General features: G+C 50.4%; 3 protein-coding genes across 3 annotated transcripts; all 3 read left to right on the forward strand.

The window, feature by feature from the left end:
* Window positions 1-3,455: 3,455 nt before the first annotated feature.
* SRP72 (signal recognition particle 72) lies at window positions 3,456-26,434 on the forward strand. The gene is made up of 19 exons (XM_038759455.1): window positions 3,456-3,600; window positions 8,764-8,884; window positions 10,705-10,828; window positions 11,475-11,618; window positions 11,728-11,839; window positions 12,977-13,008; window positions 14,238-14,362; window positions 14,466-14,523; window positions 15,680-15,811; window positions 17,421-17,549; window positions 18,943-19,015; window positions 20,418-20,482; window positions 21,178-21,273; window positions 21,767-21,870; window positions 21,980-22,057; window positions 22,747-22,884; window positions 23,754-23,791; window positions 24,891-25,050; window positions 26,175-26,434. The coding sequence occupies exons 1-19, from the start codon at window positions 3,471-3,473 to the stop codon at window positions 26,344-26,346; spliced, it is 2,031 nt and encodes a 676-aa protein (XP_038615383.1). The 5' UTR covers window positions 3,456-3,470; the 3' UTR covers window positions 26,347-26,434.
* A 2,511-nt stretch (window positions 26,435-28,945) lies between these two features.
* On the forward strand, window positions 28,946-36,192 carry ARL9 (ADP ribosylation factor like GTPase 9). Its single transcript, XM_038759437.1, has 4 exons — window positions 28,946-29,137; window positions 30,454-30,622; window positions 32,809-32,984; window positions 35,537-36,192. The coding sequence occupies exons 1-4, from the start codon at window positions 28,946-28,948 to the stop codon at window positions 35,714-35,716; spliced, it is 717 nt and encodes a 238-aa protein (XP_038615365.1). The 3' UTR covers window positions 35,717-36,192.
* A 4,816-nt stretch (window positions 36,193-41,008) lies between these two features.
* THEGL (theg spermatid protein like) lies at window positions 41,009-60,098 on the forward strand. The gene is made up of 9 exons (XM_038759642.1): window positions 41,009-41,123; window positions 45,299-45,329; window positions 48,577-48,630; window positions 51,367-51,489; window positions 52,906-53,043; window positions 53,824-53,944; window positions 55,046-55,177; window positions 57,114-57,289; window positions 59,834-60,098. Exons 1-9 carry the CDS (start codon window positions 41,105-41,107, stop codon window positions 59,946-59,948), a joined length of 909 nt encoding a protein of 302 aa, XP_038615570.1. The 5' UTR covers window positions 41,009-41,104; the 3' UTR covers window positions 59,949-60,098.
* The last annotated feature ends 9,814 nt before the right edge of the window (window positions 60,099-69,912 follow it).

The raw sequence follows: 69,912 nt of genomic DNA on the forward strand, positions 1-69,912 counted from the left end.
CCCTGCCCACAACAAGCTCATGATCTAATGTCTCTCCCTTTAGTTTCTAAACTCCTTATGGGTAAGGATCCGGCCTACCTACCTACTCTATTATACTCTCCCAAAGGCTTAGTATAAGGTGTTCTGCACACAGCAATTGCTCGAAAGGTACCATTGCCTGATTGATTGACATTTAGCGGCATGGTATAGTGGATAGATCCTGGGCCTCGGAGTCAGAAGGTCATGGGTCCTAATCCCGGCTCCACCACTTGTCTACTGGGTGACCTTGGTGAAGTCACTTCACTTCTCTGTTCCTTCAGTTACCTCATCTGTAAAATGGGGGCAGGGACTGTGTCCAACTTATTTGCTTGTATCCACTCCAGCACTTAGTACAGTGCCTGGTTCGTAGTGGGCAGGACAATCCCACTGTGGGCAGCAATTCTCTCTCTTTATTGCTGTATTGTACTTTCCAAGCGCTTAGTAGTGTGCACATAGCAAGCGCTTAGCCTAGTGGCAAGAGTATGGACTTGGGAGCCAGAGGTTGTGGGTTCTAATCCTGACTCCAACACTTGTCTGCTATGTGACCTTGGGCAAGCCACTTCACTTCTCCTTGCCTCAGTGACCTCACCCGTAAAAATGGGGACCAGGACTGTGAGCCCCACGTGGGACAACCTAGCCCAGCACTTAGAACAGTGCTCTGCACACAGTAAGCGCTCAATAAATACGATTGAATGAATGAACAAATACCATCATTATTATTATTATTATGTTATTGACACACGTTTACTTGTTTTGCTGTCCGTCTCCCCCCTTCTAGACCGTGAGCCCGTTGTTGGGTAGGGACTGTCTCTCCTTGTTGCCGAATTGTACTTTCCAAGCGCTTCGTACAGTGCTCTGCATGCAGTAAGCGCTCAATAAGTGGTTCCAGTGGCGCAATTGGTTAGCGCGTGGCTCTCCTTGTTGCCGAACTGTACTTTCCAAGCACTTCGTACAGTGCTCTGCAACGCAGTAAGCGCTCAATAAGTGGTGCCAGTGGCGCAATTGGTTAGCACATGCTATTTATACAGTGATACGGGTTGAGCAATGCTCGAGCCTGTGAGTTTGAGCCTTGCCCTTTGTCTTTTAGAGAAGCATCGTGGCTCAATGGAAAGAACACGGGCTTTGGAGTCGGAGATCATGGGTTCAAATCCCAGCTCCGCCACTTGGCTGTGTGACTTTGGGCAAGTCACTTCACTTCTCTGGGCCTCAGTTGCCTCATCTGTAAAATGGGGATGAAGACTGTGAGCCCTCTGTGGGACAGCCTGATCACCTTGTCACCTCCCTGGCGCTTAGTTAGAACTGTGCTTTGCACATAGTAAGCGCTTAATAAAGGCCATAATTATTATTATTAAGAAGTACGATTGAATGAATGTATATTTGTATATATGATGTTAGTACATATTGATTACTCTATTTATTTATTTTACTTGTGCATATCTATTCTATTTATTTTATTAGTATGTTTGGTTTTGTTCTCTGTCTCCCCCTTCTAGACTGTGAGCCCACTGTTGGGTAGGGACTGTCTCTATATGTTGCCAACTTGTACTTCCCAAGCGCTTAGTACAGTGCTCTGCACACAGTAAGCACTCAATAAATACGACTGATTGATTGATTTGGGCAAGTCACTTCACTTCTCTGGGCCTCAGTTGCCTCATCTGTAAAATGGGGATGAAGACTGTGAGCCCTCTGTGGGACAACCTGATCACCTTGTCACCTCCCCGGCGCTTAGTTAGAATGGTGCTTTGCACATAGTAAGCGCTTAACAAAGGTCATAATTATTATTATTAAGTATGATTGAATGAATGTATATACGTGTATATGATGTTTGTACATATTGATTACTTTATTCATTTATTTATTTATTTTACTTGTGCATATCTATTCTATTTATTTTGTTAGTATGTTTGGTTTTGTTCTCTGTCTCCCCCTTTTAGAATGTGAGCCCGCTGTTGGGTAGGGACCGTCTCTATATGTTGCCAACTTGTACTTCCCAAGCGCTTAGTCCAGTGCTCTGCACACAGTAAGCGCTCAATAAATACGATTGATTGATTGATTGATTTGGGCAAGTCACTTCACTTCTCTGGGCCTCAGTTGCCTCATCTGTAAAATGGGGATGAAGACTGTGAGCCCTCTGTGGGACCACCTGATCACCTTGTAACCTCCCCGGCGTTAGAAGGGTGCTTTGCACATAGGAAGAGCTTAATAAAGGCCATAATTATTATTATTAATTAGTACAATTGAATGAATGTATATATGTATATATGTATGTACATATTACTCTATTTTACTTGTACATATCTATTCTATTTATTTTATTTTGTTAGTATGTTTGGTTTTGTTCTCTGTCTCCCCCTTTTAGACTGTGAGCCCACTGTTGGGTAGGGACCGTCTCTAGGTGTTGCCAACTTGTACTTCCCAAGCACTTAGTCCAGTGCTCTGCACACAGTAAGCGCTCAATAAATACGATTGATTGATTGATTGATTGACTTGGGCAAGTCACTTCACTTCTCTGGGCCTCAGTTGCCTCATCTGTAAAATGGGGATGAAGACTGTGAGCCCTCTGTGGGACAACCCGATCACCTTGTAACCTCCCCGGCGTTAGAATGGTGCTTTGCACATAGTAAGAGCTTAATAAAGGCCATAATTATTATTATTAAGAAGTACAATTGAATGAATGTACATATGTATATATGTTTGTACATATTACTCTATTTATTTTACTTGTACATATCTATTCTATTTATTTTATTTTGTTGGTATGTTTGGTTTTGTTCTCCGTCTCCCCCTTTTAGACTGCGAGCCCACTGTTGGGTAGGGACCGTCTCTAGCTGTTGCCGACTTGGACTTCCCAAGCGCTTAGTCCAGCGCTCTGCACACAGTAAGCGCTCAATAAATACGACTGATTGATTGATTCGGGCGAGTCGCTTCACTTCTCCGGGCCTCAGCTGCCTCATCTGTGAAACGGGGATGAAGAACCGCGAGCCCTCTGTGGGACCACCTGATCACCTCGTCACCTCCCTGGCGCAGCATCATCAATCGTATTTATTGAGCGCTTACTGTGTGCAGAGCACTGAACTAAGCGCTTGGGAAGTACAAATTGGCAACATAGAGAAACGGTCCCTACCCAATATTAAGCGCACACAGTCAGCGCACAGGCCGTAATTGTTATTATTAGATGATATTATATGATTATAATTATATTAATTAATAATTATAATTATTATTATATTGTTATTAATTAATAATTATAATTCTTATATTATATGATATTGTTATTATTAGGAAGTACGATTGAGCGAGTGAGCGTCAGCGCGCCGCTAGGGGGCGGGGCCCGAGGTCCCGTCCCGTTGCCCCGGCAACGGCGGCGGCTGTTCCTCCTTCCGCCGGCGGGCGGGCGGCGCGGAGCGTTTCCGCGGGCAGAGGTCGCCCCGCCCCTCCGCGGGAGGGACAAGATGGCGGGCGGAGGCGGCGGCGGAGGCAGTGGCGGCGGCGGCGGGGTGTCGGTGTCGGCCCTGTGGAGCGAGGTGAACCGCTACGGACAGAACGGCGACTTCCCGCGCGCCCTCAAGACGGTCAACAAGAGTGAGTGTGTGCGCCTGCGCGCCGCGCCGGACCTGCCCCCCCTCCCCCACGGCCGCGCGCATGCGCCCCGCAGCCCCCCCTCCCGGTGCGGCGCGGTACGGCGCGATCGGAAGCGCGGTGCGGGCCGGCCCCGACCGGATCGCCTCAGAATTGACTGCCTTTAATATTTCAATCAATCAATCGTATTTATTGAGCGCTTACTGTGTGCAGAGCACCGGACTAAGCGCTTGGGAAGCCCAACTTGGCAACACATAGAGACGGTCCCTACCCAACAGTGGGCTCACAGTCTAAAAGGGGGAGACGGAGAACAGAACCAAGCGTACCAACGAAATAAAATAAAGAGGATAGAAATGTACAATCGTATTTATTGAGCGCTTACTGAGCTTATTGAGCGCTTACCAAGGCCCTGCTGAGAGCTCACCTCCTCCAGGAGGCCTTCCCAGACTGAGCCCCTTCTTTCCTCTCCCCCTCGTCCCCCTCTCCATCCCCCCGTCTTACCTCCTTCCCTTCCCCACAGCACCTGTATATATGTATATACGGTTGCACATATTTATTACTCATTTATTTATTTATTTATTTATTTTACTTGTACATTTCTATCCTACTTATTTTGTTGGTATGTTTGGTTCTGTTCTCTGTCTCCCCCTTTTAGACTGTGAGCCCACTGTTGGGTAGGGACCGTCTCTATGTGATGCCAATTTGTACTTCCCAAGCGCTTAGTACAGTGCTCTGCACATAGTAAGCGCTCAATAAATACGATTGATTGATTGATTGATTGATTACTGTGTGCAGAGCACCGGACTAAGCGCTTGGGAAGCCCAACTTGCAACATAGACAGTCCCTACCCAACGGCGGGCTCACAGTCTAAAAGGGGGAGACGGAGAACAGAACCAAACGTACCAACAAAATAAAATAAAGAGGATAGAAATGTACAAGTAAAATAAGTAAATAAATAAATAAAGAGTAATAAATATGTATGTATGTAATAAATATTTATTACATGTTTATTTCAGGGTGATTCTAGACTGAGGAACTGCGACTTAGGCCGCCGGCTCAGTCCTCTCTACTTTTCCTTTTCTCTTCCTTTCTCTCCTGCCGTTCCCGAGTTGTAGTTCCCAAGCGCTCAGTACAGTGCTGTGCACACAGTAAGCGCTCAATAAATACGACTACTTATTATCCTAATTATCCTACTTATTTTATTTTATCCTACTTATTTTAGTTTGTTGGTATGTTTGGTTCTGTTCTCTGTCTCCCCCTTTTAGACTGTGAGCCCACTGTTGGGTAGGGACTGTCTCTATGTGATGCCAATTTGTACTTCCCAAGCGCTTAGTACAGTGCTCTGCACATAGTAAGCGCTCAATAAATACGATTGATTGATTGATTGATTGACTGAATGAATGAATGTCCCCCAGCCCCGCCGAGAGCCACGTGTACCTGGCCCGGCCGGAGGAGGAAGCGGCGTGGCTCCGTGGGAAGAGCTTCATTCATTCATTCATTCATTCATTCACTCTTTCATTCATTCATTCATTCATTCATTCAGTCGTATTTATTGAGCGCCTACCGTGTGCGGAGCACTGTAGAGAAGCAGCGTGGCTCAGTGGAAAGAGCCCGGGCTTTGGAGTCGGAGGTCACGGGTTCGAGTCCCAGCTGTGTGACTTTGGGCAAGTCACTTCACTTCTCCGGGCCTCAGTTCCCTCATCTGTAAAACGGGGATGAAGAGTGTGAGCCCCCCCGTGGGACAACCTGATCACCTTGTAACCTCCCCAGCGTTTAGAACAGTGCTTTGCCCATAGTAAGCACTTAATAAATGCCATCATTATTGTTATTAGAGAAGCAGCGTGGCTCAGTGGAAAGAGCCCGGGCTTTGGAGTCGGAGGTCACCGGTTTGAATCCCGGCTCTGCCAATTATCACTTGTGTGACTTTGGGCGAGTCGCTTCACTTCTCTGGGCCTCAGTTCCCTCATCTGTAAAACGGGGATGAAGAGTGTGAGCCCCCCGTGGGGCAACCTGATCACCTTGTAACCTCCCCAGCGCTTAGAACAGTGCCTTGCACATAGTAAGCGCTTAATAAATGCCATTATTGTTATTATAGCATTGTGGCTCAGTGGAAAGAGCCCGAGCTTTGGAGTCGGAGGTCACCGGTTCGAATCCCGGCTCTGCCAGTTATCACTTGTGTGACTTTGGGCGAGTCGCTTCACTTCTCTGGGCCTCAGTTCCCTCATCTGTAAAATGGGGATGAAGAGTGTGAGCCCCCCGTGGGACAACCTGATCGCCTTGTAACCTCCCCAATCAATCAATCAATCGTATTTATTGAGCGCTTACTGTGTGCAGAGCACTGTACTAAGCGCTTGGGAAGTCCAAGTTGGCAACATATAGAGACAGTCCCTCCCCAACAGTGGGCTCACAGTCCAAAAGGGGGAGACAGAGAACAAAACCAAACATACTGACAAAATAAAATAAATAGGATAGATATGTACAAGTAAGATAAATAAATAAATATGTACAAACATATATACATATGTACAAAATAGAATAAATAGAATAGATATGTACAAGTAAAATAAATAGAGTAATAAATACGTACAAACATATATACATATGTACAGCACTGTAGAGAAGCAGCGTGGCTCAGTGGAAAGAGCAAAGGCTTTGGAGTTGGAGGTCACCGGTTCGAATCCCGGCGCCGCCAATTGTCAGCTGGGTGACTTTGGACAAGTCAACTCATCATCATCATCATCAATCGTATTTATTGAGCGCCTACTGTGTGCAGAGCACTGGACTAAGCGCTTGGGAAGTACAAGTTGGCAACATATAGAGACAGTCCCTACCCAACAATGGGCTCACAGTCTAAAAGAGGGAGACAAAACCAAACATACTAACCAAACATACTAACAAAATAAAATAAATTCACTTCTCTGTGCCTCAGTTACCTCATCTGTAAAATGGGGATTAAGATTGTGAGCTCCCCGTGGGACAACCTGATCACCTTGTAACCTCCCCAGCACTTAGAACAGTGCTTTGCACATAGTAAGCACTTAATAAATGCCATTATTATTATAACAGCGTGGCTCAGTGGAAAGAGACCGGGCTTTGGAGTCAGAGGTCACCGGTTCGAATCCCGGCTCTGCCACTCGTCAGCTGTGTGACTTTGGGCGAGTCGCTTCACTTCTCTGGGCCTCAGTTCCCTCATCTGTAAAATGGGGATGAAGAGTGTGAGCCTCCCATGGGACAACCTGATCACCTTGTAACCTCCCCAGCGCATAGAACAGTGCTTTGCACATAGTAAGCGCATAACAAATGCCATCATCATCATCATCATCATCACTGTACTAAGCACTTGGGAAGTCCAAGTTGGCAACATATAGAGACAGACCCAATCAATCAATCAATCATATTTATTGAGCACTTACTGTGTGCAGAGCACTGTACTAAGCGCTTGGGAAGTACAAGTTGGCAACATATAGAGACAGTCCCTACCCAACAGTGGGCTCACAGTCTAAAAGGGGGAGACAGAGAACAAAACCATACTAACAAAATAAAATGAATAGATATGTACAAGTAAAATAAATAAATAAATAAAGAGGGTAATAAATATGTACAGATATATACGTATATACAGGTGCTGTGGGGAAGTGAAGGAGGTAAGATGGGGGATGGAGAGGGGGAGAGGAAGGAAGGGGCTCAGTGTGGGAAGGCCTCCTGGAGGAGGTGAGCTCTCAGTAGGGTTTTGAAGGGAGGAAGAGAGCTAGCTTGGCGGATGGGCAGAGGGAGGGCACTCCAGGCCTGGGGGATGACTTGGGCCGACAGCGGGCTCACATCACCCCCCTGCCTTACCTCCTTCCCCTCCCCACAGCACCTGTATATATGTTTGTACGTATTTAGTACTCTATATTTTACTTGTACATATTTATTCTGTTGTATTTTGTTAATATGTTTTGTTTTGTTGTCTGTCTCCCCCTTCTAGACTGTGAGCCCGCTGTTGGGTAGGGACTGTCTCTATATGTTGCCAGCTTGTACTGCCCAAGTGCTTAGTCCACTGCTCTGCACACAGTAAGCGCTCAATAAATGCGATTGAATGAATGAAGATTTGAGAAGCGGCGTGGCTCAGTGGAAAGAGCTCCCTACCCATGCCCCCCGCCTTACCTCTGTCCCCTCCCCACAGCACCTCTATATATGTGTATATGTCTGTATGTATTTATTACTCTATTTTACATATTTATTCTATTTTATTTTGTTAACATGTTTTGTTTTGTTGTCCGTCTCCCCCTTCTAGACTGTGAGCCCGCTGTTGGGTAGGGACTGTCTCTATATGTTGCCAGCTTGTACTTCCCAAGTGCTTGATACAGTGCTCTGCACACAGTAAGCGCTCAATAAATACGATTGAATGAGTGAAAGAGCCCAGGCTTGGGAGTCAGAGGCCATAATAATAATAATGATGGCATTTGTTAAGCGCTTACTGTGTGCAAAGCACTGTGCTAAGCACTGGGGGGATACAAGGTGATCAGGTTGACCCACATGGGGCTCACAGTCTTCATCCCCATTTCACAGATGAGGTCACTGAGGCTCCGAGAAGTGAAGTGACTTGCCCAAGGTCACACAGCAGACATGTGGTGCAGCCGGGATTCGAACCCATGACTTCTGACTCCAAAGCCCATGCTCTTTCCACTGAGCCACGCTGCTTCTCATGGGTTCAAATCCCAGCTCCTCCAATTGTCAGCTGGGTGACTTTGGGCAAGTCACTTCACTTCTCTGGGCCTCAGTTCCCTCATCTGTAAAATGGGGATTAAGACTGTGAGCCCCACGTGGGACAAGTGGATCACTTTGTAACCTCCCCCTGTCTCTCCCTCCTACCTTAACTCCATCTGCCCCATCAAAGGGATCACAGTCTACCAGAACAAACAAGTGTTGAGGGAGAACAGTTCTCATCCTTCCGTCACGTTTTCTCCAGGTCGTGTAGTGAAAGTATGTGCTAGAGCAGAGAGGGGTGTTAGGTCAGCTGTGTGAGATCAATGAGAAGCAGAATTGCACATGCAGATCACTGGTTCCAGTTCCCACCTTTCTGCCCCAGGAAAACCCGGGTTTTAGAACGTGTGTGTCGTCATCGCGTCTCAGAAATGAGGAGACTCTGTTGCTGAACTGATTGTGCCTAATGCTCTTCCCTAGTTCTGCAGACCAGCAAGGACGACGTGACCGCCATCCATTGTAAAGTGGTGTGCCTTATCCAGAATGGAGGTTTCAGGGAAGCCCTAAGCATCATCAGCTCCCACGCCAAAGTCTTACCCAGGTGAGCGCTCAAGCCAGGACCATTGGCAGCCCATTGAGAGGCCATCCTGTTGCTTGAGGGTTGCTTCCCGGGGCCTGTGGTGGCCCCCTGGCTTGGGGATGGACAAATGAGGTCCTGGATAGATGCCTCTGACTTGTGGAAATTGATGGGCTGGGGGGCGATGGGGGGAGCAGGGATGGGGATGGACAAATGAGGTCCTGGATAGGTGCCTCTCTTTGACTTGTGGAAATAGATGGGCCGGGGAGCAGGGACTGAGATCCAGAGCCCTGTAGTCCCCGGAGTGGGCCATGGTGAAGTAAAGACCGGGAGGTGGAAAGCTGGTTCGGAGTTCCCATCATGGCCCCTGGTCCTGCCTCTTCCTTCGAGGTTGGGCCCCTAACGCATGTGCACCATGGGGCAGACCCTCGGTTTTTCCACCCAATTTTTTCTCCCTTGCTCCCTCTGCCTCCGGGTGAGGATTCACCTCTTGGTCGTGGAGGCTCGCCATGGCTCGCGGTGGACGGCTAAGAGGGTATTGAACACGGTCTGGTTTGAGAAACGGGGGCAGAGGGGTAAACCTTGCCAGTGTGGCCCTGACCAGATCCATTCCTAGTCAGACCCATAGCATCAGTGGCGCTTTGACACCATGGGGAGTGTTGAGCCCGAAGCTAGGCCAGCACTGAGCCCAACTCTGGGCCTGAGGTTGGGCAGGGTCATCCTCCATTTCCAAGTGAAAGCACAAGTAGTTCTTTCATCTCCAGACTCCTTGGTGCCCCAAGCAGAACAGTCTCTAGTCCATTCGGCCTCCCTCTCCAGCATCCAAGAAGCAGCATGGCCTAGTAGTTGAGTGAACACAGGCTTGGAATTTTAATCCTGGTTACACCTCTTGCCTGTGGTTTGACCTTGGGCAACTTCTTAACTTCTCTGGGCCATAGGTTCCTCATCTGTATAATACCCATTTATCTGTGAAATACCCATTCACCCTCCCCTTTAGACTGTGAGGCTCGTGTGGGGCAGGGACTGTGTCTTTCTCCCCTACCCCCATCTGATGATCAGGTGTGTATCGGCACATGGTAATTACTTAAGAAATAATACCATAATCGTTATTCTTGGTCCCCTGACTTGGGATGGAGCGTCAGCCCAAGGAAGCAGGGCTTGTATCTCATCCCAAGAAGGGAGGAGTGGTCTCCCTGCAGAGCACCATTTGTCACTCCTGCCTCCACAGGTGCAATCAATCAGTAGTATTGATTGAGCGCTTACCAGGTGCAGAACACTGTACTAAGCATTTGGGAGAGTCCAGTGCAGCAGAATTAACAGTCATGTTCCCTGGCCATACAACAGCCTCCAAGATCGCCCCTTGCAGTTCCTGGGTGCTGTCTGTAATGGCCCACCATTTTCTGCTTTTGTCCCACTTCCTGCTGAAAATGTGGATCAATTCTAGTAATAACTCAGATAATGCCAAGCACTGAGCTAAGCACTAAGGTAGATATCAGGTTTTCTCTCCGGGCTCACCTGCCTTGGCCTCGGGCGGGGGCTTCCTGAGGCCCCACGGTCTTCAGTGAGGCTTCCCTGGCCAACCTGGGCCTTGACTCTGTAGCCAGGCTTGGAGAGGATGGGCGAGTTCTCAGCATGCTTCCCCGGTGGGGCTGTTTCCCTGGAGTTCTGTCCTGGAGAAACGGGGTGAGCTGCTGGTGATCGGGTCTCTGAATTGGACCGCGGTGGGCAGGCTTCAGGATGAGGCGGGGTGGGGCGAGGCACGTGAGAAGGGTGGGGGGCCATTCCGGTCCATCTGCCATTTGGCTTATGGTTCTCACGTCACCTGCTCGGGTGCCCCTTTGCAGTGACTTGGTGTCCTTTGAGAAGGCGTACTGCGAGTACAGGCTGAACCGCATTGAGCAGGCCCTGAAGACCATAGAAGGTGCCAGCCAGCAAAGCGAAAAACTCAAGGAGCTCTATGGCCAAGTGGTAAGTCTGATGATGATGATTGTGGTATTTGTCAACCGCTTACTACAGGTTAGGCACTGTACTAAGCACTGGGGTAGTCAAAAGGAAATTGGGCTGGACATAGTCCAATACCCCAGCACTTAGTACAGAGCTTGGCGCATAGTAAGTGCTTCACAAGTAACTTGGCACATAGTAAGTGCCTAACAAGTAACATAATTCTTACAAACCCAGTGTGAAAGACCTGAACAACAATAAGACCAATAATCACAGCAGAGCAGTGCAGCTGGAGGAGCAGCGTTTCTGAGTCCTGGCTGCCCAGGCGGGGCTGTTCGGAGTCCAGCAGCTGTGTCCGCAGCTTCCCGACACTCCGAGTGCCGTGGCAGGCACCCGCTGCCTGGCACATCTTCACCCCACACAGCCCCCTGGCTCACAGTAGGCCCAGATGGCGGGGTTTAGGGGGCCTCTCTCTCCCAGGTGATGGTCTGGGCCTTGCCTGTGCTTTAATGCCTACAGTTGTGACTGATGGACAGTTGTTTTTTTTTTTTTCCCATGGGGCAGCCTTTTGCTGGCTGGGTTTTCCTGCCCTAGTCAGGTGTGTGGGTGGGTGGGTGATGTGCAGGCTGGGCAGTCCTCAGGACGTGACCTGGTCCACGGTTGTCTTGGCCAGTTGTACAGGCTGGAGCGCTACGATGACTGCTTGGCCGTGTACCGGGACCTGATCCGGAACTCCCAGGACGACTACGAGGAGGAGAGAAAGACCAACCTGTCAGCTGTGGTGGCCGCCCAGAGCCAGTGGGAGCAAGTCGCGCCGGTGCGGGGGGTACCCGCCGAGTTGGGGGTGGGAGGGGCGCTGCCCAGGTATGGGCTGGGGAAGCCCTCCCCACCCCCAAATCTCAACCTCTGCTTCTGCTCCTCATCAGGAAAACTTGGGATCGCAGGAGGGCAGCTATGAGCTGTGCTACAATGTCGCGTGTGCGCTGATTGGGCGGGGTCAGCTGAAGCCGGCAATGAAAGCCTTGCGGCGAGCAGAAGGTACGGGCCTTTGCTGGGCGAGGGAGCGGCCAGCTGGTCTGGAGGGTCTGGGAGCTTCCCACCCCTCTGGAAACTCAAGCGGTGGATTTGCTGGGGCTGGTGCTGTCACCCTGAACCCGGGCCAAGGAGTGGGAGGTCTCTGGACTCTGTCTGGGCCCCCTTCTGAGGTCTGCTGCCTCCCGTGACCTCCCACCCTCATTGGCCAGCCCCCTGGCCATCAGCCCGAGAGAGGTTTGGCAAACTCCCCAGCCACTCGATGGAAACAGGCAGATGGGTCCTGGGTTTCTGGGTGCTGTGAAAGGGCAGGAACCTTGCCAGGGACCATACCCTGTTTGCCATGGAAGCTTCCAGGGGCTGGGGGCATGGTGCTGAGCGTGGTGCAATTGCCCCCGTGGGCCCTCAGGAAATGCCCTCATTTCTGCCTTTCCTATGTCTAGAGTCCATCCAGTTTAGCCCACATTTACCCAGAACGTAGTAGAAGGGCAGACCGAGCCGCTGAGAGCAGGGGTGAGGGTTGGGGAAGGCCCTTGGGGTCCATTGAAACTGGTTCTAGAGAAGTGAAGGAATCCGAACCTCGGTCAGTAGAGGCAGTGCGAGACACTGGCCCGTGATGGGTGGAGGGAGGTTGGAGCATGGACCGAAAGAGTGGGCAGAGCCATGGTGTTGGGGTCCTCGGACACAGCTTTGAGTCAGGGATGGAGGAAACGTTCCTGGGGCACTGGATCGCTGCTCCCGTTCCATTTACGGGTGATGAGGGAAAAGTGAGCAGCTCCATGGCCATGGTAAGGGCAGTTCTCTCGGTCAGACCCGCCCATATGCTCCTGGACTGGGCCCAAACAGCTCATGGGGCCTCCAACCCAATAATAACGCCCTAGCCGGCCAGCTTGGTGTGAACGCTCCAGGCTGCCCACTGTGCCTAGTGCCGGTGCCGAGAGAAAGGAGGTGGAGCGGTGAGTGGCAGGCACACAGCCGCCATTCACCAGTCTAACATTACAAGTCTATGCTCGCCTTGCTGGCCGACTGGCCAGACTCTCACTTGAAGGCCTCTGGACTTTTCTGGGTTTGAGGAGATAGTTTTGCCCCAGTTGAGACAAAGGGTCAAGAAATTAATTAGGGCTATTTTTTCTTCCTAAATAGATCTGTGCCGTCAGTCCCTCTCGGAAGATTCGGTAAGCTTGCCACTGCCACTCCCAAACTTCCAAGCTTGTGGGTGTCCTAGGCCCAAGGGAGTGCTGGACTCAGGATCGATTTAAGAGCCATATGATTCTACCGGGTCAGTACAGCGTTTACATGGCACTGGGCCAGCAGTGTGTGTGGTACCTAGTTCTCCTTTTCTTGGGGAGAGCATTCATTCATCCAGTCATATTTATTGAGTGCTTACTGTGTGCAGAGCACTGTACTAAGCACTTAGGAAGTACAAATCGGCAACATATAGAGATGGTACCTACCCAACAGTGGGCTCACAGACAAAATGGGGAGGCAGACAAAAAAAACCCCCCAAAAAACCAAGTAGACAAGTGTCAATACCTACAGAATAAATAGAATTATAACTATATACACATCATTAATAAGATAGAGTAATAAGTGTGTACAAATATGCACAAATGCTGTGGGGAGAGGAAGGGGGAAGGGCAGGGGGTGGTGGGGGAGGATGGGGACCGGAGGAGGAGGAGAGGAAAAGGGGGGCTCAGTGTGGGAAGGCCTCCCTGGAGGAGGTGAGCTCTCAGTAGGGCTTTGAAGGGAGGAAGAGAACTAGTTTGGCGGATGTGTGGAGGGAGGGCATTCCAGGCCAGAAGTAGTACATGGGCCAGGGGTCGATGGCGGGACAACCGAGAATGAGGCACATTGAGGAGGTTAGCGGCGGCAGAGGAGCAGAGTATACGAGCTGGGATGTAGAAGGAGAGAAGGGAGGTGAGGTAGGAGGGGGCGAGGTGATGGAGAGCTTTGAAGCCGAGAGTGAGGGGTTTTTGCTTCATTTGAAGGTTGATAGGCAACCGCTGGAGATTTTTGAGGAGGGGAGTGACATGCCCAGAGAGTTTCTGTCGAAAGACGATCGGGGCAGCAGAGTGAAGAATAGACTGAAGCGGGGAGAGACAGGAGGATGGGAGATCAGAAAGGAGGCCGATGCAGTAATCCAGTCGGGATAGGATGAGAGTATGTGGTGGGACAGACACGTGTTGTATGTGTTCCCTCTTCCTGGCTTCTGAGCGATCCTAGCTTGAGCTCACTAATAACTCACAACTCCCCGCGAGCCTACCCGCTCAAAGCTGCCCTCAGCTGCTGGAATAGATCCTAGCCCAAAGGAAGTCTTTCTGTGGGGCTTGTGGGTTGTTGTGGAGGAAGCCTGGGTGATTTGGGAGCATCCCTAAAAGAAAGTTTATCCCACCCTCTCACCCAGGATGTGACTGAGGAAGACATCGAGGCGGAGCTGGCCATCATTCACGGGCAGATGGCTTACGTCCTGCAGCTGCAGGGCCGCGCCGAGGAAGCTCTGCAGCTGTACAATCAGATCATAAAGTTAAAGTAAGGACTGTGCGGAGGCTCCTCCCCATGCCCCCGGCCGCCGGGTGGAGCGAGGTGCCCTTTCGCCGGCCTGGGCGTCTGACCGGCCGTCTGTTGTCCACAGGCCAACCGATGTGGGGCTGCTTGCCGTGATCGCCAATAACATCATCACCATTAACAAGGTATGGGAATAATGGAGCGGGACCCAGTCCTCACCCCAACCCCAGGGCCTCCTTCTTTCCCAGACACGGAAGGCTCCCCAGGTCCCGGGACGAACGACAGAGGCCTGGGGGAGACTGGGGCCAGGGCCATGGAGGAGGGCTGTCGCCCAGATGGGGCCAGGTTTCCGTGGGATCGATTTTGGTCTGAGACATGGGATACCGGACCTTGGCCTCCGAACTTCCTGGCCCTCCTCCTCTGGGACAGTATGCGGTCAAAGAGACACCTGCCCTTAGTGCAAAGTGTCAGTTACCTGTGAGGATTGGCCGGGGGTAGGGAGTGGGAGGAGAGAGAAAATGAACAAACATGCAGATTTCCAAAACAAAAGCCAAAATGCACTTGGGCAGGGGGAAGTCAGTCCCCTCTGGGCTCGAGGCCAGCCTGAGCCAAGCCATCTCACTTCTTGGGTCTGAATTTGCTCTCTTCATCCAACCGCTGAGAGTGACCACAAACCAAGTTTTAAAGCCCTATCCTGCCAGGACTGTGTGCCCGGAGACTTTGGGGACTGGTGTAGACAATTGCTCATCTTCCTGGTTCTGTGGAGCTGGTTGTGCCACGGCTGGTGACTGTGCTGTTGAACAAGAAGCAGCATGGCTCAGTGGAAAGAGCCCGGGCTTGGGAGTCAGAAGTCATAGGGTCTAATCCCAGCTCTGCCACTTAGCTGTGTGACGTTGGGCAAGTCGCTTAACTTCTCTGGGCCTCAGTTACCTCATCTGTAAAATGGTGAGCCCCACTTGGGACAACCTGATCACCTTGTATCTCCCCCCCCCCAGCGCTTAGAAGAGTGCTTTGCACATAGTAAGCGCTTAACAAATGCCATCATCATCATCACCAGGGCCCCTCGCTCCTTTCTTCCTTCTTCGGATTCGGCAGGGCAGGGGAAACTGATTTGGCTGTAGCCAAGCTGCAGGTTATTGTGTCAGATCAGATCTGAGGTGCCTAGGGCTGGGTAGCGTCCTCCGGCCCGTGGTGGAAGGGTAAGACGAGGTCTCATCGCTCGGTCAGTCAGTCAGGTGGTCAGTCCCGACAGTCCGTCTTCTAGATAACAGCCAAACCACCAAGTCCATCAGGCCAGTTCCGACGCCATCGTCTCTGGACTTGGGCTTGCTTTTGTTTCAGGACCAAAACGTCTTTGACTCCAAGAAAAAGGTGAAACTGACCAACGCAGAAGGCGTCGAGCACAAACTTTCGAAGAAACAACTTCAGGCGATCGAGTTTAATAAGGCCTTACTGGCCATGTACACAAATCAGGTAGGCCCCTTCCCAGTCAATCAGCGTCATATTTATTGAGTGCTTACTGTGTGTAGAGCACTGTATTAAGTGGTTCCCGGGCTGCACGCTCCCAGCATGGCCTTCTCTGTGGCTCAGTCTGATCCCCCCCGACTCCGGGCCCTGGCTATGAGCACCTAAGTGTTGGCTGGCCCTTTGGATAGGAAGCTTGCGTGCCTTCTGGTGCAGAGACCAAAAGAATGAGTTTTAAGGAGATGAGAATGACGTTCAAATTAATTTAGTTCCATATTTGAAGTTTTCCCTTTTGTCATTCTCCTTCCCACTCCCCTGTGAAAAAAACATTCCCACTGAAACTGGAAACCACGTGCTCTGCATTGGAGTTTGATGGATTGTCAGCTCTTTGAGGGCAGGGACTGGATCTGCTTGTTCTGCATCTCCTCAGTGTTCAGTCCAGTGCTCTGTGCACAGTAGGTGCCCAGTTAGTATCCTTGATTGGTTGGTGGGTTGAGAAGCAGTGTGGCTTAGTGGAAAGAGCACGGGCCTGCAAGTCAGAGGTCATGGGTTCTAATCCCGGCTCTGCCACTTGTCAGCTGTGTGACTGTGGGCAAGTCACATAACTTTTCTGTGCCTCTGTTACCTCATCTGTAAAATGGGGATTAAGACTGTGAGCCCTGCATGGGACAACCTGATTACCTTGTAACTCTCCCAGGGCATAGAACAGTGCTTGGCACATAATAAGCACTTAACAAATACCTTCATTGTTATTATTGTTAGTTACAAGCGTTGGGGTGGCCAAGCTGAGTTCATGAAGGGATTGTGCGGTGGCTGCTGGCTTCCCAGAAATCCACATCTCCCCATTAAAGTTTTTAGTTTGGGAGTGGAATAAAACATTTAGTAAGTATGGTCTGCACACATATCGTTCCCAGCAAGAAATGATTCCTCTGCCGCTGCTCGTCTTGGGGTGAAGAGCCATCTCCACCCCGCGGCTTGGTGCGGATGGCCAATGTGATCGGTGCCCCACATAAGTGGGAGGGTTTGGGACCAGCGTCTCCTGCCTGACCACCCATAGGTGGGCATGGGCCAGGACTCCTCTCCCTCCTCCCCCCAACCCCCAGGTGGCCTGGCGTGGTACCCAGAGGCCAGGCAGCCTGGCAAGGTTGGGGTGGGGAACAGAGCTGATGACCATCTTGGGGAGGATGCTGTCTGTTGGGCAGGCGCCGGACCCACCAGGTGGTCCATGAAAGAACACAAATCTCCTAATGATCGCCAGGCGGTTGGGTTTTGCAGCGCTGGCCGGCCGGCCAGGTTGGCCTGGCGCGTTGCTCAGTGGAAAGAGCCCAGGCTTTGGAGTCAGAGGCCATGGGTTCAAATCCTGGCTCCACCACTTGTCAGCTGTGTGACTTTGGGCAAGTCACTTAACTTCTATGGGCCTCAGTTACCTCATCTGTAAAATGGGGATTGACTGTGAGCCCCCCAAGGGACAACCTGATCACTTTGTAACCTCCCCAGTGCTTAGAACAGTGCTTTGCACGTAGTAAGCGCTTAATAAATGCCATTAAAAAAAAAAAAACCAGTCCGAGGTGCCGCCTGGCTGTGTGGCGTGAGCTGTGTGCATGTGTTCTTCTCCCAGGCAGATCAGTGCCACAAGATATCATCCAGCCTGCAGTCCCAGCGGCCGGACCACCTTCTACCTGTGCTCATCCAAGCCGCCCAGCTGTGCCGAGAGAAGCAGCAGGCAAAGGCAGTTGAGCTCCTGCAGGTGACTGGCCAGGAGTGACGGGGTAGGGTGGGTGCGGCCGGTTGGACGGTCTGGCATTAAAGTCCCTCAAGGGCTGGAGCTGCGTCACCCCCAACCCTTAGCGTGGGGCTTCTCTGCTACACGCTTCTGATGCCTGGCCAGTATGGTCAGGTGTTGGTTTCTTCCGCTTTCCCACATCTCTTCCTCCCAGCTCTCCTCCAGCGCATTTACCCTCACTAACATGGCCAGGACTGGGTGAAGAGAGCTGTTGCATTTGGGGGCAAGACAGTCCCCGCCACCAGCTGTGGGTAATGCCACGGTTTCAAACCTTGCGCCAGGTTTTCACCGTACTGTGTGATTTGGGTAAAAAGAGTCGGAGTTTCAGGTCAAACAGAAACTCCCCACCAGAGTAGATGTCAGGACTCAAGTTGGGTGGAGGGTATAGAAGTCTGTCCCTGCGGGACTCCAAGGAAGGAGTAGAACCTGGGTTGTAATCCTGGCTCCACCACTTGTCTGCTGTGAGACCTTGGGCAAGTCACATAACTTCTCTGTTTCTCAGTGACCTCATTTGGAAAATGGGTATTGAGTCTGTGAGCCCCACATGGGACATGGCCTGTGTCTAACCTGATTTGCTTGTATCTACCCCAGTGCTTAGTACAGTGCCTGGCACATAGCACTTAAATACCTTAAAATAAAAAGGAGCGTGGGGAGGCCACATTCTCAGCAGGCATTGCCATCGCACGTGGAGGGAACTGAAGTCACTTGTCAGTCATGGGAGAACTGACTTCCTACATTTACGACATCTATCTGGAGACATCCTCTGGAGGCATTTTAGTAGGGAGTATTGGATATGGATGACAGGATTTGCCCCCAGCCTGTGGGTAGAGAACTCTGCTCGCCTCCTAGCCCTATAGCTGCTTCCCATGAGGATGGGCAGGCACCTTCATTCCTCTCCACGCTGCTGCCATAGCGGTGGGGCAGGGCCAGGGAAGAGAAGGGGAGCTGAGCGGGAAGCTGCCTTGGAAGCCTGTCCTGGCCTTACCCGCCCAGACAATTAAAGCACTCTGAGGCCCTTCGCCAAGGAGTGAGGAGTTTGTCTGCTCTCTGAGGGGGAAGGAGGAGACTTGTTCTGAAATTTCTCCGGCATCAACAGGCAGGTGGCCGATCAAAGAATCGGGGATTGTCATCCCATTCCTACCATGTGTCTGCGAAGGCCCCCAAACCACCATAGGCTCCCAGCACATGCTCTCGAGGGAAGTCGAAAAGCAGTGAATTTTCCTGATTCACTTGCTCATGGTGCTTCAGTGCCTGCATGAGACCCAGCCAGGTTATAAAGGCGGGGTGGCGCCATGTCACATGGACTGCACGGGTGACTTCACTAAACTTGCCTTTTTCCCTCCCTAAAATCCTTCAGGAATTTTCGGAGCAGCATCCAGCCAATACAGCAGAAATTAAGCTGACCATGGCCCAGCTGAAAATAGCCCAAGGTACGGATACTTTGATAGCTCATTGGCGAAAGGAGTGGAGTGGGATTCTTCTTAAAGTCGTAATAGCTGTACTAGGTCTTAGCCGGTTTTCCTGGGCCCGGGGAGCTGGGATTTAAGATGTGGAATGAAATATCCAGGCATCCTGTTAGCTCCTGGGGCAGCTTTGGCCCCCACAAGGCTTGGATGGACTGGGGCACTCATTGCAGCGAAGAAATGGTGTCTGGCTAAAATATCCTTAGGACTCTGGCTTTAGAATTGTCCAAACTTTCAGGCTGGGGCTCCACGGCTGGAGGAGAAGCTGGAGGCCTTTGTCCAGGTGGTTCCGTCCAAGACCCTGGTGGGAACTCAAAGTGCTGGGCTACTTGTAGACTCCTACTTGAGCTTTAAGATGGTCAGACAGCTCTCTGCTACAATCCAACCTGCACACTCCACTCTTCTAACGCCAACCTACTATCTATATACCTCAGTCTCATCTGTCCCACCACCAACCCCTTGCCCACATTCTCCCTTGGGTCTAAAGCTCTACCTGTTCAAATCTGACAGTCCACTCTCCTCACTTTCAAAATCCTCCTAAAATCACGTGGCCTCCAAGAGACCCTCCTAGACTAGCCTTTTATTTCACCTATCTGCCTTCAGCTGTGTACCCCTTAGCACTTTGATACACACCCCAGCCTCAAGATTCTTATGTAAATATTCATATATTCTACTATTTCCCCTATCCCTAATCTATTTAAATGTCTGTCTTCCCCTGTAGACTGTAAGCTTCTTTGGGCAGGGATTGCATCTACCAACTTTTTCTTTATTGTACTTTGCCACGTGTTTCATACAGTGCTCTGCACACAGTAAGCGCTCAATAACTACCACTGGTAGGGGCCAGGAGGAGGAGGGGGCTTCGGCCTCCAGGAAGACCGCAGCTGCTAGGAGGCAGCGCAGCTATAGTAAATGCAGCTGCTAGAAGGCAGGGCCTGACTTTAATCTTCCTCTGCAATTTCCCACATTTCCTAATACCCTGTTTTGCTTCCAGTAAGGAATTCAATCAGTCATATTTATCGAGCACTTACTTTGTGCTGAGCACTGTACTAAGCGTTTAGGAGAGTACAATATAACAATGTAATCCATCAGTAAATCCCTCTGCTGGAGAAATGGGTTTTCTTCCCACCATTCTTCCTTCCCCCACTTCCCTGAGAAGCTCCTCGAGCCTGTTTTCAAGGGTGAGGCAGAATACGCTCTGCCCTGGGCGAGATGGCAATTGTGGGATTGTAAGCGAGGGTGCCCACGATGCTCCTGTTTGTCTGGGCTTCATTGCTGTGGTCATAAACATAGGTAGGAGAAACACCCTTTGTTTGGCTTGCTTAATTAACTCTTGTTTTTTTGTTTTGGATTTTTTTTCCCTACCTTTAAGGTAATGTTACCAAAGCATGTATAATTCTGAGGAGTATAGACGAGTTGAAGCATAAACCAGGCATGGTGAGTTAAAAGAATGTGTTTTCAGTGGGAGAAGGGGGTGGTGGGTGGAATGGCAGCTAGTTGCTATGTGCGTGTGTGTGTGTGCGTGTGCGCGCATGCGCGTGTCTGTGCGCACGCGTGCATATCCATCCCTCGGGTCACGTGTCTTCCTCCGAAGGCAGGGGATTCCCCAAGACTCTGATTTGCAAAATGAATGATTCTGGGGCTCAGGCGTGATTGGGTGAACAGGGACCAACAGGCCTGAGCGTCCAGTTCATTGGAATCCAATTCTTCCCAGCTCGGTGTATTGAGGGCCAGTTTGCGGAGAACTTTGATCATCCAGCTTCCCACTTAACCTTCTGCACATACTCGCCAGTGAGTCCCCAGGGCAAACTGAACCCCTGGGACCATTTGTAGGAGGCATATGGCTCACACCTGTGACTGACCAGAACCTGCTTGGCAAAAATGGGCAGCAGCTCCCTGTCCCTCGGGGCAGCGCCCAGAAGCAACCGTGTTCCTCCTCTGCCACAAATGTCCTTTCTCTCAGTCCAGCCAGGAAGTGCTTTAGTGTTTGTCTTTGTAGTAGGGAGGGTGCAGCCTCAAGCCCAGTCCATGATTGACTGCTGGAACCAGCAGAACCTGGTGGGTGTTTGCTGTTTTGCAGCCCCCAGGTCGGGAGTAGCTCCTCAGACTGGCCTTTGCTTTCCCATCTGCAGGTGTCCGCCTTGGTGACCATGTACAGTCATGAGGAAGACATCGACAGCGCCATCGAGGTCTTCGCCCAAGCCATCCAGTGGTACCAGGACCACCAGGTCACTGAATCTGGTGGGGGCAGTCTGAGCACGCGCTGCGGTCCTTTCCTTCTCATGGTCCACCTGGACGCTCCAAATCTTCCTTCCCCGCTTTCAGGGCTGCTCTCCCAGGGAGCCACTGCCCTTGCCATGGCCACGGTCACAAGCACCGTCCTTTATTGATCCCGGCAGGGTCTGGTCATGTCTCCTCACCCCTCTCTGGAGAAGAGAGAAGCTGTGGGTGGGATGGGATCGGGAACACGGCTATTATGCTGGGTTCCAGATCTCCACCTACCCGACAGTCATCCCCAGGGAGGCTGAACTGGCACCGCCTAGGTTTGCTCAGAGTTCAAGGTTTTGTTTGTGTTTTATTCTCTTGCTCTTGATCCAGGCCACCAGGTTGTCCAGTCCAGCCTTGGACCTGGGACTTGTTAGCCAGTGGCCCCTTGGCGCGCCGAGGGCATCGTCCTCTAAGTGACCCACTCACGGCCTTTCTTTTCTCGCAAACCCTTAGCCAAAATCTCCAGCTCATTTGTCCTTGATGAGAGAAGCGGCCAACTTCAAGCTCAAATATGGGAGAAAGAAGGAAGCAATCAGTGACCTGGAACAGCTGTGGCGGTGAGCTCCGAGGGGGACTTTCCACAATTGGAGGTCAGAAGGATGCCTGGCGCCTCTCTGCCCTTTTGTGCTCCCTGAAGAGTGACTTGGGTAATTTCCTCTCTCTTAGGCAAAACCCAAAAGATGTTCACACATTGGCCCAGCTGATCTCTGCGTACTCCCTGGTGGATCCTGAGAAGGCAAAAGTGTATCCTTCGTGTGCCTCCCGGCCTGCTTCTGGCCGGGCCCTTGGGCGGATCTATGCCTCGTGGGGGACAGAGACGAGGACCGGGAAACCTCACGCCTTTCAGGCCCAGTTACAGGGTCTCTGAGCTAACCTGAGGCCCTCCCCGGCACTCTCTCCGCTGTCTCCCGTGGGGGCATTGTGGGACAGGGTGCCGGGGGAGCTCCAGGCAGGGGTTGGGGGGGGGTCCACAGACCTTGCCTGCTGGCTTTTAGTGACTGGTTTTTTGGAGCTCCAGGAGCCCAGAACTGAAGCAGAAGGGAGAGGCCATGGGAGCTCAGGCCTCCACCTGCGGACTCTGACATGCTCCTTCAGAGGCCGGTGCCTCAGGGCAGCCAGGCGGGAGTGGTCCTGAGGGAGGCAGGCATCCCCCTACTCTGGAGCTCTGGACTCTAGACCTCCTCCCAGCCACCTCATCCAGCTGTTCGGGGGCAGGAGGGGAGGGAGGGGAGGGAAGCCTCTGAGGCAATTTTGGAGTACAGGGTCTTGTAAAGCTGGGGTTTCCGTCTGAGCAAGGGCATCTGCCCCTCAAATCCGTGACCATCTGAGGGGGCCCACCCAGAATGTCACGATTCAGTCCCACAATTCGGGTTCAGGTGGTGGTGAGGAGGGCCACCTTATTCGGGCCCATTCCTGAACTCCGGCCCTCACAGCCTCAGCAGGCACCTACCCTCCTCGGACAGCATGTCTCTCAAGGTGGATGTCGAGGCTCTCGAGAACTCCCACGGTGCCACCTACGTCCGCAAGAAGGGAGGAAAGCTGGCTGCAGAGAATCCCCTTAAAGAACAGGGGTAAAGAGGGGGTTCTGCTGGGAAACCCAGGATTGTGCAGTCCCAGCCCTCTCCGGCACGCTGGAAAGCTGGGGGAGAGAGGGTGGGCTTGGCTTTTTTGGGCGGAGGAGAGATCCCCGTTGGGTGACAAGCCAGGAAATCTCACTGTGCTTCAAAATCTGCAATGCCATGAGTGTTAGTAAATGGCTTGTCTCCTCCCGCCCAGGATTGAGGGTTGGGGTGGGTGCACAGGGCCGTGGTGACGCCCTCTGCAAGCCCACTTGGAGTGAGGGATGGAGTCTGGTCCCGGCCGGCGGTATCTCCTGTTCAGTGGCCAGTTGGTCACCCAGGACTCCCCGCAGGACCTTCCTGCCCGGAAAGAGAAGCTCTTCAGCGGGCCACGTGGATTTGTGATTGATGACATGGCTGGGCCTCTTGTGGTCCTGGAGCTTTGAGTCTCAATGTCCAAGTGTCAGGATGCCCATTGTGTTTTCTTTGCTCTTGTCTTCTGCCTAAACTCTCAAAGGCATTGCTTCTCCCTTCCCAGTCCCTTGATAATTTGTTCTTGGACTCCTGTTCTTTCAACTCTCTCCAGCTGAGACCATCCTTGTTCCCGCGAGTTGATCAGGACTTGGCTGCCCCCGGCCCTCCTTCCTCCCCTGCCCCCTTTCCCATGCCCAGCCCTCCCTGGTCTCACGGTGGCTCTGTGCCAGAGTTGCCACCCTGCTCGCTTCAGGGTGTGATCTTATGGCTTCCTGCAGACAACAGCCCTTCAGGGCACGCGGGCACCAGGTTACACAAAAGAGCTGGTCCTCGCTGTCAGGAGACGTCTTTCCCGTGTCACGGGCAGTGTCGTGGGCAAATGCTGAAAGCTCTTGTTCTCCTTCTAGGCAGGGGGATATAAAGAAGAAGAAGAAAAAAAAGAAGGGTGAGTCTAATCTGAGTCCTAACCCTCACCACAGTGAAGACTTGGGCAAAATTATTCTCTCCTCTCTCCTCCTGCCTCAAAGAGGCTACCATTGTTTGCTGTATAAATATACAGATAAACATACAGAGCGAAATTCCATAGAGACCTTTTTTAATATAGTGCTATTATTCCCAAAGTGCTAGACCATTTTTGTCCTCACAAGACCCCTGTGAGGAAGAAAGACAGGTAGTATTTTCCCCATTTTGCCAATGTGGAAACTAAGGCCCAGAGAGGTTAAGCGACTTGCCCAGGGTTACCCAGCTGGCAGAGCTGGGCGTAGGACGCAAGTCCTCTGACTTCCAGATTTAGGTTTGCTTTACCAGACCGTGCTTCCTCTCCATGAAAGTTCAATACATCTGGAGCACTGGAATGTAGGAAGAACAGAAAGAGAGAACAGTCATTCCTGCTCCAACACCTGCGGTGTAGATAGAACTCAGGATAAGGAGAGGGGAACACGGCAGCGTATGTCTGTCCAAAGGGTAGAAGTGCCAGAGCACACACACAGATAGTTTCACCACCGGACAGCTTGTGCTACATGGCACCACTGTGAATGGTTATGCTGTTTTGCCGGGGATCCTCTTCCAAGCAGGATGGAGAATCTCTGTCAACCCAGTTACTTGCCATTTGTTATTGTAACAAAAGGGAGCCAATTGCAACTCTTAGTTTTGCTGAAAATGGATTTTAAACAATGTCCATTGGTCCCCCCCATGAGGTGTCCGTGGGCCCCCCCAACTGTCAGAGAAATGGGGACATTCAATAGTCCACTTTTGACCCAGAAAAGCCCCAGCTGCCTGTGGTCATCCCAGTGTGACTGGCATCACAGTGGTGGCGTGGGCACAGCAGTGACTCCAAGCTCCTACGGTCCTCCCAGTGCTACCAGCTTCACAGTGGTGGCGTGAGCATGGCACTGACCCCTGAACAAAGTTTAGCAGGTGGGCGAGGCCTGTCTGCAATCCTGCCTTTACATCCCTAGCGGGAGGTGTGTCAAGGGGCAGGATGTCAGTCCGGGTGTGGGTTGGGGATTTTCATCTCTCTCCCATTGCCAACTGCTGTTGTCCAGGAAAACTGCCAAAGAATTACGACCCTAAAGTCACCCCAGACCCTGAGCGGTGGCTACCCATGCGCGAGCGGTCTTATTACCGGGGGAGGAAGAAGGGGAAGAAGAAGGATCAGATTGGCAAAGGGACGCAAGGAACCACAGCAGCAGCTTCGTCTGAATTGTAAGTGAGGACTGTGTGCCCACGGTCTCCTTCCTCGTCACCGATAGTACGAGCGCCTCCTGAGTGCTGGGCGCTCTGCTCAGTGCTCTGCCAAGCCTTTGGGAAAGGACGTCAAAGCCACAGACCCGGGCCCTGCCGTCGGGAGGCTTTCCTAGGTGTAATGGACAGATGGTGGGAGTGGAGGGGAGGACATGGATAGTCCAGGATGAATAGTGGATATCCCCAGATGCTGGAGGCAGGATGAAGTCTTGGCACCGGTTGCCTTGAAGCGGTGAGTTCCCTACTTCCCACGGATTCGCTGTCTAAAGTGTTGGGCCTATCCATCCACCTAAGACACCATCCCGGCCAGGCAGCGCCCCGGAGCAGGCCACAGGGAAACGGAGATGGACACAGCTCAGCTGGAAATGAGAGCTGCAGAGAGGGCCAGGGGCTCCCTCTGATGCTGTTTAGGCAGGTGGTAACTTGGGTGGCTGCCCAAGAAAGAAATATCGGTGTATAAGTGCCTTGTGGGTAGTAAACGCATCTTTATCCCTAACTTCCCAATCAGTGGCAGTTATTGAGCACTTACTGTTTGCAGAGCATTGTACTCAGCTCTTGGGCGAGTACAGTGTAACAGAGGGGTAGACCTGTTCCCTGCCCACAAGGAGCTTACAGTCTGGAAGAGGAGCGTAGTACAGTAGTGCACCTTAGCTAGTCAATACCGCTACTCCTACTTAGGCGCAGGCGATGACTGTTCCAGTCCAGGAGGAGGTTTTCCTGTCACCTGCCCCACTAAACCCTTTTACTCCGGAACCGTGATCTGCTCCTTGCTGCCGGTTCGCTCCCCCTGCCGAAGGAGCTCCGGGGCCGGCTACTAAGCTGACATCAAAGCTCTGCGATGATCAGCGCTCTGCTCTGGAGCCACGGGCAGCCGCTGGGTCCACTGTTAAGTCAGGACCGGGGTGAGCCAGACCCCCGGACTGGAGATGAAGGGGAGCCTCAGCCATTGAGTTGTGTTCCTTGGGCCACCCTCCGCCTGTTGTGGAGGAAAAGTGTGAGGGAGGAGGGGACAGGGAGGGCGTGGGGGGATCCGGAAGTCGGGGAAAGCCTGTGGTATTTGAGCTTGGTGAATCGGCCTCTTCCAGGGATGCCAGCAAGACCATGACCAGCCCGCCCACTTCCCCGCGGTCCGGGAGTGCCGCTGTGTCCTCCTCAACCAGTAACATCATCCCCCCGAGGCACCAGAAACCTGCCGGGGCGCCCGCCACCAAGAAAAAGCAGCAGCAGAAAAAGAAAAAGGGAAAAGGGGGCTGGTGACGAGGACCTTCGCGGGACAGTCTGTTTTTAAACTCTTTCCACTGTAAGGCACCAGGAGCGTAATAAAGGTCGACAGCAAGAAGAAACACAGAGGTCTTTTTTTTTTGTTGGTGATTTTTCCTTTCCCCACCCACCCCAGTAGTTTGAAAGGTTGATTTATTTTCCTGTACTCAGTGCAGCCAAGAGGCTAACACAGTTGCATCCCAAAGTCTGTGTGCGGTTCCTATATCGGCCCAGGTGTAGTTTTCTGCAGAGTAAGAGGCGTTGGAGGCAAGTGAGCATCTGCCCCTTGGGGGTTGGGTGAGGGGCTTGGCCTGTTCTGTTTCCTCTGTGCTTAGCCCAGCCCTCGGTCTCACAGGTAAGGTGCACTTCCCGGGCCCTGGGTGCTGCGGCTTTCCCTTGGAGCTGATGAACAGAGGAGGAATTTAGGTCCACAGCTCGGAGAAGCCCAGCGTGGGTCCTCTGAGGCTCGCCAATGCCCGTAACCCAATCGTCCACAGAGCTTGGGGCTTGCTTCCCGGACCAGGAGGCCATCTGCCACAGGGAGAGCTGGCAGCAAGACCCCCCTCCTCAGGCTGCCATGCCCCACCACCATTTCATTTGGTGGTTTTAGGGGAGTGAGCACTTAGGTTCAATTTCAGCAAACTCCTGGCCCGTAGGTCCCGGCGTTCTTTCTTCGTCGTCAACGCAGCCATGACCCACCTCCAGTAGAACAGTTAGTGCTGTCCTACCTCAGGGCTCAAGGGGAAGAACGCAGTCACATTTTAATGCTGCTGCAGGAGCTGGCCTAGACTTGGGCCAGCTGCCATTGTGTTCTTTCCAGCTGGGGAATCTTCCTCTCCAGGTCAGGGCTTTTGAGTGTCCCTCCCACTTTAACCTGGGGTCCAGGATTGACGACAGGAGTGAGGGGAGGGGGAAGGGAAGGGGCTGGGGAGCAGGTTGGAGGTTAGAATCTTTGGGATGGAAGCCTATGAGTTTGGGCCCTGGGGCACTGCGGCTGGAATCAAAGACAGACACCTGGACAGTGATATTGAATTCCCAAATTCCTTGAGCTAATAAAGTAATTGTGCCATTTAACTGGATTATCTTTGTACAGAAATGCTCTGGGCATGTCACTCCCCTCAAAAATCTCCAGTGGTTGTCAACCTACGAATCAAGCAAAAACTCCTCACTCTCAGCTTCAAGGCTGTCCATCACCTCACCCCCTCCTACCTCACCTCCCTTCTCTCCTCCAGCCCAGCCCACACCCTATGCTCCTCTGCTGCTAACCTCCTCACTCTGCCTCGTTCTCTCCTGTCCCGCCGTCGACCCCCGGCCCACATCCTTCCCCTGGCCTGCAATACCCTCCCTCCACGCATCTGCCAAGCTAGCCCTTCCTCCCTTCAAAGCTCTACTGAGAGCTCACCTCTTCCAGAAAGCCTTCCCAGACTGAGCCCCCTTTTCCCTCTCCCCTCCCCATCCCCCCTGCCCTACCTCCTTCCCTTCCCCACAGCACTAGTGTGTATTTGTACAGATTTATTGTTCTATTTTACTTGTACATATTTACTATTCTATTTATTTTCTTAATGATGTGTATATAGCTATAATTCTATTTGTTCTGATGATTTTGACACCTGTCTATATGTTCTGTTTTGTTGTCTGTCTCCCCCTTCTAGACTGTGAGCCCGTTGTTGGGTAGGGACTGTCTCTGTATGTTGCCGACTTGTATTTCCCAAGCGCTTAGTACAGTGCTCTGCACACAGTAAGCGCTCAATAAGTACGATTGAATGAATGAATGAAAGTAACTGAGGCACAGGGAAGTTAAGTGACTTGCCCAAAGTCACACAGCCAAAAAGTGGCAGAGTTGGGACTAGAACCCACAGCCCACAACCTCTGACTTCCAATATAAGTGTGGCTCAGTGGAAAGAGCACGGGCTTTGGAGTCAGAGGTCATGGGTTCGAATCCCAGCTCCGCCACATGTCCACTGTGTAGCCTTGGGCAAGTCACTTAACTTCTCTGAGCCTCAGTTACCTCATCTGTAAAATGGGGATTAAGACTGTGAGCCCCACGTGGGACAACCTGATCACCCTGTATCCCCCCCAGCGCTTAGAACAGTGCTTTGCACATAGTAAGCGCTTAACAAATGCCATTATTATTATTATTATGTTTATATCAATCGTATTTATATAATATATAATAATATATAATATATATAATATATAATTCTATTTATTTATTCTATTATTTATACTGATGCCCGTTGACTTGTTTAGATGTCTGTTTCTCCTCCTCTAGACTGTAAGCTCGCTGTGGGCAGGGACTGTCACTTTTTATCGCTGTATCGCACTTTCCAAGTGCTTAGCACAGTGCTCTGCACACAGTAAGCGCTCACTACTAACAATAGTATTTGTTAAGCTTTTACTATGTGCCAAGCATTGTCCTAAGCGCTGGATAAATACGATTGAATGAACAAGCCCGGGGCTGCGGGGCGGGCCGGGGGACGGAGCTGGAGGGCGGCGATGATGCGGTAAAGGTCAAAGGGGGCGGAGCGGAGCTGCGGGAGCTGGCAGGACGGTGGCGGGAGCGGCCGGTCTCAGCCCCGCTCCGCCCCCGCGGGCCATGGCCGGCCCTCGCCTGCGGGCCTGCGGGCTGGCCGGGCTGGCCGCGGCGGGCGGGGCGCTGCTCTACACCGCCTGGAGGACTTACTTGGCCGCCCAGCGGGCCCCGCAGGAAGAGGAGGAGGAGGAGGAGGAGGATCGGAAGGAGGAGGAAGAAGGAGGGGAGGGGGCCGCCCCCGACCCGCGGCCTCAGGTTGGGCAGGGAGTGGGAAGGGGCCCCGGCGCTCCCCACCCTCCAGGGCTCTGGGACCCCCCCCCCCCCCCCAGGGGCAGCTGGGCCCAGGCAGGATCAGAAGGGGACCTTGAACCAGCCCCCGGTGACCCCAAGGGGCTCCAAGTGGGCCCCGTCCATCCCACGGCCCAGGGCAGCCTATTCCCTTAGGGGTCATTCACGGGCTGCCAGAGTGAGGGGTCGTCCATCCCCTGGTTTGGGGTGCCTAGCAGAGCCCAGGCAGCTTCTGGCTGCGCTTTGGGAGCCAGAACGGTCCGACTTTCACCTGGGCTCATCCGATGGTCGTGGGGTGAGGCAGGGGCTGCCTGCTGGACCTCCTTCCCCCCCAACCCACTTATTTCGCGCTCTTCCCCCCTTTTCTCCCTCTTTTAATATAATGTCGCTCTGTTTCCCCTTCCTGATCTTCTCCTCTTCCTTCCCTTCCCTCCCCCTCTTTCCTCTCCCCTCTCCTCTCTTGCCACCCTTCTCCCTCTGAGAATCTTGTACTTTCTCATAGAATTTGGGGCAGAAGGGTAGCGATCACACTTACAAGTCAAAACCAGAATTGATTTAGAAAACCTCATCACCCCTTCTATCTCCTGCTTTATCTTTCCTGGGTACATCCATTGTGATCGGGGGCAGTGTGAGTCCAAGGTGGTGGTTTGGCAGCCTCCCTCCCTCCCCACCCACCCAGAATGTGCAGTGATACACTGTCTGCACTTCTGCCTGGGCTCCTCCAAACAACAAGCCCATTATTGGACTGCACACCTCCAGGGCTGCCAGGAAACTTCCAGCTGGGCATCTGTGTGCTCAGCTGGAGGCTTTCTTGGGGGAAGGACTCCTGACTGTGCTGCTCCAAGCAGGCTGAGATACTGAGTGTGGGGGTGGGGTGGGGGGGGGTCCTCATTCTCCCAGGCCTCCTCTGGTCCCCCTCACCACTTCTGCCAACCTCGGCCCAGGCAGGAGCCAGGCTGCAGATGAATTGTCAGCCAGGGAGCCTCGGTCCCTTGGACCTCTAGCACACTACTCCTGAAAGGAAGCCTCCTAGCAGAGTGGGAGCCTGGGCAGGAGCAATCAATCCATGGTATTTACTGAGCGCTTACTGTGTGCAGAACACTGTACTGAGTGCTTGGGAGAGGACAATACAATATAGTTGGTCGATATGATCCTTACCCACACAAACTTATTGTGTGGGAACGGCCGCTTGTTGGCCGGGCTCGGTCAGCTAGGAGAACGGGGCTGTCTCACTGGTGCAGAGCTGGTTTAGGCCGGAAAACTGGACTCTTTCTGACCCACAGGTGAAACCCCTGAAGAAACAAGTCCTAGTTCTTGGCCTGGATGGAGCAGGGAAGACGAGCGTCCTTCACTCCTTGGCCACTAATCGAGTCCAGCGTTGTTCCACTCCCACCCAAGGCTTCAACGCCGTGTGCATCCACACCGAGCGGGGCCAGCTGGATTTCTTGGAAAGTAAGCCCAGAGGGACAAGGGATAGAGTGCTCTTTTTCAAAGTTGAACCTGAAGTACGTGTTACCAACTCCCAGAAGACTATCAGTCAGTCAATCAATACTAGTTACTGAGAGCATCTACCAAGGACAAGATCACTGCACTCAGCATGTAGGAGAATATAATAGAGAAAGTAGTAGACACCATCCTTCCTTCCCTTCCAGGAGTTTTCAATCTAGTGAAGACAGACTGTACAATAAGTTACAGGTGGGAGAAAGAAAGAAAAGTGTGTATGGTGTATAGTAGTGAGTTGCTGCATAGGTAATAGGACCTGTAAAATGCGGGCAGAAGCGCTTGGGTTTGGGGGGGCGCTAAGTGTTTAAGTGGTGCAGCAGAGCTGAAGTGGCAGTTGTTGTGGGTATAAACCGGGGAGAGTAGAAATTGAGGAAGTCCTCCTGGAGCTGTAATTTCAGAATACTTTGCATTATTGGTTTATTGGGATTTAACAAAGTAAGCCCTGAGCATCCAAGCACAGAATGAAGAAATAAATTTCTAGTACTTTTATTGTGGATTTGTGTGAGGTCAACTCAAGAGCAAACCCTGGAAGAGGGCCTGTTGAGGATGAAAGCACACGTGCGGAGAGTTGTTTGAGAGCACTTGCCTCTATGCAGCAACCAGTTTTATCTGGAGGGAGACTTAGTTGATAGGTTCTTGATGAAGTAGTGGATTCCCTTCAAAGCTGTCATGTCTCAGGTGGATTTTATTTTGTTAGCCCAAACACTGTCAATCCTAAAGAAGAGACTTGTTGGTGGTTAGGAAAATGGCAATGGATCTGTAGGCCAGCATTTATAGTAGGTTTTTTTTAATGGTACCTGTTAAGTACTTACTATGTACCGGCCACTGTGGTAAGCACTGGGGTAAAATACAAGCTAATTGGGTTAGATGCAATCCATCTCCCGTATGGGGTTTACAGTTTTAATCCCCATTATACAGATGAAGTAACTGACGCACAGAGAGTGAAGTGACTTGCCCAAAGTCATACAGCAGACAAGTGCTGGAATTAGAACCCAAACTAACTAGCTCTCTTCCTCCTTTCAAAGCCCTACTGAGAGCTCACCTCTTCCAGGAGGCCTTCCCAGACTGAGCCCCCTTTTTTCTCTCCTCTCCATCCCCTCGCCCCCCCACCCTACCCCCTTCCCACAGCACTTTTGTATATATTTGTACATATTTATTACTCTATTTATTTTACTTGTACATATTTACTACTCTATTTTATTAATGATGTGCATGTAGCTATAATTCCATTTATTCTGACAGTTTTGACACTTGTTTACTTGTTTTGTTTTGTTATCTGTCTCCCCCTTCTAGATTGTGAGCCCGTTGTTGGGTAAGGACCATCTCTATATGTTGCTGACTTGTACTTCCCAAGCGCTTAGTAAAGTGTCCTGCTCAGAAGGGCTCAATAAATATGATTGAATGAATGAATGAGTGAACCCAGATCCTTCTGAATCCCATACCCGTGTTTTTTTCCATTAGACCACGCTACTTCCAGGTAATAGAGGGAAAGTTGGGAAAAGGTAAGGATGTTAGACTCAGGCAGCATTCCAGTATGGTGACCTGAAGAATGGATGTCAAAGACAGCAACTTCCACCTTGGTCCTCTGAGTATCCTCAGGTATTGCTAAATATCTGCATTCCCTCTGGACTGGCCCAGATTGACCTTTCTTTTACCCTCATGCAGGGTGGGTGAGTTCAGCTCTGGGATTCCCTGATGTTCCTCCCACACCTTCTCTGGTTCGAAGCCAGAACGGACATTACAGTCCCATTCTGGGACTTGGCCATTCGAGTGGAAGCTCCCCATAGGCAGGGAATGTGTCTCAGACTTCTGTTGTACTATTCCAAGTGCTTAATGCAATTCCCTGTCCCCAGTGGGTGCTTAGTCTATATCATACCATTACTACTACTAGGACTCATCTGGAACCCCATGTTTAGGGACAGAGCAGACGTGATTATCTTGTATGTACCCCAGCACTTAACACAGTGCATGACATGTGGTAAGCATCTAGCAGATACCTCAATAATAATAATAATAATTGTTATTATTAATAAGGAAGATAATTACTGTTATCATTATTCTTACCCTTCAAGGGCCGTTTTTCCCAGCAAACTTCATGTTTGTGTGTCCTGACTCCTTGTGCCGTCTCTCTGCAGTCGGGGGCAGCGAGCCTTTCCGTTCCTACTGGAACATGTACCTGTCCAGGGGCCTGGTGCTCATTTTTGTGGTGGACTCAGCCGATCCCAGCCGATTTCCTGCCGCCAAGAGGCACCTTCATCAGCTGATCCAGAAGGATGTGTCTCTTCCTCTGGTGGTTTTGGCAAATAAACAGGTAAGAACTCAGCAGGGCAGAGTGCTGGTTGGCCGTCTGTTGGAAAAGCCAGAGAGCCCAAGGCAGGATGCTTTTTAAAAATTCCTATATATTCACGCCCAAAGCCTGCATTGTTCTCAATGCAAACGACTCTGGGTCTGGGATGGCTTCCAGCTGTCCGAGAGGCAGCTTTTCCCTAGGTGAGGTCCACTGGGGAGTCCAGGGGAATGGCCCCAACTGCCGACAGTTTGCAGTCGCATTCACAAGCCTTCTTGGTGCTCTGGTGGCTTTCTTGGAAATGGGCCTGTTCTTTGCCAGGCCTGGGCACCTGCACATCTGGAGCCCATGGGCTGGCCTCGGCTTCATGGCTCCTGGGCTTCCTGACTGACTGTTGCAGAGCTGGTCCGCTGCTTCAGAAGTGATGCTGTTGATGACAGGATCACTGAGGGAGAATCCCCTGCAACCTTGAACACTGTGCCCATGGAGAGACAGGAAGGCACCTCTTCTGGCCTCTATGGGCCAGGAACGTGCTCAGACACTGATCCAAAAGAGGGAGAAAGTTGTGTTCCATTGCCAGCAGGATCTGCCTTGGAGTTGTTTTTGCAGCAATGGAAATGGTTTGCATCAAGCCATCCCCACTCTCTCGCCTGGGCCCCCTGGGCCCAGCAGCACACATCACGTGGTGGCTAGCAGGGAGAATGGGTGCATCCTGTATCCTCCCTCTCCGTGAGCCATATTTGAATGTGACACCCAGAGTGGCGGTGGGTTGGCAGGGGAGGAGGGCTTTTGCCAAGGGTGGAAATGAAGAATGAAACAGCAACAAAGAATTAACACTGGCATATCACTTGCTGGGTTGGGAAAAAGGCCGACATGCCCGGGATCTTGTGCACCCCTCCCCATCCTCCCCTACACTCCCCCAATGAACTCCAGTGTTTATTTTTCATTCCTCCCCCTGCTTGGCCTAATCAGTGGGGCAGTGACCATCGCCTGAGTTTCCCACCACCCCAGGAGTGTCTCTGCCTTCCAGCAGCAAAGGGGAAATACCCAGATGTGTGCTGGGCAGCTAGACCGGTACAGCTTCCCCAAATTGTCCAACTGCTTGCCCGGGGCTGGTCCAGGGCAGTGAGTTCAGCCCCAAAATGGGCTGCTCTCTCTCTGCTCTTTGGCTCCCCGCTAACCCTCTCCCCTCCTTCATTCCACTCCCTTCGCCACTGGGACACGTTGGTGCAAGCATCCTAGCAGTGCTGCGGGCATTTTGTTCAAATGGTGGTAACTAAATCACTTACTGTTCAAAGCGGCACAATTGTGTTACTCTAAAGAATGTCACAGGACACAATGCAGAAACCGGACCCTGGTTGGCTGGGAGAACTGTTGTATCCCTCCTTCCTCTCCCCCTCCTCCCCCTCCCCATCCCCCCCGCCTTACCTCCTTCCCCTCCCCACAGCACCTGTATATATGTTTGTACATATTTATTACTCTATTTATTTTATTTGTACATATTTATTCCATTCATTTTATTTTGTTAATATGTTTTGTTTTGTTGTCTGTCTCCCCCTTCTAGACTGTGAGCCCGCTGTTGGGTAGGGACCATCTCTATATGTTGCCAACTTGTACTTCCCAAGTGCTTAGTACAGTGCTCTAAACACAGTAAGCTCTCAATAAATACGATTGAATGAATTTACCGAGGATGGTAGCATTCTGATATCCCGCTACAGTGCAAGCTCCTCAAGGGCAGGAATCACATGTACTCAATTGTACTCTCCTGTGTGGTAGATGCTCAATACAAACAGTTGATTCTCTCTGCCTCCCCCACTAAAACTAAATCCTCAGGGGCAGGGGCCATGTCTACTAGCTCTCTGGTACTCCTCCAAGCACTTGGTAGCACTTGAAAGAGCATGGGCTTGGAAGTCAGAGAACCTGGGTTCTAATCCCTGTTCCACCACTTGTCTATAGTTTGACCTTGAATCAGTCACTTAACTTCTCTGTGCCTCAGTTCCCTCATCTGCAAAATGGGGGTTCAATATCTGTTCTCCTATCTACTTAGACTGTGAGCCCCATGTGAGACCTGATTATATTGTATCTACCTAGTAAGTGCTTAAAAAATACCACAGTTATCAGTATTATTATTATTATTCTCCGTACAGTGCCATGCACACCACAAGTGCTCAAAAAGCACTGTTGATTGATTGATCCATAGCCCACTGATCCTAACTTGTCCCATCCTCTGTGGGCAGAGAACTTGTCTACCAACTCTGTTGTATTGTACTCTCTCCGAAGCACTTAGTATAGTGCTCTGCACACAGTAAGCGCTTAATGAATATGATTGATTGGTTCATGGAAATGGAAAGGGTTTCATAGCACCCAAAACTTATCCATCCATTTTTGGAAGAACTTGCTATAGAGAAGATCCCCACACATAATAATCACTCAGTAAATACCACTACAGCCTCCTTAGGACAACTCAACTATCCCAGTGCCAGGGTCCCCTCAAGGGGTAGAGATGTTTTCTAAATGAGAACTCCAACTCACTTTTGCTGGGGATAAAATTTTATTTTTTTCCTTTGTGGGATAAGGATCTGGAAGGTGCGTCTTTCATCACTGATATTCACGACGCTTTGGAACTCTCGGCCGTTGGCGACCAGAGAAAGCTGTTCCTGATTGGCACCCATGTGGCCGAAGGCGATTCCCACATCCCTTCCAGCATGCGGGATGCCCGGGACCTCATCACCCAGTTGGTTTCAGAAGCCCAGTGACCCTAGTGGAACAGTTGTCGCGCCAATGTTCAGCTGCAAACTTGAACTCAGGATGTTTTCACTTTGAAATTAAAAATGGATATTTTCCTATTTTTCCCCAGTGTTTGGAATCTATATGAGCATGATGCTAATTTATCCAAAGTTTTTTATGGAGACACCACAATTCGAAATAGATTATAAAGTGCCAGAGCATTTTGTAAGAGTTGAGGCTTTTAACTGAGATAATTAAAGGAAAATTGTTAGAGAGCAAATTTTAGGCTTGTTTGGGTTTTTTCCAGTAAGTAGTAAAATGTACCATTTATCCATGTTTTAATGACCTATTCTAAGCTTTAAAATAACTGTTGGTTTTGAGGGTCTCCAGAGGACTCACTCATCGGGTATTGGAGAGCCCAGTGGGTCAGGAAGAGAATGTTACGGTTTGGGTCTGTAGTGTCAGCTGTGGGAGAGCAAATCCATCAGAGATCCTTCCCCTTAATCAGTGAAACCTATCTTACGCTCTCGCTGCGTTTTGGCAGAGAGTAGTCCATATCTGCTTACAAAATCCTTCCTATAACATTTTGAGAATTTGAAGGTCTAAAGGATTCTATCATCGTTTGGGTCTTTTATGATATTTATTAAGCAGTTACTATGTGTCAAACACTGTTCTAAGCACTGAGATAGATACAATTTAGGTTGGACACGGTCCTTGCCCCACATGGGGCTCACAGTCTAAGTAGGAGGGAGAACAAGAACACTGAGGTGCAGAGAAGTGACGTGATTTGTCCAAGGTCATCCCATCTGACAAGTGGTGAAACTGTAATTTGGGCCCCTGATCTCTGTTCTTTCCACTAGGCCATGCTGCTTCTCCAGTATTGGGGTATTAGGACTGTCCAACTTCAGGAATGCCCTGGCGATATTGGTCCTTGTCCAGTCGCAGGCTCCTGGAGCAGTGCAATTTGGATGCAAAGCTAGCTTGAGAGCCTCTTTGGTCAGCAGTTGACTAAAGAAAACGTGCTTGCCCGTGGAGGGAATTTAAACATGGTGTGGAGGTGGAGCTATCAGAAATCATGCATTTCACTTACATTTTCACTGTTAGCATTATCATACAACCCCTTTCGAACTGTTGGTCTCTGCCCTCTCCAACTGCTCTGACCTTCCTTCTGAGCAGAATGATGTGGGTGGGAAAGATAAAAAGTTCACTTAGAACATGAAAAATGAAGGGCTACCAGAACTGTTTCAGGAGTCCATAAGTAAGATAAATTCTTCTTGCTAGTAGTTTTGATGGGGGGTGAGAAGTTTGTAGACAGGGTGCTATCTTTTTCCAGTCCCGACACAATCTCTTGGCATTACTTGAAAAACGCTGTAAATATAAAGTATTTTGTAAGAGCAGTCTACTGAATAGAGGCAAAATTTTGACTTTAGCTTCATCTTATTTGTTTTCATTTTTTTTTTCAAATTTGCCAGGAGATTTGTAGCTCTAAAATGAATGATTTAAAAAATTTTCCTTCCAAAATGTACAACCCCCAGTACAGCTAGGAACCAAATACTCTGTAATGGACACCAAAGTGTTCGTTGGTTTCTTTTACAATTTCTGAAGCATATAGGGGCAAGGTTCAGTAAAACTTGGCTTGGTCATCAAGCAAAATGACCAGTGATCAGCAATCTCAGTGGCCCAGCTGCAGAATTTGAGGTTTCTGCTTGTCCTTCTAGAGTTTCCTCTGTTGTCTTTCTCTTCTAAATCTTTCCAGCTGCTGAGGGACCCCACATCCAGAGCCACCTTGGGCTAGTCAAGGGGTGACAGTCTGTCCCCTTCTTTAGATGGTAAGTGAATGTGTCCATTCATCATATTGTACTCTCCCAAGTACAGTGTTCTGCACAGAGTAAGCACTCAATAAATATGGTTGACTGACTGTCTGACCTGAAGAAAGCCCAGTTAACATGTTGGGGTTTCTGAACTCCAGAGCCCTTGGTGGTCTTGACTTGATGTGGCCGGTCTCGGAGCTAGAAGAGACGAGTGTGTTGGATTCAGGGTCTTTTTGGTGTGCCTCCTTTTTGGAGGCTTGATTGGATGGTACCACTACCCTTTAGTCTGAAGCTGAGGGCTGCACTTGGGGCCGTGCCTGTTATACTGGTCTCCTGAATATTTGCAGTGGGGCCCTCGCCTTCTAGTTCTGTACTTGCCAGTGACACCTGGGTAGGTGTTACCATGGCAGCAGTGCAAAAGCAGTGTGCCAGTCTGTTTTGACAGAAAAGGTTTCCCTGTTCTACCATAGTGAGAGACCTTTGTCTTTTTTAGTAGAACTTTTTCTGTGGAATAATTCCCAACTTTGTAAGGGGGTTTGGGCAAAGGGAGAGCCCTAGACCCGTGGTGCTGGAGGCAGGGGGCTGGGGAAGAGCAGGGAGGAGGAGAAGGAGGTCAGGGCAGGGGGTGGGGGGAAAGGAGGGGTCAGGGCAGGGAGGGAGGAAGGTTGGGGGCAGGGAGTACTGGACTATAGAGTTTGGGGCCAAAAACCTTCCCCAGGGGCAGGGAAAGGGATGGGGGAATAATAGTAATAAAGCACTTACTATGGGTCAAGCATTCTTCTAAGGTCTGGGCTAGATACAAGATAGGTTGGAAGCAATCCCTGTCCCATATGAGGCTCACATTCTTGGAGAAGCAGTGTGGCTTAGTGGAAAGAGCATGGGCTTGGGAGTCAGGGGACATGATGTCTAATCCTGGCTCTGCCGCCTGTCTGCTGTTTAACCTTGAGCAAGTCACTTCCCTTCTCTTTGCCTCAGTTCCCTCATCTGTAAAATGGGGATTGAGACTGTGAGCCCCACGTGGGACAGGGACCGTGCCTAACCTGATTTGCTTGGATCCACCCCAGCGATAAGTACAGTGCCTGGCACATAATAAGCGCTTAATGAATGCCATGATGATGATGATGATGATGATGATGATGGTTGTGGGACAACCTGATTACCTGGCATCTACCCTTGTGCTTAGAATGGTGCTTGGCACATAGAAAGCGCTTAATAGATGCCATTAATATGAGCCCTCTCCTTCCTCTCCCCCCTTCCCCATCCTCATCTCCCCCACCTTACCTCCTTCCCCTCCCCACATCACCTGTATATATGTATATATGTTTGTGCGTATTTATTACTCTATTTTATTTGTACATATTTATTCTACTTATTTTATTTTGTTAATATGTTTTGTTTTGTTCTTTGTCTCCCCCTTCTAGACTGTGAGCCCGTTGTTGGGTAGGGACCGTCTCTATATGCTGCCAACTTGGACTTTCCAAGCGCTTAATACAGTGCTCTGCACACAGTAAGCACTCAATAAATGTGATTGAATGAATGAATGCCCATTTTCCAGATGAGGGAACTGAGGCCCAGAGAAGCGAATCAATCAATCAATCATATTTACTGAGCACTTACTGTGTGCACTGCACTGTACTAAGCACTTGGGAAGTACAAGTTGGCAACATATAGAGACAGTCCCTACCCAACAGTGGGCTCACAGTCTAGAAGGGGGAGACAGAGAACAAAACCAAACATATTAACAAAATAAAATCAATAGAATAGATATGTACAAGTAAAATAAATAGAGTAATAAATATGTACAAACATATGTACATATATACAGGTGCTGTGGGGAAGGGAAGGAGGTAAGACGGGGGGGATGGAGAGAGGGATGAGGGGGGAAGGCCTCTTGAAGGAGATGTGCCCTCAATAAGGCTCAGAACGGAGGAGACTGACTGTCAAATATGAAAAGGGTCAGAGGTCATAGGTTCAAATCCCGGCTCCGCCAATTGTCAGCTGTGTGACTTTGGGCAAGTCACTTCACTTCTCTGTGCCTCAGTTCCCTCATCTGTAAAATCGGGATTAAGACTGTGAGCCCCCCGTGGGACAACCTGATCCCTTTGTAACCGCCCCAGCGCTTAGAACAGTGCTTTGCACATAGTAAGCGCTTAATAAATGCCATTATTATTATTATTAAAAGGGAAGATTTTCCCGGCTCTGGTCTCTCCATCTAGATTGTAAACTCGTTGTGGTCAAGGGAGGGGTCGGTTTATCGTTATATTGTATTCTCCCTAGCGCTCAGTACAGTGTCTGCACACTTAACGCTCAATAAATATGACTGACTCAGGGGCCCAAGCGACTTGCCCGAGGTCACCCAGCAGAACGAGTGGCGGACGGGGATTACCCCTCACATCCAAGCCGTCACCAAAACCTGCCGGTCTCAGCTCCGCAACATTGCCAAGATCCGCCCTTTCCTCTCCATCCAAACCGCTACCCTGCTAATTCAAGCTCTCATCCTATCCCGTCTGGACTACTGCACTAGCCTTCTCTCTGATCTCCCATCCTCGTGTCTCTCTCCACTTCAATCCATACTTCATGCTGCTGCCCGGATTATCTTTGTCCAGAAACGCTCTGGACATATTACTCCCCTCCTCAAAAACCTCCAATGGCTACCGATCAATCTGCGCATCAGGCAGAAACTCCTCACCCTGGGCTTCAAGGCTGTCCATCACCTCGCCCCCTCCTACCTCACCTCCCTTCTCTCCTTCTCCAGACCAGCCCACACCCTCCGCTCCTCTGCCGCTAATCTCCTCACTGTACCTCGCTCTCGCCTGTCCCGCCATCGACCCCCGGCCCACGTCATCCCCCGGGCCTGGAATGCCCTCCCTCTGCCCCTCCGCCAAGCTAGCTCTCTTCCTCCCTTCAAGGCCCTGCTGAGAGCTCACCTCCTCCAGGAGGCCTTCCCAGACTGAGCCCCTTCTTTCCTCTCCCCCTCGTCCCCCTCTCCATCCCCCCGTCTTACCTCCTTCCCTTCCCCACAGCACCTGTATATATGTATATATGGTTGTACATATTTATTACTCTATTTATTTATTAATTTATTTATTTTACTTGTACATTTCTATTCTACTTATTTTATTTTGTTGGTATGTTTGTTTCTGTTCTCTGTCTCCCCCTTTTAGACTGTGAGCCCACTGTTGGGTAGGGACTGTCTCTATGTGATGCCAATTTGTACTTCCCAAGCGCTTAGTACAGTGCTCTGCACAGAGTAAGCGCTCAATAAATACGATTGATTGATTGATTGATTGATTGATTGATTAGAACCCAGGTCCTTCTGAGCGCCAGGCCCGGGCTGTGCCCCCTGCCGGCCCAAGGGTGGTGGTGCGGGCGGCGAACGCGGCTCTTGGGGCTTCTTGTTGCCCGGGCGTCGCCATGGCAACGGGATAACAGCGGCGACGGCGGCCGCGGTAGCACCACGGAGAGCGCGAGCCGGGCGTGAGCGCCGCTGCTGCAGCCACCGGGCCCAACGCACCGACTCTCCTCTTCCTCCTCTTCTTCCTTTTCCTCCCCTTCCTCCTCCTCTTCCCCCTCCTCCCCTCCTTCCGCCGAGCCGGGGGGCTCAGGATGACATCGCTGGACAACGGTAGGGGCCCCTCCGAGCGCCGGCCACAGACCAGAACGATGACCGGGCTGCTGCCCATGGCATTAGTATTGGAGAAAGTAACGGTGCTCTTCTTTCGGCGCTTACTGTGTGTCGAGCACTGCTATGACTATTATAAAATAGTCATAATAATAACGATGGGATTTGTTAAGCGCTTACTCCGTGCCAAGCACTGTTCTAAGCGCTGGGGGAGATTCAAGGCAATCGGGTTGTCCCACGTGGGGCTTGCAGTCTTAATCCCCAGTTGACAGATGAGGGAACTGAGGCACAGGGAAGCGAAGTGACTTGCCCAAAGTCACACAGCTGACAAGTGGCGGAGCGGGATTAGAACCCACGACCTCTGACTCCCAAGACCGTTCTCTGTCCACTATGCCATGCTGCTTTACAGTCGGTCCCTGTCCCCCATGGGGCTCACAGTGTAGGGAGGAGGGAGAACAGGTATTGAACCCCCATTTTACAGATGAGGAAACTGAGGCACAAAGAAGTGAGGTGACTTGTTCAAGGTCACACAGCGGGCAAATGGCAGATCCGGGATTCGGTCCCGGGTCCTCTTGACTCCAAGGCCCATGCTTTTTCCACTAGACCACGCTGCTCCTCACTTATTGCTGTGCAACAAGCATGGTCCCAAGCACCGAAGACTGTGCCCCTATTTTACAGATGAGAAAACTGAGGCCCCGTGTAGTTAAGTGACTTGCCTGGAGTCACTCAGTGGGCCAGTGACAGAGCTGGGACTAGAACTCGGGTCTCCTGACTCATGGATTTGTACTCTTTCTACCAGGTTCCCGGGCCTCCCCTCATCCAATAACCTAATTCACTTGCCACTCTCTTTGTCGAAACCTTTCTTCCTCCACAAGTCTTCCATTTTATCCAGTTTTCTCTGTTGCACCATCCTCCTTTCTCTCCCGCATGCTTCTTGGAGGACTGGGAGGTAGAACCGTTCCTTCTAGACTCTTTCGATGCCTCGCAAAATGTTGAGAAGCTGGGGCAACTGAAGGCACCGAGGGCAGGCACGTGAGGAGCTCCGGCTTGGCCTGCTCCGATCGGCGGAGGATTGGGTAGTCACCTGACTTCTCTGGGACTTAGTTTCTCAAACGATAAAATGGGAAGCTAGCAACTGCTCTTTGGGCCTTGGGAGGGATATGAGAGTGGCTTAGTAAACTAAGTTGTTTACTCTGTGGATAGTAAAACTTGTCAGGGGCTAACATCAATCAACAGGACAGGCCAGCAAAGGACAGCCTGCATGTGGGCATGTCAATCCCCCAATGACCCAGTTATTCATGCACCCACAGATCAATCAATGGACTATATTGAGCAGTTCCTGTGTGCAGAGCACTATACTAAGCGCTTGGGAGGATACAGTATAACAGTTAGTAGGCACGTTCCCTGCACACAAGGAGCCGTGCTTAGAACAGTATCTGGCACAGCGCTTAACAAATACTGTAAAAAGGAGCTTACAGTTTAAAGATCAAATTTACCATCAGGAGTGGAATGAATAATAATGATAATTGTATTTGATAAGTGCTTACAGTACAATCAGGTATGACACAATGTCTGTTCCACATGGGGCTCACTTTTGAAGGGGGAGAGAAAACATGAGGAAACAGACATTTTACATTTTACAGTTGAGGAAACTGAGACACGAAGAATCAATCATTCAGTGGTATTTACTGATCACTTACTGTGTGAAAATCACCAAACTAAGTACTTGGGAGAGTACAGTATAATAGAATTGGTAGACACATTCCCTGCTCACAATGAGCTTATAAAAGTCTAGAGACAAAAAAGTTAAGTCACTTGTCCAAGGTCACATAGTGGGCAAGTAGCAGAACCCAAATTCCCCGACTCCCAGTCCTGTGTTCTTCCCCCTGGGCCATGCTGGTTCTCAGAAGGACATATGAAGGACAATTGCAAATTACATACGCATTTTGCAAATATGAAATGCAATATATTCTCCGGGAGAGCAGAGACTGCATTTCTAAATGACCTAATAGAGTTTAGAACACTGATACTCTGGGTAAATATTAGTAAGCTATAAACAACAATAATAGCCAATAGAAAATCAACCCTGAAACCAGGTGCCTGGCCTCTGAATAAAGATGTATTCTGGGCATGCAGGGCCATGGAGTTCAGGACTGTATAATTCCTCAATCCTTCTTCCTCTCTTCTCTGTCACCACATTAAGCTTCCTTTAAGCTGCTTATCGGACACTTAGGAGGATTTAGTCTTAATTATAGATCATTCCATTTCAAAGAGGCTTAGCTGGACTTTAAAGGTTATGAGGGAGGCAACCAGGGCCTAATGGAAAGACCACAGGACTAGACTGATAAAATCCAGATTCTAATCCCACCTCTCTCACCACCTGCTGTGTGACCCTGGACAGGTCATTTAACCCCTCTGAGATATTTCCTTATCTATATAATGGGTATAAAAAACCTGCTCTCTTCCCTCTTAGACTGTGAGCCCAGGGTGGGAAGAGACTGCCTGATCTGATTATCTTGGGCCTATTCTAATGCTTAGTGCGTAATCAAATGGCACTAGTTTGATTACTAGTATAAAACCCAGGATTTAGTTCAGGCAGGATTTCAAAAAACTGCTTTTTCAGAGAGGGAAGCAGCATGGCCTAGTGGAAAGAGCCCAGGCCTGGGAGTCCAGAGGACCTGGGTTCTAATCCCAGCTCCACCACTTGTCTGCTGTGTGACCTTGGGGAAGACACTTCACTTCTCTGTGCCTCAGTTACCTCACTTGTAAAAATGGGGATCAAGATGGTGAGCCCCATGTGGGACATGAACTATGTCCAACCTCCTATCTACCCCAGTGCTCAGTACAGTGTTCGGCACATAATAAGTGCTTAACAAATGCCATTTTTTTTAGAAAAAAAAAAGTTCTGAACTCCAGTAGAGGAATCTGGGCACTCTGCCAGCACTGACTGTGGCCTTGGGGGAAAGGGAGGTGAGAGACAGGAAAATCCTGAAAACGACTGCTAGGATTAGCTCATGGTGACACAGCTATAGCTCTGGGAATTGTAAAATCAATCAGTCAAATGGTATTTATTGAGTGCTCCCTTTGTGCCAAGCACTGTTTTAAGCACTGGGAAAGTACAGTGCAACAGGCTGTAGAACAGTCAAGCACACCCCCTGGAGCATCAGAATAAATCTGTAGGCATTTGAATTTTTTCTGAGTAATGGAGGCCCTCTGAGTATTGCATAGTTTCCCTGAGACATTTAATGGTCAGTGGTCCTACAGCAGGCTTGGTGTTGCCCTATTGAGAAACCATAGTTTGTTCACATCAGAGAGAGGAGAGAAGCGGATTTTTGTTCCAGTCTCTGCTGTGCCAGAGGTGGAGACCTTTGCAGTCAGTTGGGAGAGCACTGGCAAAGACATTTGGCCTCCTCATTGGTACACTCAACTGATGCATCGTGGGAGTGGGGGACCAAATGCCAATATTTATTTGGAAGGATTGATGACAGGTGAAGCGAATGTTTAGATTTCTGTAGCCTTACATTTATTTCCAGTGAGATACTAGGTGTGGACCTGGCACCAGGCTGAGCTCTGGGGTAGATACAACACACCAATGGGGAAGTTTCCTTGTGAGCATGTGGGTGACTGTTAAGGCAGACATTGTGCACATACAAAGGCTGCCCCTTGCCGAGCTTTTGTGTTTGATGTCTGCAGGGGGTGCCTGGCACTGTTTTTGCTTTTGCTTTTGCTTGTCTCAGGGTCCCCGTGGATTCTGCACCAATGGAACCTGCCCAGCCTGGATCCCCCAATAACCCTGGAACAGCAGCCCAGAGCTGAGCAGAACCCCTGGGCCTCCCGGGCTTCCAAACCCCTCCGTAACTCCACCCAGAGCCCTTGGAAAGCCCAGGAAGCCAAACACCTAGGGCTCAGGGATGCCAGTTAGTGTTTCCTAGCAACACGGCTATGACATAGCCACATCGCTAGGCCCTCAGAGGGGCACCCAGTAGTTCTGACCAATGAGAATTTTCTGCTCGAAGCCTGGACAAGCCCACTGGGAGCCGGCAGTTGGGGAGGGCAGAGGCGAGGAAGGGTTCCACATGGTCAGTATTCTCGCAGGCCGCCGCTGGCCCTTCCTATCGGCACACAGAGTAGGCTCCAAGTTTCTAAAGGACATTTTGGTTTTGCCTTTTTTCCTTCAGTTGGCCATTCCTGCTCGATCCAACGGGGAAGGTAAGGCTCAACATGTGGGTTCTCCCTGAACAGGCAAGTAGGGGGTGGGCAAGCAGGGGGTGGTATATATATATATCTGTGTACATATGTACATGTGTACATATGTACATATGTATAGATATAGATATATATATCTGTGTACATATGTACATATGTACATATGTATAGATATAGATATATCTGTGTACATATGTACATATGTACATATGTATAGATAGATATATACATTAGTGTTGTAGGGTTGAAGGTGGGACGAATATTAAAGGTCACAGATCCAAGCGCATAGATAATGCAGAAGGGAAAGGGAACCAGGGAAAAGAGGGCTTAACTGGGGAAGGACTCCTGGAGGAGATTTGACCTTAATAATGCTTTGAAGGTGGGGAAAGTGGTGGACTCCGCTCCCTGCCTCCTCTTCAAGTAAACATCAGGGAAAGGGTCCCAGCTGGTCATCCTGTAACGATCCTGGTGCTTAGCCCAGTGCTGAGCCCAGAGTAAGTGCAGGCCAGTCACCGCTTTTGTTTGCAACTACTGTTAACAATAATTGGGGTATTTGCTAAGTGCTTACTGTGTGCTAGGCACTGTATTAAGTACTAGGATGGATACAAGCAAATGCCCGTCCCACAGTTGTAATCCCCATTTTACAGATGAGGTAACTGAGGCCAAGAGAAGTGAAATGACTTGTCCAAGGTCACACAGCAGACAAGTGGCAGAATCGGGATTAGAACCCAGGTCCTTCTGACACTCAGGCCCATGCTCCCAGGCCCACTAGGCCATGCTGCTTTTCATAACCCACGGGCAGTCAGGCAGATGAAGCTGGAAAGCCCAAAGTAGGCTGAACTAAAACCGGTAGCCCAGGCAGCATCTTGAACTCATCTTGTGATTGGCTTAATCATCCAAGTGATTGGCAGCACCCTCCCAGAGGCATTGGCTGCCTGGTTCTCTCCACCGAACCATCCAGCAATCAACCTGGACTCCATGGGGAGAGGTGAGGAGAGAAATGGGCTAGGGAAACTATGATGATAGTCAAACAATAGTATTTGCAGTGTGATCTGTGCATAGTAAGTGCTTAACAAATACCATTACTCCTACTGAACGTCCCTCTATTTGTTAAGTGCTTAACAAATACTATTACTTCCCCTTGGAGACTACACTGGAGGTAATAGACATACATGATCACAGCTCTCAAGGAGGTTACAATCTAGCAAGCTTTCAACCTAGTGAGAGTTTACGATCTAGTAATTTGTAATTACAGTATTCACTAGGTGCTTTCCAAATACCAAATCACTTTGTGATTTGTGCTAAGTATTGAGATGATGATAATCACAATATTATTTATTAAGCACTTACTGTGTGCCAAGTACTGTATTGAGCCCTGGGGGTAGGTACAAGGTAATCAGGTAGACTCACAGTCCAAGTAGGAAGGCACAGATCAGACACAGACAGGAGGAGACAGAGTGGGTATTTAAACCCAGATTTACAGAGGAGGAAACTGAGGCCCAGAAAGGTTCAGTGACTTGTTCTAGGTCACATGGCAAGCCAGTGGCAGAGCTGGGACTAGAACCCGGGTCTCCTGAATCCCAGCCCCAAGCTCTGCCCACTAGACTACAATGGAATGGAATCAGAATCCCAGAGTAGACTTGGATCAGGTAGATGTTTAGTAAGTGGTCCTTAGTTCTCAGGGTGATGTGAATGCCTTCCCATTCAGGGTCGATTTTGTTAGCTCTGCTTTGGGCAGGGTCGGTTTGAGTACCCCCCTTGGCCAGATGCCTTTGGAGCCTAGCCTAGTAGGAAAAGTTTTCTTTAAATGGACATGGGCCCACTGTCTCATGCCGAGTGTTGGGCTGAGCCAAGTGAGTGATAAAGAATGCTGACTGCATTCCTGCCCCGTGCCTGAGGATCTCCGGGGGCCAGGACGGGCTCTTGCAGGTTCGCTGGGGCTGAGTCTCTTTTGTGGACAGTCAGTCAGTCCCAAGCAAGCACAAAGTCAGCACTCCGTAATACTATTATTATGAATAATAATATTATTATCATTGTGAAGCAGCGTGGCTCAGTGGAAAGAGCACGGGCTTTGGAATCAGAGGTCATGGGTTCAAATCCCAGCACCGCCCATTGTCAGCTGTGTGACTTTGGGCAAGTCACTTAACTTCTCTGGGCCTCAGTTACTGTGTAAGGGGGTTAGGACTGTGAGCCCTCCGTGGAACAACCTGATCAACTTGTAACCTCCCTAGCACTTAGAACACATAGTAAGCACTTAATAAATGTCATTATTATTATTATTATTATTGTTGTTATTATTATTATTATCATTAGAGAAATAGTGGATAGAGCATGGGCCTGGGAGTCAGAAGGATTCATTCATTCATCCAATCGTATTTATTGAGCACTTACCATGTGCAGAACACTGTATTAAGTGCTTGGGAGAGTACAATGCAACAAGAAACAGAAAGATTGCCTGCCCACAACGAGCTTACAGTTTAGAGGGTTCTAAATCCCACCTCTGCCACTTGTCTGCTGTGTGACCTTGGGCAAGTCACTTCGCTGTTCTATGCCTCAGTTCCCTCACCTGGAAAATGGGGATTGGGACTATGAGCCTCATGTGAGACAGGGACTGCATCCAGTCCGATTTGCTTGTGTCCGTCCCAGGGCTTCATACGGTGCCTGACACTTAGTAAGCATGTAACAAATGCTGCAATTATTACTATAAAGTTTAGTGCAGGGTTTGGCACAAAGCAAACACTCAGTAAATATCACTCCATCAGGACTCCCCATCCTACCTAACCTTACTCACTTTCCACTAAAACCCAGCCCACACATCTCACTCTTCTAGCACCATTCTACTTAGCTGTGCCTTGCTCTCATTTCTTTCACACTTAAGCCCTCTTTCACCCCCTGCCTCCTGCCTGGATCTCCTGCCCACTTCACATCTGACAGACTACTGCTGTTCTCATCTTCAAAGCCCTACCCAAATCATATTTCTTCCAACAAGCCTTCCCTTTCTTGCCTTTCCTTTCCCCACTCTATTCTCCCTCCCTTCTGCATCAAAGTGCCCTTTAAACACTTTGATACTCACCCCACTCAGCCCCACAGCCCAAGACATGGCAAGCCAGTGGCAGAGGCAAGCCTCCTGACTCCCAGTCCTGCTCTAGTCCACCAGGTCAGAGAGTATGGCCTCTTGGGGAAGGTGAGGGTGAAGACTTCTGTATTCTCGCAAATGGAATCGGTCCGTGTTCTTGATTTCACTGTCCAGGATCAGAGACCAACAGCTTTCTAAGCCCAAACGGGAGTGGGGATCTCCAGTCAGGTAAGCTGTCAATATGGTTCAATCTTTCAATCAATCAGTCATATTTATTGAGTGCTCACGGTATGCAGGACACTGAACTAAGCACAAAACAGCTGGTAGACTTGATCTCTAACCACGAGGAGCTTACAGTCTAAGGGGGAGACAGACATTAAAATAAATTACTGATAGAGGAAATGGCAGGGTATGAGGATGTGAATGCATGGGGGGCTGAGGGTAGGATGAATATCAAGTGCTTCAGGGATGCAGATCCTAGTGCATAAGCAACACAGAAGGAAGGGTAGGTAGGGGAAATGAGGGCTTAGTCAGGGAAGGCCTCTTGGAGGAGATGTGATTTTTGAAGGAGGGCTTTGAAGGTGGAGAGAGTGGTGGTTTGTTGGATATGAAGCAGGCAGGAGTTCCAGGCCAAAGGGATAAGAGGTCTGCAGCAGGATAGATGAGATCAAAGTGCAGAGAGTAGGTTGACATTGAAGGAGCGAAGGGTAAGAGTTGGGTTGCCGAAGGAAATCAGTGGGGTGAGGTAGGAAAGGGCAGGCTGATTTAGTGCCTTAAAGCTGATGGTAAGGCATTTCTGTTTGGTGTGGAGGTAGACGGGCAACTGCTGGAGGTTCTTGAGGAGTGGGAAGACATGGATTGAACATATTTTTAGAAAAATGATCCAGGCAGCAGAGTGAAGTGTGGACTAGAGTGGGGAGTGACAGGAGCCAGAAAGGTCAGCATGGCATGCTGTGTAGACCACGGACCTGGGAGTCAGAAGGTCATGGGTTCTAATCCCAGCTCTGCCACTTACCTGCTGTGTGACCTTGGGTGAGCCACTTTACTTCTCTGGGCCTCAGTTCCCTCATCTGTAAAATGGGGATTGAGACTGTGAGCCCCACGTGGGACAGGGGACTGTGTCCCACCCGATTGGCTTCTATCTACCCTTATGCTTAGTACAGTGCCTCACACATAGTAAACGCTTAACAACTACCATCATTAATAGTGTTAATATTAGTAGACAAATCAGGACATGTTAAGTGCTTGGATTTGCTTGATAGCAGTTTGGCTGAAGAGGAAAGGGCAGATTTTTAACAATGTCATGAAGGCAGAACCGACAAAATTTGGTGATGGATTGAATGTATGAGTTGAAAATGAGAGATGAGGATGATATTAAAGTGCCCAGGCTGTCAGACAGAAACGATGGGGGTGTTATCTACAGTGATAAGAAAGTCATGGGGAGGGCTGTTTTGGACATGTTTAGTTTGAAGTGTTGGCGGGACATCCAGGTACAGATATCCTTAAGGAAGAAGGAAATTCAAAACTGCGGAGGAGTCAGGGCTGGGGAGGTAAATTTGGGAATCATCTGTAAATGGTTGGTAGTTGAAGCTGTGGGAGCAAATGAGTTCTCCAAGGTAGACGAGAATAGAATCCATCCATCCATCGATTAATCCAGAGTACTGATTGAGCACCTAATGTGTGCAAAGCATCATACCAAGTGTTCTTTTTCTCATGTCTCTCTTTCCCAGTCAATCAATCAATCAATCATATTTATTGAGTACCGTGCACAGAACACTGTACTAAGGGTTTGAGAAAGTACAGTATAACAGAGTTGGTAGACGTTTCCTACCCACAACCACCTTACAGTTTAAGCACTCACTTCCCCCCACTTCTCCCACCTCTCCCTACCCTAGATTCCCTCTTCCTCCCCCTCTCCCTGCCCCCTGACCCAGGCCCCCTCATCCTCCATCCCCTCCACTGACCTCCTTTCACTTCTCTTCTCCTTGCCGTTCTCTATCCCTTTCCCTCTCTCCCTCCCACTCCCTCTCCATAGGCTCTGCCCCATCCCCACAGGCTGCACTGTCTCCTTAGGGTATCCACGCTCGTGAGCACAGGGTGGGTGCCAAGGTGCCATTTTCCCATCGACATGAGCAGCCTCCTCTGGCCAGTGGGCAAGAACTGCTGAAGTCCACTTCCATCAGTAATTGGTTACTTCCTCGTGCTCAAATATTTTTACCAGAATGTTTGACCTATGTTGAAGATCTGAGCTGTGCAGGGGAGCATTGTTGGCAAGGGACAGGGTATAAGCGGGGTGGCCCTGAGTCATTCCTAAGGCCATGGGAGGCCAGTGATGCTGTAGTAGTAGTAGTAGCAGTAATAGTATTCAAGCACTGACTGTGTGAAGACCCCCGTACTAAGGTCTGGGAGAGAATAGCCTAATCGATTGGGCTAATAGCCTAATCCAACGTCGACCCCTGGCCTACGTCCTTCCTCTGACCTGGAATGCCCTCCCTCCATACATCCGCCAAACTAGCTCTCTTCCTCCCTTCAAAGCCCTACTGAGAGCTCACCTCCTCCAGGAGGTCTTCCCAGACTGAGCCCCCTTTTTCCTCTCCTCCTCCCCCTCCCCTCTCCATCGCCCCCACCCCCTACCTCCTTCCCCTCCCCACAGCATTTGTATATATTTGTATATTTATTACTCTATTTCATTTGTACATATTTACTATATTTATTTTATTAATGATGTGTATATAGCTATAACTCTATTTATTCTGATGGTACTGACACCTGTCTACTTGTTTTGTTTTGTTGTCTGTCTCCCCCTTCTAGACTGTGAGCCCACTGTTGGGTAGGGACCATCTCTATATGTTGCCGATTTGTACTTCCCAAGCGCTTAGTACAGTGCTCTGCACACAGTAAGCGCTCAGTAAATACGATTGAATGAATGAATGAATAATTTGGGCTTTTTCCTGCTTTTCCCAGGAGGCTGGATTGGGGAAATCAGGAGACTATCCGCAGTGTGTCGGCAGGTGCCCTGAGGGCACGTCTCTCAGAGCGCCTCGAGTTCTTGGCCAGACCCAAGAAGGTTCACAGCTCTCTCTGCAGGTAAGTGAACTTGAGGCTCCGGGGCCCACACCCCACCAAAATAGCCTTATCAATCAGTCAATCAATCAATCAATGATATTCACTGAGTACTTATAAAATAAAGTAAATGATGGTATTTGTTAAGTGCTTACTATGTGCTGAGCACTGTTCTAAGCGCTAGGGTAGATACAAGGTAATCAGGTTGTCCCACGTGGGGCTCACTGTCTTAATTCCCATTTTACGGATGAGGAAACTGAGGCACAGAGAAGTTAAGTGGCTTGCCCAAGGTCACACAGCAGACAAGTGGTGGAGGCGAGATTAAACCCACGTCCTCTGACTCCCAAGCCTGTGCTCTTTCCACTAAGCCACGCTGCTTCTCCTGGCATGCAAAGCTCTGTACTAAGCGCTTGGGAGAGCACAATGTAACAGAGCTGGTAGACACATTATCTGCCCACAATGTACTTACAGTCTAAAAGGGAGGCAAACATTAATATGAATAAGTAAATTACAGATAGGTACATTAGTGTTGTGGACCTGAGGGAGGGTGGAATAAAGGGTACAAACCCTCCTGTTGTACTCTCCCAAGCATGCTGTACACACAGTTAGTACTCAATAAATACCATTGATTGATTGATAAATCCAAGCGCAAGGATGACGCAGAAGGGAGAGGAAGTCGGGGAAATGAGGGCTTTGTTGGAGAAGACCTCTTAGGAGAGATGTGATTTTGATAAGGCTTATCGATCAACAGTGATCTGTACTGAGTGCCTCCTGTGCGCAGAGCACTGTGTTGGGGGAGTTTGCATTGACATCTCTCAACTGCAATCTCACAACTTTGGCACTCAGAGCCTGAACCCCTTGTCACAATTATGCGCATTTTGATTCACACTCTATTCTCTGAGCACTTCTTTCTCAAGTCTATAAATTATTTAAGTGTCTATCTGCCCCTCTAGATTGTAAACTCCTTGAGGGCAGGATTCATGTTCATGAATTATCATGTACTTTTGCAAGTGCTTAGTACAATGCTCAGCCCGCAGCAGGCTCTACAGAATGTCCTCTATCAATCAATCAATCAATCAATCGTATTTATTGAGCGCTTACTATGTGCAGAGCACTGTACTAAGCGCTTGGGAAGTACAAATTGGCATCACATAGAGACAGTCCCTACAGGTACTCAGTATAAAGCTCTGTACCGAGACATTCAGTACCCAGACACTCAGTTCAGTGCCCTTCACCTAGTAGCGACTCAGTTCATTGCTCTGTACACAACAGACACTCAGTACACTGCCCTGCACCTAGAAGACAGTACATACTGTTGATCGATTGGTAGTTTCACAGCTCTGCCTGGCTCCATGACACAACTCTCTAGCCCTCATCCCACCCAGGATGGATGGCAGCCTGCTCTCCACACATCAATCACTCTTCTCTCCTCCCGGCTAGACCCAAATACCTCTACAGCTGTGGGAGGGAATCTTCAATCTGGAAATACCCACCCGGGGTGACTTTTAGCTACCCATCAGAGCGGATCCTGAAGTTGGCAGAACCCAAAAGAGTTCAGGAAACCTACTTGAAACGAAGGTGAGTTACTGCCCAGGATTTCCAAACCCTCCAATGGACATTGGCAGGAGAGAATTCAATTTTCCTGAGCCCCACTGCCCCAGGGGGTCCGGGTAGCTGGGTCAGTGAGGGACAGTGAGCGGCCGGGCTGTTCCGTCCAGGGGACCAGGGCTCTCTGAGACCGGGAACTGGGCGGTTGGGGCTAGTGACCTTTGGCAAGCAAGAAGTCAAAGTTCCTGGGAAGCCAGCATGGGGTCCACCTGGATGGGCAGCAGAGAGAGAGAGAGAGAGGCTAATTGCACCAAACCCCAACCTTTTGGAGTTTGGAGAAGAGGCCCTGGCTCTCCCAGGGCATGGACTGTGGGAAGGGGGAGGAGGGGGCTTCTTACAGAAAGCAAGCTGGGGAGAACAGCTACCATCACCTCCACCCATGCCTGCTGCCAGGTACAGGCACCCAACCCTTCCTCCAAACCAGCGGTGCTCCACGCCCTGACTGATTCATATCGCTGGAGAATGGTTCCTCATTCCCCAGTGGTCCCAGCCTTCCCCTTCCCCTCCCTCTTCCCCTTCCTTTTCCCCTTCCCCTCTCCTTCCTACTGCCGTCACATTCCAGCCAGCACTTGGAGTGAGCAGACACCAGGACAGAACTGAAGGTCTTAGAAGAGAATGAGTGTTGGCTCAGAAATGTTTTCTCTAAAATCATCCCCAAAGCCCAGGGAGTTTTCTGCCCCCATCACCCACAGCTGCTTGCTATCCTACCTCAGTCACGCATGGCTGCTCGCCATCTGTGTTCACCCACAGGCCCCGGAGCTCCCCCGAATGGCCCGTGAGCAGGGCCGCACTTACATGTGAGGCTTCGGAGCATGTGAAGAGACTTTCGCAAGCCAAATTGCAGCACCAGGACTACTGCCCATCTCGGACGGTAAAGGGCCTGGACCACTGAACTCCCTGACCAGGGAGAAATGCTCTCCTGCCTCAGCCAGGCGAGAGATCATCCTGTCTCTGGCCCCGAGTGTTTCCATGAGGGCAGACCTGCTGCTGGGCACAGAGAAATGGTGCCCAGATGACTACTTTCACCGTTAAATACCTGCTGATCAAACTTCCCCAAAGAGTCCAAGTTTGCAGTTAGGAAGTGGAAGTGCAGTTAGGCTGCACCCTTGCTTTGAGGTAGCTCAACCTGGAGGAGGGCACCCGGACCTGGTGGTGGGAGACCAGGGTTCTAATCCCAGCTTAGCGCTTGGCCTGCTGGGTGACCTTGGGCAAACCACTTTATCTCTCTGAGCCTCATTCCCTCATCTGTAAAATGGGGGCAAGACATCTGTTTTCCTTCCTTCTTAGACTGGGCATTCCATATGGAGTAGGGACTGAGCCCGGTCCGATACTCTGTATCTATCCCAACGCTTAGCATAGAGCTTTGCCCATAGTAAGCAGGAATCAATCCCCTGATTACTAATTTAAAGGGCAACAGGAGCCACTTAGGCCTGTCCCTGCTCCACTGTGGAGGGCTCACTGAATGAGCTGGAATAGGAGATGTTCCCTCCCAGTGGTCAGGGCAGAATCAAGAAGAAACCAAGGTCCCCCAGGCCCGGCTCCAGTTGGGCGGCTCCAGCCCATGCCCCTGCCCCAGCCCCTGCCCCCACCCCTGCCCCCATGCTGATGCCATCCTCAGACCAGCTGGCTGCCAGTGGTCTCCCAACTCTTCCCCAGGCAGTGACCCAACATCAACCTCACTTGTCTCCTGGCTGGATTTTGTCATCCTGCCCTTGGAGAATATTCATTTTACTCAACGCTTGGCCGTGATTCCCCATCTCTATGGGGAAAACCCTGGTATCCATCTTCCCTGGATCACTCCCCTCTCCTCCACCTGGTCTTCTTCCTGGTCCTCCTCCTCCTCCTTGGGCTGTGGGAAGTGGCATCTGGTGGCTCAGTCCAAAAAGGATATAAAGTGTCGCCTCTGGTCTTAGGCACTGTAGAAGGCATGTATGCATGTGTGTGTGTGTGTCTCCTCCTTGTGGAGCTGTAGGTTGAGACTCAGATCCCAAGAACAGCCCTGAGGGCTCATGCGTCCCAGCGACTGACCAGTCTTTCCCAGCCGAAAGTGAAGAGTGAATCTCTGGTTTTGGACTTGGGGAGAAAGGAAGAGCCGATCCGCTGGGTAAGATGTCAAGGTGGGGAAGGGAGGAGAGAAGAGGGTCATTGGCCTGGCCCTGAGAGGGTGGAGGGGTCTGGTGGGGTCACCCAGTGGGCATGGGGGTGGAGGAACCCAAGGGGAGCGAGATCTGTGGAGGGATGAGGATGCTTCCCCCTCCTAGCCTCCCTCATCATCACCCCCTTCCATTTCTCTCTCTCTTCTTGTCTCCTGTCCTTTCCTTCCACCTCCCTCCATCCATGCCCTCAGCTGTCACTACTACCAGTGCAGCTCTGGGCCTGGGAAGTTGACATATTCACAGTAACAGTGGTAGTTACTAAATGCTTAATGTGTTCCTGGCATCTTGCTAAGGCATGGCCACATGAGACCATCCCTACCCGACCTGGGGCCCACAGGCTACAAGGTAAGGAGGGCAAGCATCTTGTCTCCATTTTGCAAATGAGGGAACTGAAGCCTAGAGAAGTTAAGTGACTAGCCCAAGGTCACACAACAAGCAAGCAGCGGAGCCAGGAATAGAACCCAGGTCTCCAGACCTCTAGACCCATGCTCTCTCCACTGGGCCACACTACCTGCCATTTAGAGATGTTTGGGAGAGATGCACAATTAAGCCTGAGAGTTGGAAGGACTTCACTGGGTTTTCTAGCCCTTCCCCACCTCCAGGCCCAACTTGCCCCAATTCCCCAGATGAAAAGTCCTGCTTTGGGCTTTGGATCTCCTCTGCTGCCAACCACACCACTAACCTGGAATCTCCTTGAGGGTAGGGAAGCAACATGGCCTAGTGATGGAGCCTGGGCCTGGGATTCAGAAGGATCTGGGTGCTAATCCTTGCTCTGCCACTTGTCTGCAGTGTGACCTTGGATAAATCACTCAACTTTTCAGTACCTCAGTTCCCTCATCTGCAAAATGGAGATTCAATACCTGTTCTCCCTCCAACTTAGACTGGGAGAACCATGTGGGATCTGATTATTTTGTACCTCCCCCAATGCTTAGCACAGTGCTTGACACATAGTAAGTGCTTAACCAATGCCACAGTTGTTGTCATTATCAGCAACATCATTATTGTTATTAGGGATTATGCCCTCCCAAGCATTCTCCCAAGCACCTAGTACAGTGCTCAGCACACAGCAGATGTGCGGTCAGTACTGTTGATCTGGAGCCCCAAAACTGACTGCCATAGGGAAGGAGGCAGTTCATTGCACTGTTCTGCCAGCTTGGAAAACAGCTAAATATTCAGCCCTGAGAAGCATGAGGTCCTGCAGGGCTCAGGCCAAAACTCCAGGCACCAGAAACCCTTGGGCTGGTGGTGGTAGTAGTTGTAGTAGTTGTAATAGTAGTAATAATGATATTTGCTGGGTGCAATGCACTATCCTAGGTGCTCAGAAGGTAGTTTTTGACTCTCGACTCTGCAGGGCCCACAAAGCTCAGGAGGGACCCTGCTCAGCCCACTTGGTTCCCACACTGTCCCCCAGAGCCCATCTGACCTCATGACATAGTGGTTGGGTCTGAAGAGGCTCACGGATTCCCACCAGTGTCTCCCCCTCATCTGCAGGCACAGCGGTGTCACAGCGGCACCTCTGTGGCCCTGTTGGAATGGGATTTCTGCTCCAAAGATCCCCCATGCTCTGCTGGCAGGTAGCAAGGGGGAGAAGAGCAAGGGGAGGGGGAGAGGGACAACAGTCACAGGCCATCCCACTAGCTCTCTACAAAGTAGCGGTTCAATAAATATCGCTCATCCAACAATCAATCAATCAATAGTATTTACTGAACATTTACTATGTGCAGAGCATTGGACTAAGTGCTTGGGAGAGGATGATAAAATTAGCAGACATGGTCCTGGCCTCTGAGGTGTTTACAATCCAGCAGCCCTTGGAAAGAAAATGAGCACATGTTTCCCAGGATGTTGTCCTGAGGGGTAACTGCGGCCATGGCATTTCCCCCAAAGGTGTCCGAGATGGCCAGGGAAGCAAAACCAACTCCCCGGACCATCAAGCTTGCCCAAGCCAGGCCCCTGCCCACCGGGTACCTGCCGATCCGAGATGCCCAGTGGCTGGTTTCTCCTGCCGCCATGCGTGCCTTCGCATCTCCTCGGACGGTCCAGTTGTCTGCTCCCATCCGGAGGTGCTTATGACTGCCAGGGTGGGGCTGGGGACAGGGGAGGGGCAGGAGCAGAGGAGGGGTTCGGTGAAGGGGAGGGGAGACTCCAGATGGGAGAAAGCTTTCCAGAGCAATCAGACTGGCCTGCTGTGCTCACCTGGTAATTCCTGGACTATTCATTCAGTCATTCAATTGGATTTATTGAGCACTTCCTGTGTGCAGAGCACTGTACTAAGCGCTTGGGAAGTACAAGTTGGCAACATATAGATACGGTCCCTACCCAACAGCGGGCTCACAGTCTAGAAGGGGGAGACAGACAACAAAACAAAACATATTATCAAAATAAAATAAATAGAATAGTAAATATGTACATGTAAAATAAAAAGAGTAATAAGTATGTACAAACATATATACAGGTGCTGTGGGGAGGGGAAGGAAGTAAGGCAGCGGGGGGGGGGGGCTCAGTCTGGGAAGGCCTCCTGGAGGAGGTGAGCTCTCAGTAGGGCTTTGAAGGGAGGATGAGAGCTAGCTTGGCGGATGTGCGGAGGGAGGGCATTCCAGGCCAGGGGGAGGACGTGGGCCGGGGGTTGATGGCGGGACAGGCAAGAACGAGGCACAGTGAGGAAGTTAGCACCAGAAGAGCGGAGGGTGCAGGCTGGGCTGTAGAAGGAAAGAAAGGAGGTGAGATAGGAGGGGGCGAGGTAATGGAGAGCCTGGAAGCCAAAAGTGAGGAGTTTTTGCCTGATGTTTAGGTTGATTGGTAGCCACTGGAGATTTTTGAGGAGGGGAGTAACATGCCCAGAGTGTTTCTGCACAGAGTTGATCCGGGCAGCAGCGTGAAGTATAGATTGAAGTGGGGAGAGACAGGAGGATGGGAGATCAGAGAGGAGGCTGATGCAGTAATCCAGTCGGGATAGGATGAGAGATTGAACCAGCAGGGTAGCAGTTTGGATGGAGAGGAAAGGGTGGATCTTGGCGATGTTGCGGAGATGAGACCGGCAGGTTTTGGTGACGGATTGGATGTGAGGGGTGAATGAGAGTAGAGTCAAGTATCAATCAATCAATCAATCAAGAGTCAAGGATGACACCAAAGTTGTGGGCTTGTGAGACGGGAAGGACGGTAGTGCCGTCAACAGTGATGGGAAAGTCAGGGAGAGGGCAGGGTTTGGAAGCGAAGATAAGGAGTTCAGTCTTGGAAATACTGAGTTTTAGATGGCGGGCAGACATCCTGATGGAGCTGTCTTGAAGGCAGGAGGAGACACGAGCCTGAAGGGAGGGAGAGAGAGTAGGGGCAGAGATGTAGATTTGGGGGTCATCAGCGTAGAGATGATAGTTGACTACCCTTCCCCACGACCAACTGCAGTCTCACGGTCAGCCGGGAGTCAGGGCTCTGAGAGCAGGCTCTCAGCTCTGCCAAGGGAAACTGATTGTGGGGAGTTTTTGTTTGATGTGGTGGGGCACGGGGAGCCAACGGAGGGTTTGGAGGAGAGGAGAGGTGTGGCCGAGCAACGCTTTGGGAAGATGATCTGTGCAGCACCAGTGGGACGATGGGTTCATTCATTCACTCATTCAATCATATTTATTGAGTGCTTACTGTGTGCAGAGCACTGTACTAAGCGCTTGGGAAGTGCAAATTGGCAACATATAGAGACAGTCTCTACCCAACAACGGGTTGGAGGGGGAGAGGCTGGAGCCTGGGAGACTGGCGTGGAAGCTGATTTATTCAATTGTATTTATTGAGTGCTTACTTGTGCAAAGCACTGTACTAAGGCTGATGCAATAATCTAGCAGAGGCGATACCAGAGCTTGGACCCGGGAGGAAATTGTTTGGGTGGAGAGGAAGTGAAGGAGCTGAAAGATGTTATGTGGGAAGAACTGGCAGGATTTGGTAGTATACTGGATGTGAGAATTAAAAGACAACAAGGAGTCAAGGATGATAAGAAGGATGGAGATGTGGTCCACAGAGGTGGAAAGTCCTGAGGAGGAGAGGGTTTAGGGGGAAAGATGAGGTGTTCCAGACTTTTTCCATCACCAGGCCAGGGAATGCTAAATATACAGTCCAGTCCAAGGTGAAGGTCTCAGAGTGGGCACTCCTGATTTCCAAACTATCTCAATCAGTGCCTCAGTTCCTTCATGGCTTAGAGAAGCAGCATGGCTTAGTCAGTAGAGCACATGCCTGGGAGTCAGAAGGTCATGGATTCTAATCCCAGCTCCACCACTTGTCTGCTGAGTGACCTTGGGCAAGTCACTTCACTTCTCTGTGCCTGTTACCTCCTCTGTAAAATGGGGATTAAGACTGTGAGCCCCATGTGGGACATGGACTGTGTCCAACCCAATTTGCTTGTACCCACCCCAGCGCTTAGTGCAGTGCCTGGCATATAATAAGCGCTTAATAAATACCATAATTATTATCATTATTATTATGAGATTGGGCCCTGAATTTCTCCTGCTCTTTGGGGGGACTGGTCCAGTTGTTTTCTTCGTTGGACTTGGGGTTCACATCTAAAATGCCCAGAAGATGACTTTATTTCTGGTTGGTTTTTCATTTGTTTTCTTCCCTAACCGCAGGGCATCCACAAATCTTGTCCACTTCAACCCAGAAGCCTTTTCCGTCAAGGAAAATGCTAAAAAAGCGGTGTGTTCTCCAAGAATCCAGGAGCTGGCCAAGCCTATCAAGCGGTGAACCCCATAGGCTTGATTCTCTAGGACTTCTCAGCCCTTCTGCGTTAGGGATTCTCTAGACATCTCAGGGTCCCGGGCGGCCCCGGCCACTGTCCAGAAGGAGTTAGTTCAGCTCTGGGGCTGGGCCAGCCTGGGGCTATTAAACTGCTGCTGATGCTTCTTTCAAACCTTTGTCATGTCTCACCTAGGTTCCAGAAAGAATCGGAAAGGGTTATGGGGAGGTGGAGGGGGCAGGGAGCATTTCCCCTTGCTTACCAACCATCTGGAACCTTATTCCTGAGTGACCATCTGGATGCTGGTGGCCCCTGAAGGCAGGGGCTGTGAGACACCTCGATGCTGGCGGGACTCAGAAGTGGGAGCGATGAGACGCCTCCATCCATGAAGGGCTGGGTCATTTGTCTCTATTTGGTGGGAGCAGAGCTGATATCCCCACCTGTAGGTACCCAGGCCTGGGGTGGCCAGGGCGGGGAGCAGACTCAGGGTGGTCAGTAGCTGATCTGACACCGCATCCATCACTGCTTGGGGAAAGCAGCCTGCCCACCCACTGACCCCCATGGCAGGGAACCTGGGGCAGCAGTGCCACCCCACCACTTGGGAGGCACCATTAAGTTTGAGAGCAGAGAGAGGCTTGGGCCTGCCTGGCACACGCTCCCTGCCCAGTGAGCTAAGCTTGTCCAGTTGGTTGCTGGTGGTGTCCTGAGAGTCCCTGCATCAGCATCCTGTACCTGGTGCTTGGGACAGGGTGGCAGGAGCTAAAAACATGCTGGAGAGATGGGATTGGGTCATCCTGATTAGGAGGAGGCTCTTCTGCCTGAAACACAACTGCACACTCTCCACAAAGGCAAGACTCTCCCCCCAGGGCTGGCAGAAGATAATAATAATAATAATAATAATGGTATTTGTTAAGTGCTTACTATGTGCAAAGCACTGTTCTTAGCGCTTGGGAGGTTACAAGGTGATCAGGTTGTCCCAAGGGGGGCTCACAGTTTTAATCCCCATTTTACAGATGAGGTAACTGAGGCACAGAGAAGTTGTGACTTTGCCCAAAGTCAGACAGCTGACAGTTGGTGGAGCTGGGATTTGAACCCATGACCTCTGACTCCAAAGCCCATGCTCTTTCCAGTGAGCCATGCTGCTTCTCTGTAGCCACTGGACAGAGTTCCTGTGGCTGGGACCCCACCCCTGGGCCCACAACCAGAGTATTGTACTGAGCACCCTAGTGAGGGAGAATGGGCAGTACTTCAACAGCTGGGTGGACATAGGTAATTCATTCATTCAATCGTATTTATTGAGCACTTACTGTGTGCAGAGCACTGTACTAAGCGCTTGGGAAGTACAAATCGGCAACATATAGAGACAGTCCCTACCCAACTGGGTGGGGAGAGATACCCCCTCACGTTGGGACTTTGGCTTCCCCAGCCCAGGTTCCAGTGTGGTGGGAGGCTGCAAGAGAAAAGACCCTCACCCTACTCCTGCTCTCTTCCCACCTCTTCCTTCTCCTCAAGGCCGCACAGGCTCAGGTCAGTCCCGGGGGATGCGGCGGTGTGTGGGGGGGGGGCCGATAGGGGTATTACCACTTGTCTGCTATGTGCAAGCCACTTAACTTCTCTGTGCCTCAGTTACTTCATCTGTAAAATGGGGATTAAGACTGTGAGCCCCACGTGGACAACCCAATTACCGTGTATCTACCCCATTATTGCTAAGTGCCGTCGAGTCATTGCTGATTCATAGCGACTCCAAGGATATACTTTCTCCAGAATGTCTTGTCCTCTGTCATAATTCACAACCTCTCTATCAGTTCTTCCTTTATGGTGTCCATCCACCTAGCTGCTCATCTGCTTCTTCCACTTTTTCCCTGGACACTTTTCCTAGCATTAGTGTCTTCTCCAAAGAATTAGTCCTCCTGATTATGTGTCCAAAATATGCAAATCTAAGTCGAGTCATTTGGCCTGCCTAAGACCGCTTTGGTTTAATTTGCTCCCAAATCCATCTGTTTGTTTTTCTGGCAGTACATGGTATTCTCAAAAGCCTTATCCAACACCACTTTTCAAAAGAATCGGTGTTCTTTCTATTCTGTTTTTCACTGTCCAGCTTTCCAGCTTAACAAATACCATAATAATAATAATAATGGTTATTCTTAGGGGCGTCAGGGGCAGGGGAGCCCAGGCCATTTCAGACCAGTTCTCCCACTTTGAGATAGCAGGTGGCGCTGCGAGCTTTAAAGAGCCGGGGGAGCGGAGGAGGCTGCGGAGGACAGACAGGGCCAGGGCCCTGCTCTGCGCCAAAACTCTTCTTTTCTTTCATTCACTCAGTCGTATTTATTGAGCGCTTACTGTGTGTAGAGCACTGTACTAAGTGCTTGGGAAGTACAAGTCGGCAACATATAGAGATGGTTCCTACTGAACAACGGGCTCACAGTCTAGAAGGGGGAGACAGACAACAAGACAAAACATGTAGGCAGGTGTCAAAACCGTCAGAATAAATAGAATTACAGCTATATGCACATCATTAACAAAATAGAGTAGTAAATATAAATATAGAGTAATAAATCTATACAAATATATATACAAGTGCTGTGGGGAGGGGAAGGAGGTAGGGTGCTGGGGGGATGGGGAGGAGGAGAGAAAAAAGGGAGCTGTGTCTGGGAAGGCCTCCTGGAGGAGGTGAGCCCTCAGTAGGGCTTTGAAGGGAGGGAGAGAGCTAGTTTGGGGGATGTGTGGAGGGAGGGCATTCCAGGTGAGAGGAAGGACGTGGGCCGGGGGTCAACGGCGGGACAGGCGAGAACGAGGCCCATTGAGGAGGTTAGCGGCAGAGGAGCAAAGGGTGCGGGCTGGGCTGTAGAAGGAGAGAAGGGAGCTGAGGAAAGAGGGGGCAAGGTGATGGAGAGCCTTGAAGCCGAGAGTGAGGAGTGTTTGCTTGATTCATAGGTTGACGGCAGCCACTGCAGATTTTTGAGGGGAGTAACATGCCCAGAGCATTTCTGCACAAAGATAATCCGGGCAGCAGAGTGAAGTATAGACTGAAGCGGGGAGAGACAGGAGGAAGGGAGATCAGATAGGAGGCTGATGCAGTAATCCAGTCGGGAAAGGATGAGAGACTGAACCAGCAAAGTAGCGGTTTGGATGGAGAGGAAAGGATGGATCTTGGTGATGTGGAAGTGAGACCTGTAGGTTTTGGTGATGGATTGGATGTGTGGGCTGAATGAGAGAGCAGAGTCGAGGATGACACCAAGGTTGTGGGCTTGTGAGATGGGAAGGATGGTAGTGCCATCTACAGTGAGGGGAAAGTCAGGGAGAGGACAGGGTTTGGGAGGGAAGATAAGGAGCTCAGTCTTGGACATATTAAGTTTCAGATGGTGGGCAGATATCCAGATGGAAATGTCCTGAAGACAGGAGGAGACACGAGCCTGAAGGGAGGGAGAGAGAGCAAGGGCAGAGATGTAGATTTGGGTGTCATCAGTGTAGAGACAGTAGTTGAAGCCGTGGGAGTGAATGGGTTCACCAAGGGAGTGAGTGTAGATAGTGAACGGAAGGGGACCAAGAACTGACCCTTGAGGAACCCCTACAGTAAGGGGATGGGTGGGGGAGAAGTAGCCTGCAAAGGAGACTGAGAATGAATGGCCAGAGACATGAGGAGAACCAGGAGAGGATGGAGTCTGTGCAGCCAAGTTTGGATAGCATGTTGAGGAGAAGGGGGTGGTCCACAATGTTGAAGGCAACAGAGAAGTCAAGGAGGATTAGGATAGAGTAGGAGCCATTGGCTTTGGCAAGGAGGAGGTCATTGGTGATTCTTTGCCTTCCCTGATCCCCAGTGACCCTGAAGAGACACCAGTCAATCAATAGTGCTGACTAAGCATGTACTGTGTGGAAGGCCCTGTACTCAGCGCTTAGGAGAGGTCAAGAGAGCTTCTAGACATGGGCCCTGCCCTGGAGGACCTTACAGTCTAATGGAGGAGACAGACACTAAAAGAAAGCACAGGTAGGAGGAAGCCATAGAGTTAAACATTTGGACACAAGTGGTGCAGGGCCGGGGAAGATGTGAGTAGTTTGGAGGCATGGAAGCGCTTTTGTGGCTTTTGGGGGATTATGAGAAGGGGAAGTGAAGTTCTTAACTGGGGAAGGCCACCTCCTTCTCCTCCTCCTCCTCCTCGTCTTCCTCCTCCTCTTTCTCTTCCTTTTCATCCTCTTCCATCTTTACTTCCTCCTCTTCCTGATTTTCATGTAATCAATCAATCAGTGGCATTTATGGAGCATTTACTGTGTTCAGAGCACTGTACTAAACACCTGGGAGAGTACAATACAGTTGGTAGACACGATCCCTGCCCACAGGGAGCTTACAGTTTAGATGGGGAGTCAGACATTAAAATAAATTATAGATGGGTGTGTACATAAGTGCTGTGGGGCTGGGGGTTGGATGAATATCCAAATGCTCAAGGGATATTGGGTCAGGGAGAGCCCTAGGCATCAGCCTGCTATGTAATGTTGTGCCTTTTGTCTTTCCTTCCAGTGCTGTAGTTCCAGGGATTTGTTTGGGAACTCTGGGGCCAGATGGAAGAAAGGGTGTGTGGAAAGGAAAGGGGAAGGGTTTAGGTGCCCATCCTCCCTGCAACCCATTTCCCCTCAACCCCGCCACAGGATTTTACAGCTGGGATTTAGCCTAAACAGGGAGTTTTTGCTGAGTTTAAAAATCCAGTTTTTTCTGGGATGGCCTTTGGGGATTAGGATTTATTTTGAGGAAGTGGGCACTGGGGAGTTAGAATTGAGAGGAACTGAATATTTCTGGCTCATCAGCAAACTCTGCTTTCCCTCCCAACTTTATCATGTAGTAGTAATAGCATTTATTAAGTGCTTACTGTGTACTGTGTACTAAGAGCTGGAGCCCTGTTATATTTTTCTGTAGAATCCTAGAGCACGCTGCTTTTCACTCCCTGGTTTCTCAAGGCAAAATTCCCCCAGATTCTTCTTACTCCTCCCCATCATGGCCCCAAAGCCCCTCTGACACCTTGACCACCCAAATCCCCTCTGATGGGCATTTGGGGGAGCAGAGGGTCTTCCAGAGGTTTTCCAGGGGGAGCTATGGGGGCAGTATTCAGGAAAGCCAGAGTCCCTGTCGTCCAGGAAGACCAGGGACTGATCCCCAAGCCTTGGTCTGGGTATCTAGGTCCCCACCCTCTGGGTCACGAACCACATCACCCAGTGAACACTTCTTTCCTCTGCAATCAATTCTGCCCCAAAATTCAGCACCTGGAGTACTGAAAGTGAACCACCCGATGGAGGGGCAGTGTACTTGGTGGGCCTCTAGAGAGACCCGTATCAGGGGGAGGACCTTGGGCCACCAGCAGTAGCACTCCAGCTCTGACCAGGTCAAAGGCCAAGCATGGATAGCCATGACCTGGAAAGAAACTGGGAGGGTGACTGTCCACTCTCTGTCCTGTGTTTGATGAGCTGTATGAGATGTGCAGTGAGAGAGTTACTGAGTCAGCCTCCCAGTAAAACACCCATATTTCATGCTTACGAGTAGGAGCGTCCAGTGAGGTTGCAGCCCCAGCCCTAATGAGCACTCCCGGTTTCTGGGTGGGAGCTCCACCTGGCAAGTGTCGGCAGGATCCCTGAGGCCAGGGGCCCCGACCCCTCCTGCTAGTGACAGGAGTCTCCACAATGGGGCTTGGGGAGCTGTTAGAGACTGCTCCTGGGCCCTGCCCTTAAGAAGCTTACAACTGAAAAGGAATCGTACATAATGATGGTGGAATAATCCACGTCTCTCTTCCTGCCCTCTTATTACTCCAAACCTGGAGAATTTGCCCTTCTCCTTCTATCTTTGTCCCTTGGCAGAGGTTCCCATCCTGCTTTCTTCCCTAAGCTCTCCCTCATCTATCCACCTCGCATCCCAACTGCCTCTTCAACCCTGCCATATCCCCTAAGCACTTGGGGGCTGACAACCTCCAGTTGCCCTGGTGCCCACATGCCTATACTCTATTAATAATAATAATAATAATGGCATTTATTTAGTGCTTACTATGTGCAAAGCACTGTTCTAAGCACTGGGGAGGTTACAAGGTGATCAGGTTGTCCCATGGGGGGCTCACAGTCTTACTCCCCATTTTATGGATGAGGTAACTGAGGCACAGAGAAGTTAAGTGACTTGCCCAAAGTCACACAGCTGACAAGTGGCAGAGATGGGATTTGAACCCATGACCTCTGACTCCAAAGCCCATACTCTGTCCACTGAGCCACGCTGCTATTACTTCTCTGATCCGTAATTTATTTTAGTGCCCATCTCCCCCAGCATATTGTCAGCACCTTGAAAGCAGAGATCATGTCTACTAACTCTACTGTACTCTCCCAAGCACTTAGGAGAGTTCTCTGCACATTAATAATAATAATTAATTGCGGTATTTGTTAAGCACTTACTATGTGTCAAGCACTGTACTATGTGCTGGGGTAGATACAAGGTAGTCTGGTCTCACATGGGGCTTACAGTCTAAGTGAGAGGGAGAATAGGTGCTGAATCCCCATTCTGCAGATGAGGAAACTGAGGCACAGAAAAGTTAAGTGACTCACCCAAGGTCACACAGCAGATGGGTGCCAGAGCTGGAATTAGAACCCAGGTCCTCTGACTCATTCATTAATTCATTCAATTGTATTTATTGACTGCTTACTGTGTGCACAGCACTGTGCTAAGCGCCTGGGAGAGTACACATAACAATATACAGACACATTCCCTGTCCACACGAGTCCCAGGCTCATGCTGTTTCCATTAGGACATGCTGCTTCTCAGTAGTTTGAAAACCAATTGAGGCTGTTAGTACTCCCTTGAGGGCAGTGTCTACTAACACTTTTGTACTCTCCCAAGCACTCAGTACAGCATACTGCACGTAATAGGTGCTCAATAAGTGGGATTGATTGATTGACTGACTGATGGAGAGGGAAGTGCAATGCTGAGCAGAGTACTCAGAAGGAACTAGTAGGGCTGGAGCAGGTCTGAGAAAGAGATAGTAGCTTGAAGGTTCCTAGCATGTTGGTTGGCCCCTAACCAAGTTGTCACATGACACTCGCTAGTCTTGGGATTGGCACTGGGGAAGTTTGGGCCACCTGCTCGCGCAGCCTCCAAACATCAATATGGTGGCAATCCAGATGGGGCATAGGGTGAGCACTGGGCAGCTGCTGACACCTGCACCTTCAAACAAAATAAAATAAATTGTGGTAGTTGTTAAGCGCTTACTGTGTGTCAGGCATTGTACTAAGTACTGGGGTGGTTACTGGGGTGGATACAGGTAAATTGGATTGGACATGGTCCCTGTCCCACATCGGACTAACAGTCTCAATCCTCATTTCACAGACGAGGTAACTGAGGCACAGAGAAGTGAAGTGATTTGCCCAAGGTCACACAACAGACAAGTGGCAGAGCTGGGATTGGAATCCACGACCTTCTGACAGCCAGGCCCGAGCTCTAGCCACTAACCTGTCTCTTTCCACATAGTTTTAGTTTGGGAGGTTTATGGTGACTTTTGCAGACCTTAAGAATTGCACCATATCTGTGTGTTGGAAGGGTTTTTCAAGCTCCTTCTAGGAAGCCTCTTTTTCTTGAACTGTGGCAAAATGCTGATCCAACCTGACATTTTGCTGTTGTCCTGGTGTTTTTTAAAAAAGCTATTTTTGCTAGAGAGCTGTCCAAGCTCTGCATCTCATACTTCAGAGGCTTAGCAACTGGTAAGGGAATGGAAAGGCTTTGGGCAGGATTAAGTCTCAGGGGGTCCCTGGCTAGAAACTCTTGCCTGGAATGCCCAAGGACTAGCCCAGGCATTGGCATGGCCTCTGACAGAGGAACCAGAGGTGCACGCTTTCTTTTGTACAATTTCATAATCAGAACTCACAGCTCCCGGGAAGGCTTCGGTTGTAACCAGGCCCACAGCCCTCAGCTGATGTGCAGCAGCAGGTCCAGCTTCCTATATCTGTGGCAGCCTTTAGTACAGTACCTGGCACATAATAAGCATTTAACAAATGCCATTTAAAAAAAAAGAAATGTGCCAGGTTTGGGCTTCGAGCTTTAGCTTCTCAGGGCCACCAAAGAGGAGGGTGCTCTGGATTCTGCAGGCCACGGGCAGTCATTCTCCCCTCTGGTCTCCCCTCTGTCTTGGCCATTTGGGCCACTCATGGCAGCTTGAGAGCTCAATTCGAAACCTGCAGTGGAAGGAGTCGGGGAGCATCAGCTCGGAAAGGACGGGGGAGGGACGGGGTTGGGGTTCCTCTGTCCTCCCAGATCTTCTGTTTGAAGGCTCCACCTGGTGTCTCAATTTCCTTTTTTGTAAGGTATTTGTTAAGTGCTTACTATGTTCCAGGCACTGTACTAAATGCTGGGGTAGATCAGTGTCCCATATGGGGCTTCGAGTCTTAATCCTCATTTTGTAGATGAGATAATTAAGGCACAAGGAAGTTGAGACTTGCCTAAAGTCCCACAGCGGAAAAGTGGCAGAGCTGGGATTAGAATCCAGGTCTTTCTGACTCCCAAGCCCATGCTCTGTTCACTAGGCCAAGCTGCTTCTCCTTATCTATAAATACATTCAGCCACCAGCCTGGTGAGTGACCCAGAATTCTTTGGGGAGGGTTGAAAGGCCTGTCTGTTTACAGGTCCGTGCTGTAAAACGACTATTCGGTCAGTCAGGTTAAAACAAGCTACCATCGCCTCAGTCTCGCTCAGGTGCTGCTGACCAAGTGTCCTGTTGGGGAAAGACAGACGGGTCTTGATCCCAAGACGTCGGCACCAAGGCCCTGCGCCGTGGACTTAATTCTCGCCTCGGAGGTTGGCACAGAACCACTCGTGCTCTCTCGTACCTGCTCGCAGCGCTCCCACAGGGACCCCAAGAGCAATGAGTGAGAAGGTGGGCAGGGGTGCAGCATAATGTGAATTGCGTGCACATGAAGGTGTCTTACTTGCCGACCCATTGACTACTAAAGTGATCTCCACACTGTGCTGACCCTGTTCTGCAGTGTGATGACTTGGCAGACGGTGGCCTTGATAGCCCCTCTGATCTTCACTGTCCACACTGGCTAGCTTTTTTTCAGTGTTCCTGCTGGCCCAGTCCACCTCATGGAGGTGCTCTCAGTGGTTCTCTGGTCAGAAACCTTGACCACTGATGGTACAGCCTCAGCGGGCAGAGCCAGAGCTAGAACTCAGGTTTCCTGATTCCCAGAGCCGGGCCCTTTCCTCTGGGCCCTTAGCAGGGCTATCTGTACCGATGACAGCGGCCATCATCATCATCATCATCAATCATATTTATTGAGCGCTTACTGTGTGCAGAGCACTGGACTAAGCACTTGGGAAGTACAAATTGGCAACATATAGAGACAGTCCCTACCCATCAGTGGGCTCACAGTCTGAAAGGGGGAAACAGAGAACAAAACCAAACATACTAACAAAATAAAATAAGTAGAATAGATATGTACAAGTAAAATAAATAAATAAATAGAGTAATAAATATGTACAAACATATATACATATATACAGGTGCTGTGGGGAAGGGAAGGAGGTAAGATGGGGGGATGGAGAGGGGGACAAGGGGGAGAGGAAGGAAGGGGCTCAGTCTGGGAAGGCCTTCTGGAGGAGGTGAGCTCTCAGTAGGGCCTTGAAGGGAGGAAGAGAGCTAGCTTGGCAGATGGGCAGAGGGAGGGCATTCCAGGCCCGGGGGATGACATGGGCCAGGGGTCGATGGCGGGACAGGCAAGAGCGAGGTACGGTGAGGAGATTAGCGGCGGAGGAGCGGAGGGTGCAGGCTGGGCTGTAGGAGAGAAGGGAGGTGAGGTAGGAGGGGGCGAGGTGATGGACAGCCTTGAAGCCCAGGGTGAGGAGTTTCTGCCTGATGCGCAGATTGATTGGTAGCCACTTGAGGGGAGGAGGAGGGGAGGGGAGGAGGAGGGGAGTAATATGCCCAGAGCATTTCTGGACAAAGATAATCCGGGCAGCAGCAT

This window comes from Tachyglossus aculeatus, chromosome 17 (assembly GCF_015852505.1).
Source record: "Tachyglossus aculeatus isolate mTacAcu1 chromosome 17, mTacAcu1.pri, whole genome shotgun sequence".
Taxonomy (NCBI): Eukaryota; Metazoa; Chordata; class Mammalia; order Monotremata; family Tachyglossidae; genus Tachyglossus; species Tachyglossus aculeatus.

Coding starts and splice junctions, on each gene's coding strand:
- SRP72 (XM_038759455.1), top strand. CDS start 3,471: ATGGCGGGCGGAGGCGGCGGCGGAGGCAGTGGCGGCGGCGGCGGGGTG. Junction 11,619..11,727: donor AGTGGGAGCAAGTCGCGCCG/GTGCGGGGGGTA, acceptor GCTCCTCATCAG/GAAAACTTGGGATCGCAGGA. Junction 22,885..23,753: donor AATCCCCTTAAAGAACAGGG/GTAAAGAGGGGG, acceptor TTCTCCTTCTAG/GCAGGGGGATATAAAGAAGA.
- ARL9 (XM_038759437.1), top strand. CDS start 28,946: ATGGCCGGCCCTCGCCTGCGGGCCTGCGGGCTGGCCGGGCTGGCCGCG. Junction 29,138..30,453: donor CCCCCGACCCGCGGCCTCAG/GTTGGGCAGGGA, acceptor TCTGACCCACAG/GTGAAACCCCTGAAGAAACA. Junction 32,985..35,536: donor TGGTTTTGGCAAATAAACAG/GTAAGAACTCAG, acceptor TTGTGGGATAAG/GATCTGGAAGGTGCGTCTTT.
- THEGL (XM_038759642.1), top strand. Junction 48,631..51,366: donor GAGTGGGGATCTCCAGTCAG/GTAAGCTGTCAA, acceptor TGCTTTTCCCAG/GAGGCTGGATTGGGGAAATC. Junction 55,178..57,113: donor AGGAAGAGCCGATCCGCTGG/GTAAGATGTCAA, acceptor TTTCCCCCAAAG/GTGTCCGAGATGGCCAGGGA.